The sequence below is a fragment of the Oncorhynchus kisutch genome, linkage group LG9 (assembly GCF_002021735.2).
Source record: "Oncorhynchus kisutch isolate 150728-3 linkage group LG9, Okis_V2, whole genome shotgun sequence".
In the NCBI taxonomy this organism is placed as follows: Eukaryota; Metazoa; Chordata; class Actinopteri; order Salmoniformes; family Salmonidae; genus Oncorhynchus; species Oncorhynchus kisutch.
In genome coordinates, this window is record NC_034182.2 from 43,722 (window position 1) to 115,810 (window position 72,089).

The 72,089-nt window shown below is 41.7% G+C and overlaps 2 protein-coding genes across 5 annotated transcripts in view; one reads left to right on the plus strand and one right to left on the minus strand.

Annotated features, from left to right (window-relative positions):
* Positions 1–180, minus strand: part of LOC109877678 (protein arginine N-methyltransferase 8-B) — a 21,631-nt gene extending 21,451 nt beyond the window's left edge. The window contains exon 1 of one of the 2 annotated variants that reach the window (XM_031831404.1): positions 1–180. This exon is cut by the window's left edge and continues 727 nt beyond it. The gene's annotated coding sequence lies outside the window, so the exon portion shown is untranslated. The other variant, XM_031831403.1, reaches the window with a different exon arrangement.
* An 11,212-nt stretch (positions 181–11,392) lies between these two features.
* tspan11 (tetraspanin 11) lies at positions 11,393–53,106 on the plus strand. 3 transcript variants are annotated; one of them, XM_031831406.1, is made up of 9 exons: positions 11,393–11,514; positions 14,698–14,799; positions 17,984–18,175; positions 37,413–37,487; positions 38,877–38,981; positions 39,508–39,666; positions 41,523–41,609; positions 48,456–48,578; positions 50,752–53,106. In XM_031831406.1, exons 2-8 carry the CDS (start codon positions 14,713–14,715, stop codon positions 48,531–48,533), a joined length of 783 nt encoding a protein of 260 aa, XP_031687266.1. In that variant the 5' UTR covers positions 11,393–11,514; positions 14,698–14,712; the 3' UTR covers positions 48,534–48,578; positions 50,752–53,106. The 3 variants fall into 3 exon arrangements, with proteins under 3 accessions (XP_031687266.1, XP_031687268.1, XP_031687267.1); XM_031831407.1 differs by lacking the exon at positions 11,393–11,514 and adding an exon at positions 11,620–12,046; XM_031831408.1 differs by lacking the exon at positions 48,456–48,578.
* Positions 53,107–72,089: the final 18,983 nt, after the last annotated feature.

Below are 72,089 nucleotides of genomic sequence, written 5' to 3' on the forward strand. Positions count from 1 at the left end.
CCACGCGCCAGATGCCTCTCTTCACCTTCACAACAGATTTTCCGGCAGAATATAGAGAGATGCTGTATATAGCGGACCAATTGCCGTACTTCTCGACTTTCGCAGGATTCCCCACCGTGCAGGGCAATTCTTATGAGCACGCAAGTGTCTGTAACTTTGCAGCATACGTTTCCCCCATACTGCATCTAACCTACTTTATATGAGCCATGACCTTGAAGGCATGTTCTAGCTAGCCTACTTTCGTAATTAACACAAGAAAGACATTCAATATTTTGGGGCAAAATGGATCGAAACTGTGCGTACTTTTCCTAAATGATACGAATGACTCTTGACACTCTCCCAGGCGTGCCATTCGATCTTAAATGTGAACATTTGTGAATGATCTAATTTGCAGATTCATTGCAAAGTTGGAAATCTAATCGCCTACAGGTGTTTAGTTTATTTCCCCAACGTGGCATTATGCGCAATGAGCACTTGGATCGCGATACAATAATTGCAGCTTTTAAGGTTGCACTGCAATTTCAAAATATAAAATGTCTATGATTGACGGGCTACACATACTGTAATGAGTATCATCCGTTATCATATGTTCAGCATCACACTGACCAGACCTAAGAATCAGAACCACAAAACGTTATTGCAATGCAACAGTGTTACTACTTCTCTTGGTGTTTTACAAAACATCCTCCATATATTTTTAGATCTTATTTCTATCTTATATATTCCTAGAATAATAAAACAGAAAAAAGTCAAGTCCATTCATTTAATGGCGCATATTTGCACAAACAGCCTTGTATTTCAACACTAAACTGTGATACTTGCAGACACATTGTATATTATCCGCAAAACACCATATGACTAAGTGTCTTTCGACTAAAGCGAAATCTTGTTCTGGAGCAGATGCCTCGAGCCTGTTCCTGATTATAGATTGAGGAGGTGTGAGTTTATTGTTAGGCAGCTATAGCAGCTTCCCCCACATTGCCACTGCCTGCCTGCCTGCCTCCCACTTCCCTGCTTGTGTAATGCCTCAACAGTGGCAGCTGCTGAAGGAAACTGGGGAGCCATGCTTCCATTCACAGATGCTGAGAATGGTAATACACAAGTGCGCAAACACACAGACAGACAGACAGACAGACACACAGACAGACACACAGACAGACAGACAGACAGCATCAAACCATATTCAAATAAATATTCCTTAAGCCATTTAAAAGAAGAAAGAATACAATTACACAAGGACACATCCAGAAATTGTCCGTCCTCCCTGTACATGTACTTTCTTTAACAGTCATATGCATGAGCCTTATCTGCTGGTTGTACTCAAGGACACCAGCCCATGCAACAACCTCAAGGACACACACACACACACACACACACACACACACACACACACACACACACACACACACACACACACACACACACACACACACACACACACACACACACACACACACACACACACACACACACACACACACACACACACACACACACACACACACACACACACACACACACACACACACACACCACAGCTGTGGGTGGCAATAGCCTTGGGCAGCTTTTTAGTTGAAGTGCCAGTACGTCTGTCTGTGTACCATGAGAGGGAGTGGGAGATGGACTATCATTGATTGCTTTTTACAAGGTTCACAAATGTTGAGGAAATAAGTATTTACGGTTGCATTAGTATGAAAATCATTGTTAGATGATACCTCAAGTCTGCACTCTGATTGTGTTAGTGACATACATAGCAGTAGCATTGTTGCTACAATATTAGCCTAATTACAATGACAAGCATTATGATGTTAAAGACTCTAGGGTTGCATCACAAATGTCACCATATTCTCTAGTGCACTACGTTTACATGTTTAAATGTTGAAAGGTATTTGAAGGAATATCCAGGCAGGATAGAGAAACAGTGTATAAAGTAGACGCAGGGACTGAACGCTGGTCTCCAGAGGATAGATTTGGGATGCAACCCACTCAGCCACGGCTCTGCACTGTTATACACTACTTTTGACCAGAACCCTGTGGGAGCCAGCCTATACTGATTACTTTTTTGAGACCAGCTTGCAATACACCACACAATATCAACGTCTCAGATGTGAAACAATAAAAGGCCTTTTCACACAGCGTTGTTCTTAGCCACAGGGAAGACTGGCCATGGGCTAGCTTATCCTGTGTTCACACAAGCATTTGTTAAGTCTAGGCTAAGCTTTAGCTCTGGGCTAAGGATTCACACGTGTATTCCAATTCCCTGGGCTAACGGACAAACACAACATGCAACAGGTGTTGTGCCAAAAAAATGGCCTTGCCTAAATCACCCCCCCATTCTAATTTCCTTAATTTTGTGTCTAGAGTCAAACACTCTCTGTAGCACACATCAGAGTCAAATAAATTCTATAGAACAAACTTCACGTCAGGATAGAATAAGACATGGGAGAGATTCATTTTGGCAAAGATATTTATTTATAGACTAATACACCAAACCGAAAACTGCAGACATTACGAGTGCCTCCCCCGCGATCAAACCACCATCAAATAATAAAATGAATCGCAGCCTAATGTGATCGTTGACAGCTGCCTTGAAGGACACAAATAAAAATCTTTTCTGCTACTAAGATCAGTGAAATGTCGGCTAAACTGACAATGGAGTGAAGAGCAGAAATCTCAACTAGCAAGCAAGTCACAGCAATGAAGCATTGAGTGTGTGCGATAATGCAAAGGGGAGGGGGGGGGGGGTCTGGTGCAACCAATTACCTTCAGTAGTCACATAATTAGTCACATTAGTTAGCACTCCTGTGTGCAATCTAAGTGTCACATGATCTGTCACATGATCTCAGTATATATACACATGTTCTGAAAGGCCCCAGAGTCTGCAACACCACTAAGCAAGGGGCACCACCAAGCAAGCGGTACCATGAAGACCAAGGAGCTCTCCAAACAGGTCAGGTACAAAGTTGTGGAGAAGTACCGATAAGGGTTGGGTTATAAAGAAATATCAGAAACTTTGAACATTCCACAGAGCACCATTAAATCCATTCTTTAAAAAATGGAAAGAATATGGCACCACAACAAACCTGCCAAGAGAGGGCCGCTCACCAAAACTCACGGACCAGACAAGGAGGGCATTAATCAGAGAGGCAACAAAGAGACCAAAGATAACCCTGAAGGAGCTGCAACGCTCCACATCGGCGATTGGAGTATCTGTTCATAGGACCACTTTAAGCTGCACAGTCCACAGAGCTGGGCTTTACAGAAGTGGCCAGACAAAAATAAGCAAACACGTTTGGTGTTCACCAAAAGGCATGTGGGAGACTCCACAAACATATGGAAGAAGGTGCTCTGGTCAGATGAGACTAAAATTCAAGGAAAGGAAAACGCTATGTCTGGCGCAAACCCAACACCTCTCATCACCCCGAGAACACCATACCCAGGGTGAAGCATGGTGGTGGCAGCATCATGCTGTTGGGATGTTTTTCATCAGCAGGGATTGGGAAACTGGTCAGAATTGAAGGAATGATGGATGGTGCTAAATACAGGGAAATTCTTGAGGGAAACTTGTTTCAGTCTTCCAGAGATTTGAGACTGGGATAGAGGTTCACCTTCCAGCAGGACAATGACCCTAAGCATACTGCTAAAGCAACACTAGAGTGGTTTAAGGGGAAACATTTAAATGTCTTGGAATGGCCTAGTCAAAGCCCAGACCTCAATCCAATTGAGAATCTGTGGTATGACTTAAAGGTAGATGGGTTCCTCTGGTGTACAGCAAACTTGAAGGAGCTGAGGCAGTTTTTCTTGAAGAATGGGCAAAAATCCCAGTGGCTAGATGTGCAAACTTATAGAGACATACCACACGAGTGATTGCTGCAAAATGTATCTCTACAAAGTTTTGACCTTGGGGGGGGGGGGGGGGGGTGAATAGTTATGCACGCTCAAGTTTTCAGTTTTTTTGTCTTATTTCTTGTTTGTTTCACAATAAGAAATATGTTGTATCTTCAAAGTGGTAGGCATGTTGTGTAAATCAAATTATACAAAACCCCCCCAAAAATCTATTTTAATTCCAGGTTGTAAGGCAGCAAAATAGGAAAAATGCCAAGGAGGGTGAATAACTTCGCAAGCCACTGTATCTCTGAGACTTTTTTCTCTACATTTATTAACACATTTCCTCTGGCTTCTAGCCTCATATTTTATTTGCAACAGTGATGGTTTGTATAAACCTTGCTGTCTACCTGTCCGACCTCTGGGAACAATATTTCACTTTTGAAATTTGTGCCCCTGTACAGAGAATGCTATGCACCGAAGAGACATCAAATCAATCACCTTTTATTCCTCACCTGCTTAGTAAATAACAGGTGTAGACTAACAGTGAAATGGTAACTCATGGGCCTTTCCCAACAATGCAGAGAGAAAGAAAATAGAGAAATAGTAGAAAGTAAAACAAGAATAAACCATGTAATAATAATAAACCATGTACTAATAAATACACCGTGAGTAACGATAACTTGGCTATATAGACGCGGTACCAGAGTTGATGTGCAGGGGTAGGAGGTAACTGAGATAGATTAGATATGTACATATAACTAGTAATAAAGTCACAAATAATAAACAGTAGCAGCAGCGGTATGTGATGAGTAAAAGAAAGTCAGTGCCAAAAGGGTCAATGTAGATAGTCCAGGTTGGCTATTTGGTTAAAGCAGCAATATGTAGCCTAACTTTTGGGCGACCCCCAAAAAATCACATAGAAATATGAGTTATAGATCTGTCAACCCGAATTGAAAGCAACTCTAAGAAGCGGTAGATCTGTATTATGTGCCCTATTTTTATGCTTCCTCTTTTTAAGTTGAATTGTTATATCTCTTACTTTTGGTTTTGTACGTACATGAGCTTCAAACAGCTGAAAAAGAAGTATTTTGGGTTATGGAAAATATATTTCACAGCGGTTTAGATGGTACAATGATTCCCTACATTATACATGCTTGTTCTGTCACATAAACTGAATCCCCCCAAGAAAAATCCATATTACAACCTCTGTGTTGTGATAATTGCATTGTTTGCTCTATGACTTGTTAATTCATATTCCTTGTGACTGTGATATATAGGCCTAAAGGCTGAGATGATAAGAAGGCACAGTGGCAGAATAAATTCAACCACACCTTTGTTTTATCACAAAACCGGATAGCAACCTCTGTCCAGTGAAGTCCACAAATCATCTTGCATGTACAGTAACAGACAGTTACATGACCTCTAGCATGGTCAAGCAAGTTAATGTTTCTGACATTTTAGGACCACTAAACAACTGTTGAGTTAAAACCACTGCAAGTCGCAAAGAAAGCAGGAGCTGCCTCCACTATTCCAGCACCATTTCAACTTCAACATTCCAACATCATCAAATCACCTCAACCAAAAGATACCAAAAACAATTCAGTCCAATAAACGTAAGCTAAATATGATGTGGCTGTCCATGTTTATGATTTCTGTGTGCGTGTGTGTGTGTGTGCGCGTTAGCCGCAAAGTAGAAAAACATGTTGACTCACCCTAATTGTAGAGAAATGCCAATGCCGAAACGGTCTATCACTCTGTCATACAGTACACGCTTTTATTTTTTGTTGTCCTAGGCTACCTGGATAAAATGCTTGCTCGCTAACTTCCATTCATCAGCAACGTTAGCTAGTTAACATTAGCCTTCTACATCTAGCTACATATTGAACTTCCATCCTCTCAGACCAGGTGCACAACAATGTATGAATTAATGGTTGGATCAGTATCGCCATTACAATCATTGGCCAGTAGAATTAAGTAAAACCACAAGTCAAAAATCCCTATCTTCCTCCATGGCTAATTTAGGAAAGGGTCAATTTTAGGTAGCTGGCTAGCTAGCCATCTGAGGACAACAACACAACGAGATAAAATATTTCAAGTTTTGCTGTCAATGACATATGCTCTTAATGGGATTTGTAAGGAGAGAAGCCAATTCCAACCTAGCTTCCCTTGACACTTTTTTTTCATGTGCCAGGACCATTCACAGTTGAGCGGGCTCAGTTTAGCTCAACGCTGATTTGCACATTTTTTATACTTTTTTTGTCATGGGAGGCCAGATTCTCGCTGGCATCCCTTGCCTTCAATGCTATGGGCGGCAACAATGTCATACTCGTTTGGACCAGACAGCATCAGATAGATGGCCAACACATAGCGAGACAGAGGGGCACTGTGAAACAGAGAGGAAAGATAAATTATTATTATTTTTTGTCCATTTTTTGGGGAAGCCTGGATTCACTGACCACTGACTGTCAGGAATACACACCACTGACTGTCAGGAATACACACCACTGACTGTCAGGAATACACGCCACAGACTGTCAGGAATACACACCACTGACTGTCAGGAATACACACCACTGACTGTCAGGAATACACACCACTGACTGTCAGGAATACACGCCACAGACTGTCAGGAATACACGCCACAGACTGTCAGGAATACACACCACAGACTGTCAGGAATACACGCCACAGACTGTCAGGAATACACACCACTGACTGTCAAGAATACACACCACTGACTGTCAGGAATACATGCCACAGACTGTCAGGAATACACACCACTGACTGTCAGGAATACACACCACTGACTGTCAGGAATACACACCACTGACTGTCAGGAATACACACCACTGACTGTCAGGAATACATGCACAGACTGTCAGGAATACACACCACTGACTGTCAGGAATACACGCCACAGACTGCCAGGTCTCTGACCTCCACCATATAGGCTTTCTCAAAATCAGTTTGTTGATCATCAAATATGGAGTTTCGCTGAGCAACTATCTTAATTTACTTGGGTTATGGCCGGTATGTATTTCCAAAAAAGGTCTAAATAAAAATGTACAAGCAACCCAAAAAAACGCCTCTTCGGCGCCTCCAATGTATTGAGCTGTTGTAAACTTCAGACCTGTGCGTGGCAGTAATGAGTGATTTATATTGGAGGTGCCGAAAAAGCATTTTTTCAGTTGCTTGTACATTTTTATTTGTAACTTTTCTGGAAGTACATACCGGCCAGCCTTAATGGGAGTAAATGAAAATAGTTGCTCAGCGAAACTTGGTGATCAATAAACTTATTCTGACATGATAACGCATGCAAAGCTAGTAAATGGGAGTTTGAATTGGCGCTTTCTGGGCATTAAACATATATATAACGCACAGGCACTGGTTCAGGGCCAGATAGCTCTAGGCTAAGGTTGGTGCTAACCCACTAGAATGTGCAAGTGTGAACACTCGCTTAGCCCTGGCTAAATCTCCCTTAGCTCAGGGCTATTAGCCCTGGGCTAAGGTGCAGTGTGAATGCGCGTAAAGTGCATTCCCTCACGTGTTGTGTCCTTTAATCACAGTGTCTTGTTTTGAGTCTTGTTTGTTGACTATTTCAATTTAATTAATTAAGTGCACCCTGTAGATTAGGCTTTGGGAGTTAAAAAAAAAAACATATTCTGGTGAAATAATGTAATTTACCCAAGCAAAGTGTTGACTGATGCAAATAACTGTGTCTCCTGACCCCTCCTGTCTCAGCCTCCAGTATTTATGCTGCAGTAGTTTATGTGTCGGGGGGCTGGGGTCAGTTTGTTATATCTGGAGTACTTCTCCTGTCCTATTCGGTGTCCTGTGTGAATCTAAGTGTGCGTTCTCTAATTCTCTCCTTCTCTCTTTCTTTCTCTCTCTCGGAGGACCTGAGCCCTAGGACCATGCCCCAGGACTACCTGACATGATGACTCCTTGCTGTCCCCAGTCCACCTGGCCATGCTGCTGCTCCAGTTTCAACTTCCACCTGACTGTGCTGCTGCTCTAGTTTCAACTGTTCTGCCTTATTATTATTCGACCATGCTGGTCATTTATGAACATTTGAACATCTTGGCCATGTTCTGTTATAATCTCCACCCGGCACAGCCAGAAGAGGACTGGCCACCCCACATAGCCTGGTTCCTCTCTAGGTTTCTTCCTAGGTATTGGCCTTTCTAGGGAGTTTTTCCTAGCCACCGTGCTTCTACACCTGCATTGCTTGCTGTTTGGGGTTTTAGGCTGGGTTTCTGTACAGCACTTTGAGATATCAGCTGATGTACGAAGGGCTATTTAAATAAATTTGATTTGATTTGATTTGATAACTTCATTTGAAACCTCATGTGTGAAATTAATATTTTAGAGACTGGTTTGGGGTTATTTGAGGTTTCGAAAAAATGTGGTCAACAAGGAGGCGTTCTATCAACAACAGCTCCCTCTTCATTATGCAAAGTAGTCTGACGAAGTGGCGGTCTCTCCGACCCCCACAGACAAAGGTTAATTTGATATTTAAAAAGAGAGCAGAACATCATTGATTTGACTGGCGTTGTCAATTAAATAACGATGGATGTGAAAAGGAGATTGGGTCACAGTGACGATTTTAGCATGTAAATCTTGGTGGGGCAAATAAAAAATAAAAATTAATAGATACATGGCAGCAAAGTCACTACACAACACTAAACAATACATGAATTGCACTATAATGGTGACAAAAAGTGTGACAAACTGTTAGGGCCTACATAAAGCTGTCCCAACAGCAGAGCTTTCCTTCAGCACCATGGAGTGAATCCTTACCACCACTACCCTGGCTATCAGCGGAACCTTGTCTGGCAGCGAAACAGTTCATTCAGCCTCATTTACTACCTTTAAAATAAACCTATCTGACATGGCTGACTTGCTTAAACAAATGGTGTTTCTACTGACAATTGAGATGTACAAACTATAAGGGAACGACGAGCTGATAAGAGGCAATCCATAATTTCAATGAAGACATTAATGTGCGAGCTAGGACTGAGGTAGTACATATACAGTTGAAGTCGGAAGTTTACAAACACCTTAGCCAAATACATTTAAACTCAGTTTTTCACAATTCCTGACATTCAATCCTAGTAAAATTTACTCCCAAGGATGAACCAGAATTGTGGTCTACAATATTTTTCTGAGGTTTTGCCTGATTTCTTTTGATTTTCTGATGATGTCAAGCAAAGAGGCACTGAGTTTAAAGGTAGGCCTTAAAATACATCCACATGTACCCCTCCAGTTGACTGAAATTATGTTAATTAGCCTATCAGAAGCTTCTAAAGCCATGACATCTTTTTCTGGAATTTTCCAAGCTGTTTAAAGGCACACTTAGTTGACTGTATGTAAACTTCTTACCCACTGGAATTGTGATACACTGAGTTATAAGTGAAATAATCTGTCTGTAAACAATTGTTGCAAAAATTACTTGTGTCATGCTCAAAGTAGATGTCCTAACAGACTTGCCAAAACTATAGTTTGTTAACAAGAAATTTGTGGAGGTGGGTTGCCACTGGTCACATAACGAATACCAAGAAGGCGAAAAACAGTGTGAATGCTCCTAAAGTGCATTTTCTGTCCTTTTGTCACAGTGAGAGGGACGCACTGTTAGCAATGATCACACAGACACCACTGTCATTACAGTGAAGCTGACTGAGACGCACACACACATACACATAAAGACACACTCTATATATACACACACAGCCCCCCCACCCCCTTTATACACAGACAGATAGATGTGTTTGTTGTCTCCTCTGCCAGTCCTGTCTTTGACTTTGTCTGCTCGACCGTGGCCCAAGCTTAGCCCCTCCTGTGATACAAGGCATTAAAGAGCTTAGCGGGCTACAAACGATGGGCGATAAACTAATGACGGTGGAATGGGAAGGGACAGACAGGTACTGGTGAGGAATATAAATAAGTTTAGTTCTGAGAGAAGGAAGTATACTTACGCTGTTTATTTCTCTCTCATTTGAGTTGCCACCGAGTTTATTTTCAATCTCCAGAGTGTGATTAAAATTGGCTTTAAATTCAGAGCTGTGATGATCTCCCTCTCATAAACAGCTGCTGTGTTTGTGATTTCTGCCCATTAGTTCAGTGAAACACAGAAGCCATGATGGATCATAGCATCCCCTTCTGTAATGTAGTTTGGGGAGACTGATGTTGCTGTAGCAGGTAACATCCACACATCCTTTCTTGGTGGCACTTCATCTGTTCCTAATGGGCTGTGGGGATTATTGGGTTACTGAGATGAGGTTAGAGGGGAATACACAATAGTCATCCTGTTTGTTAGAAAGGAAGCAATCTGAAGACAACGTCTGTGGAAAAACTGGGGAGAACACAACATTGAAAAAAATAAACGTAGAGCTGAGCAAGAGGATAAATATAACCTGGTTCCAGAATCTGTTTGTGCTGTCATTCCAACCCCAGCGTGACAATGACCTCGTTTACAAGACATCACAGACAGATCTGGAACCAGTCTAGGATCATAAACATAAAAACGTAGCCATAAACAATTATGATAGGCCCTCTCTATTGTTTTTCAATCAATTCATATTTGGGAAAGATTAAAGGCTCACAAATCTGACACAATGACATTTGGGCAATTATTTCCCAATTGCCCTAGCTATTCAACTGGAGGCCTCTCACCCAAACTATTTCCCTCACATACACACCTGAATTATAATCTTATGTGGCACTTTCTCCAAAACCACAACATATTTCCATGTGCCCTGTAATTGTCATGTAGAACCCACAGCCATGCTGAGGCCTAGGAATGTTAATTTGTGCTTGGTGAGGTTTGCTTCGACCTGAACTCCCCTTGCAGAAAAACACCATTATTTCCAATCATACCGCTGTTACCTCCGATTTGTTTTTCGACGTCACCTTTGTATTCATTGTGTGACCCAAACTCATTTTCACTTTCAGCATTCTTAAAATAATTGACCACGCCAGTCAAATCAATGATGTTCTACTCTCCGTTGAAATACCAAATTAACCTTAGCCTGTGGGGTTCGGAGAGCCGGCCACTTCATCAACAGGCAGTCTAGTTTACATAATGAAGAGGGAGCTGTTGTTGATAGAACCGCCCGCGCCTCCTTGTTGACCACTTGAGCAGAATGGATGACGTGAAGTGTTTTTTAAACCTCAAATTACCACGGATCAGTCTCTAAAATAAGCACTAACCGCATGAGGTGTCAAATGAAATGATTTGCATCAGTCCACACTTTGCTTGGGTAAATAACAATATTTTCCCAGAATGTGTATTTTTTAAACCCCATAAACCGGGTTTACACAGGGTGCACTTGATTCATTGGATTGATATTATCAACAAACAAGACTCAAAACAAGACAATATGTAACAAACTTACTAAACTTGCACTTGTGTGAATAAACACACAAAAACAATGTTATAACCGCCTGTTACATTGTATATGCCTATAGGCCAATGCACTGTAACAGTTGCACTGCGGCTTCAATAGTATCCAATCCAATGGGGGCGGGTAGTTTCATTCATTTCCTTTTCACCCCATAATGACCCCTCATTCTTCTCCACGGACTGGACGCTAGGGAAGCAACAAGCTTGATTGAATCACATAGCCTATGCTACAATAACGAGACGGCTATTTGTCCGTTTTCCCGCAGAAGCAAGCCGTGCATTTGGTGAGTGAGATATTTAAGGCTACTTTCCTAAATTGAGATCCATGCTAAAAATATAAGCAATTTCGTGAACTCTGTCTGCTACACGCAGCTCAATGCAAGTGCATCCAGTGTGCGGTGTTTTGTAAGGGAAGCCTGCTCAGTGTCCATGGCCTCCAAATGTAGCAAAACGTTTTGGGAAATGAAATAATTTTTTTATGTTTTGAAAATATTGTCTAGTGCATAGGCACCGGTTTCCTTATTCGGTTTTGTAGACAGTCAGAACGTTAAAAGTGAATCTGCAAACCAACGTCCAGCCTATTCCACTGATCAGCGAGCGAAATGGACGCTACGTAGATAAGACAAACGTGATGATCTATGGCAATTTAGATTTTCATATTGACGGTGGGGATGCCTTCTCTGAAATGAAGTTTATCAAGCACTCATCTCTTCATGGATTTTTTTATGCTGGGGAAAATCGATTTCGCGGACCCTGCCTGCCTTCTGGTCGTACAAGTGCCCGTAAACATACATCCATCACATATGTTCACACAGGGTGGGTAGCCTAAATGTGATTGCATGTACCATGTCATCGTGGATATACTTTTACAGGCTACATACATGTCGCTGGCCGGCTGGCCTGGCTGGTTGCATAGGTAGCCTACTTGTGAAACATTCTGTCCAAAGCATATTCTAGAATGTTCTGTTTTTGTTTCTTGTCTGTCCCATCAAAGTTACACAGTAACTGATTTATTAGTCCGAGGACAAAACTTTCAGCTCGTTTGTTTTCAACCAGTGAACGACGTACCGGTAGCCTGCAAGTGACATTTTTCACATCCTGTGCGCTTTGATAATGCATGTTCAGACAGTTCAACCCATTCCCTGTGTACTGGAACTCCCTATAGCCCAAAGCCACTGGTTTGAAGGAGCAGTACACACAGTACACCCATTGTGCTGAATAACGTTTGAGCCAGCAACTTCACAAAGAACTCCCCTAGAATAGAATAGAATAGAATAGGACAAGAGCTGAGTAGAGCATGAGTATAGAATACAAACAGTAGAATATCAAAATCTAATAGATTATAATCACTGTATTTTCCCCAAGAGTAGAATAGAATGAATACAGAAAAGAGTAGAATATATAAAACAAACAGTGTAAAATAGAATAGAAGGGAGCTTTAGGTGTTCCAACAGTAGCCTATAAACACATACCAGCACAATTATAGATACAGATACCAAGAAAACAAAACCGTTTTGATGCAGTTTAGGGTTTAGTTCTATTCCAGCTGACAGACAAAGACATTTTTGCAGATGTGTTACAGCAATGTGTATAGTTGGGCTGTAATGGCATGAGCTAAACTTCTCCTAGGCATCAATGTGTATAGTTGGGCTGTAATGGCATGAGCTAAACTTCTCCTAGGCATCAATGTGTATAGTTGGGCTGTAATGGCATGAGCTAAACTTCTCCTAGGCATCAATGTGTATAGTTGGGTTGTAATGGCATGAGCTAAACTTCTGCTAGGCATCAATGTGTATAGTTGGGCTGTAATGGCATGAGCTAAACTTCTCCTAGGCATCAATGTGTATAGTTGGGCTGTAATGGCATGAGCTAAACTGCTCCTAGGTATCAATGTGTATAGTTGGGCTGTAATGGCATGAGCTAAACTTCTCCTAGGCATCAATGTGTATATTTGGGCTGTAATGGCATGAGCTAAACTTCTCCTAGGCATCAATGTGGCTAATCTATAATTAGCAGCTTGCCATATTTTCTCATGGGAGGATGCACACACACACACACACACACACACACACACACACACACACACACACACACACACACACACACACACACACACACACACACACACACACACACACACACACACACACACACACACACACACACACACACACACACACACACTGTTATTAGCTTCAGATAGAACTGAGAGAAGTCTCCAAAGGCTTGCAGTGGCATTCGTTGCCGTCTGTTGATTGGCAGATCAATGTGGCAGGCTTAAGTGCTCACCTTTTATTTAAAGTGCTGCAAGTGTGTGCTTAATGAATGATTTATGTCTTTCTAGTCAAGTCCACTTCTGTGAATTATTTATTTACCTGGTGCTGTTATTGGGAATGTGTGGTCAGCAGCATCTAGAAGTACTGACTCTTACACAGTGTGTGGTCAGCAGCATCTAGAAGTACTGACTCTTACACAGTGTGTGGTCAGCAGCATCTAGAAGTACTGACTCTTACACAGTGTGTGGTCAGCAGCATCTAGAAGTACTGACTCTTACACAGTGTGTGGTCAGCAGCATCTAGAAGTACTGACTCTTACACAGTGTGTGGCAGTGACTAGAACCATTCTATGCAATGCTTTGGACATAAACCTTAATGAAATTAGTTGATGAAAATGGCATAACTAGTCTATAAAGACAGTCTTACAGGAATAGTTGACTCTTGTTAGTAGCTCAGTCCTATGATTGACAGGTCTGAGAAATGAAGAAGTGGATAGCCATGTCATATTAGATTACACTGTTCAGTGATGCTGTCCAGTGATATTGTCATGGCGATGTGTCGATCAAAGTCCTTCAGAGGCTTGGCAGCATCTTTCTCCCTCTATTTAATTGGAATGTGTGTGTGTGTGTGCGTGTGTGTGTGTGTGTGTGTCTCCACAAATACCTTTGTTTTGGCTTTTGTTATAACACCCAACGCCTCTTCACAGGGTGTTCACAGAGTGTGAGGATAGTCAATGTCCCTTGTCTGGTGTGCTACAAGGCTACAGTTGCTAGTTATTGTGCAGAAGGGAGGAAGTAACCAACAACAGTTTGACTGACTGTGATTTGGGTTATTGTTTCTGCTCATGTCATACCTTGTGTGATGTGTTATTATCCTCAAAATGTCCCCACATTTTATGTCTTAATTTGCATTAGAATAACTGGTTTGCATTTTCTATGTTGTTAGACTGTTTTTCAGCCACTTGAAATGCTATGTGAAGTGTCAGGTACTCAGAACTCCTGAACTGATCTTTTTGTTCCCTGTTCTTAGAATATTCTTCAAACTTAGGAGAATCTTGTGAGAACAGAAAGTCTGTGAGAACTGCTGCTTGGGGTTTTCTACCCTGTTTTCAACCCTGCTGACTGTAATGATAACAGTCAAGTACTTCAGATTCAGAACTGCCAGTTGAAGTTTTGTACCCTGTCTGTCCAGAGCTGTGGAGGGGAGATGACGGCCGTGTACAAAGACGACCAGGGTGACTGGATGACCGTCTGCCTCAAGTACCTCCTCTTCGTCTTTAATGTCCTCTTCTGGGTGAGTAGCACAAGCAAGCTACCCTGGATCTGTTTGTGCTGCAGTAGCCAACAACCATGGGAGTTGGTCATAGGAGTTTGCTATACATAACAAACAGATCTGGGATCAGGCTATAGCAAATTAGCAAGCCCTCCTGTTTGTCTTCAACTTTCTCTTCTGGGTGAGTAGCAATCTAGCTTGGTAAGATGGCCTGGTAAACTGGCCTGGTAAGATCTTTTTGTGTTGGGAAAGACTAAGTGAGTTGGCTTTACAGCACAAAACAGATCTGGGATCAGGCTGTATTAAACCTCTAGTACACAGAAACAATAGTTTTCTTCCAGTGACAGGTTCATAGTTGATTTATTTAAGAGGGGACTCAGGGAGAGAGTGAATTGGGTTAACGTTCACTAAGGCATGCACAGGGAAGAATGATATTTGACAGGTTTTTACATCAAAGTTAGACTTCTTGTGTGACTTCTTGTGTTGCTCTTTCTTAGCCGAGAGAGAGAGAGAATCAGAGAGAGAGTTAGGGTGAGGAACGAGAGGGAAAGAGTTACGGTGAGGAACGAGAGGGAGAGAGTTACGGTGAGGAACGAGAGGGAGAGAGTTACAGTGAGGAACGAGAGGGAGAGAGTTACGGTGAGGAACGAGAGGGAGAGAGTTACGGTGAGGAACGAGAGGGAGAGAGTTACGGTGAGGAACGAGAGGGAGAGAGTTACGGTGAGGAACGAGAGGGAGAGAGTTACGGTGAGGAACGAGAGGGAGAGAGTTACGGTGAGGAACGAGAGGGAGAGAGTTACGGTGAGGAACGAGAGGGAGAGAGTTACGGTGAGGAACGAGAGGGAGAGAGTTACAGAGTGAGGGAAAAGAGACACAGAGGGAGAGAAAAAGCATGACAGAGAAATGGAGTGGGAGATTACATTTAGGAGCGCAAAGAAATGGACTTGGCCCTGTGTACTCTAATATTTATGGCCTGTCGGTGTTGAACCGATGGGCTGTGGATCAAACCTGGCCCCTGGCAGCTGGTGTACGTTTAATGTTTAATAACACAGTTAACTATTAAAGCTATGTTCTGCTGGGCCTGAAAACAGTTGTTCTCTGTCTACAGAGTAAGGGATCAGATTCAAACAGGTTCTCTTTTATATCTCTCGCTTTACATTTCACACTAACCTAATGACTTCCCTTCAAACCCCACATTGCGTAACCGTAATGCCTCCCACTTTCCCCAACGGCCACAGCCCCAGCCTCCCTGTTTCTCTATATTGTAACTCTGCACCCAAAGATACTACCTACTAATTAATACTCCAGAGTTGCCCATTCCTTTAAACTATTACTTTTTCCCATGGCATGGTGTTTTAGCACTACAGATGTCAGATCAGAATTTGAGCCAGTTTGCTACAGAAGGAAAATAATCCAATAATCCTGCAGCAACAGGACATGTGAGTTATTATGCGAATTATAATTAATGGAAATTTTTATAGGGGTTGATATATTTTCCATTGGAAATGACAAACGTCAGAAGCCTTTTTAAACCTAAAATACGCTTCATGTTTGACATTTCCTGCATTGCAGGGAAGTTCTGCAACAGGAGGATCACATTAAGATCCTACATCTGTAGCAGCAGTGCTTGTTGTTTGGGAGTAGGGGCTTGGCGTGTAAAGGAGGAGGAAAGGGATGGAAGGCTGAATAGGAGCAACTCTCCCTGGGATTTCCTGCACGTCCGAGTGTGTCATAGATGACAGAGATGGGGGAAACAGATTAATGGCATCGCCACGTCACCCCTCTGATGTGGCCACCATTGTTTATGGAAACAAATCACTCCACTCTGGCTCTGTTTGGCTCTCTCTCCTTTTTTGTCACTCTGCTCTCTTCCTTTCTCTCTCTCTTTTTCTCTTCCTTTCTCTCTCGCTTTTTCTCTTCCTTTCTCTCTCTTTCTATTCCTTTCTTTCTCTCTCTCTTTCTATTCCTTTCTCTCTCTCTTTCTATTCCTTTCTCTCTCTCTTTCTCTTCCTTTCTATTCCTTTCTCTCTCTCTTTCTATTCCTTTCTCTCTCTCTTTCTATTCCTTTCTCTCTCTTTCTATTCCTTTCTTTCTCTCTCTCTTTCTATTCCTTTCTCTCTCTCTTTCTATTCCTTTCTCTCTCTTTCTATTCCTTTCTCTCTCTCTTTCTATTCCTTTCTCTCTCTCTTTCTATTCCTTTCTCTCTCTCTTTCTATTCCTTTCTCTCTCTTTCTATTCCTTTCTCTCTCTTTCTATTCCTTTCTTTCTCTCTCTCTTTCTATTCCTTTCTCTCTCTCTTTCTATTCCTTTCTCTCTCTCTTTCTATTCCTTTCTTTCTCTCTCTCTTTCTATTCCTTTCTCTCTCTCTTTCTATTCCTTTCTCTCTCTCTTTCTATTCCTTTCTCTCTCTTTCTATTCCTTTCTTTCTCTCTCTCTTTCTATTCCTTTCTCTCTCTTTCTATTCCTTTCTTTCTCTCTCTCTTTCTATTCCTTTCTCTCTCTCTTTCTATTCCTTTCTCTCTCTCTTTCTATTCCTTTCTCTCTCTTTCTATTCCTTTCTTTCTCTCTCTCTTTCTATTCCTTTCTCTCTCTCTTTCTATTCCTTTCTCTCTCTCTTTCTATTCCTTTCTTTCTCTCTCTCTTTCTATTCCTTTCTCTCTCTCTTTCTATTCCTTTCTCTCTCTTTCTATTCCTTTCTCTCTCTCTCTTTCTATTCCTTTCTCTCTCTCTTTCCATTCCTTTCTCTCTCTCTTTCTATTCCTTTCTCTCTCCTTTTCTCTTCCTTCCTTTTTTTTCTCTCACTGTTTTTGTGCATATCCCCTTCCTCCCCCGACTCACTTTATTGACACTGCGTTCTCTCTCTCTCTCTCTCTCTCTCTCTCTCTCTCTCTCTCTCTCTCTCTCTCGCTCTCTCTCTCTCTCTGTCATCCTCCTCTTTGTTTTTCTGTCTCTCTTTCTCCCTCTTTGTTTTTCTGTCTCTCTTTCTCCCTCTCTTGGTCTTTGTTTGTCTCCCCTTTCCCTCTCTGACTCACTTGTTGGCAGCCAGCACTCTCCCCCCTCACACCCCTCCTGTCACTGTTCCTACTCTCTCTCTCTCTCGCTCTCTCTTCCTTAATTCAACTGAATTCAATTAGATTGGCATGAAACATTTAAAGTCAAAACAAACATATGGGAACACATGACCTCAACCTGTCTCTCTCCTCAGGTTGGTGGAGCGGCGGTGATGGGCGTGGGCATCTGGACCCTGATAGACAAGAGTGATTACCTGAGCCTGCTGGCCTCCAGCACCTTCGCCGTGTCTGCCTATATCCTCATCCTGGCCGGGGCCCTGGTCATGGTCACGGGCTTCCTGGGCTGCTGCGCCGTCATCAGGGAGCAGAGGAGCTGCCTGTCCACGGTGAGGGAGCCCTCCTTGGGCAGGGTGACTACTCTAGGCCCCAGGCTTTCTGGATGTCTGGAATGCCCCTGGGTCTTCTAAATGTTTATGTTGATTAAAGGGATAGTTTTCACATATTACAACATTAGTTAGATGCATTATATTGAAAGTAGTGTATGGCTCATAGATAACTTTCAGGGTAAGATACTAACTAATGCTGTAGTTTGTGTGCGATATCTCTTTAATGGCAGTGTTGGTGTTTGCATAAGAAAGGGGCTGGTTATATACTGTAGGTGAAATGAGAGCACACAATGAAACAAGGAGAATGGAGCTATCTGCACTCTGTTCTCCTTAAGGGAATGTTCATTTAGAACATCCGTTTAGCTTGTTCCAATTCAAACTCACCTTGGTTGCATTCATCACTTTTGGGTACATTGTATACTTTCCTTTACCCCAGATACCGGTTTCCTTTGAAACGTCACTGTACATGACGCTCCTTCACTGCACCCCTGCTCTCACAACTCCACTTGTGTCTTTCTCTTGCGCGTGTGCTTGCGAGCGTGTGTGTGTGTGTGTGTGTGTGTGTGTGTGTGTGTACGCTGGGAGCTGACAAATGAGCTGACAATACTGTCCTCATTGTTTTTAAAGAGACAGGCCAGGCAGGAGAGGAACAGGCCGGAGGTGAGCCACTAACTCTGCTACTGCAGCAGGATTGGTTATAGTCAGGCATTAGTAGTCATACATGAAACTGATGGAGGGGGGAGAGGGGGCTTTGGATGGTGGAGAGCAGTGGTATAAAGTACTTAAGTAAAAATACTTTAAAGTACTACTTAAGTAGTTTCTTGGGGTATCTATACTGTACTCTTTATATTTGACAACTACATTCCAAAATAAAATAATGTACTTTTTTACTTCCTTACATTTTCCCTGACATCCTAAAATACTTTTAAATGCTTAGCAGGACAGGAAAACGGTCCAATTCACACACGTATCAAGAGAACATCCCTGGTCATCCTACTGCCTCTAATCTGGGGGACTCACTAAACAGAGAACATCCCTGGTCATCCTACTGCCTCTAATCTGGGGGACTCACTAAACAGAGAACATCCCTGGTCATCCTACTGCCTCTAATCTGGGGGACTCACTAAACAGAGAACATCCCTGGTCATCCTACTGCCTCTAATCTGGGGGACTCACTAAACAGAGAACATCCCTGGTCATCCTACTGCCTCTAATCTGGGGGACTCACTAAACAGAGAACATCCCTGGTCATCCTACTGCCTCTAATCTGGGGGACTCACTAAACAGAGAACATCCCTGGTCATCCTACTGCCTCTAATCTGGGGGACTCACTAAACAGAGAACATCCCTGGTCATCCTACTGCCTCTAATCTGGGGGACTCACTAAACAGAGAACATCCCTGGTCATCCTACTGCCTCTAATCTGGGGGACTCACTAAACAGAGAACATCCCTGGTCATCCTACTGCCTCTAATCTGGGGGACTCACTAAACAGAGAACATCCCTGGTCATCCTACTGCCTCTAATCTGGGGGACTCACTAAACAGAGAACATCCCTGGTCATCCTACTGCCTCTAATCTGGGGGACTCACTAAACACACATGCTTCATTTGTAAATTGTGTCTGAGTGCTGGAGTGTGCCCCTGGCTATTCGTAAATTAAAAATAACTAGAAAATGGTGCCGTCTGGTTTGCTGCCTGGTTTGCTTAATATAAGGAATTTGAAATTATTTATACATTTACTTTTGATACGTAAGCATGTTTAAAACTAAATACTTTTAGACTTTTACTCAAGTAGTATTTTACTGGGTGACTTTCACTTTTACTTGAGTCATTTTCTATTAAGCTATCATTACATTTACTCAAGTATGAGAAATGAGTACTTTTACCAACACTGGTGGAGGGTGTGTTTTGGTTGTGGGGTTAGTGTGAATGTGTGTTTAAAGGAGAGGCTTGAGTGAAGAGTTGGTGTTCATCAAATCACTATGGCTGTGGGGTTGTATGAAAGAGAGATGTGTGTGTGTTTGTGTGTCTGTGTGTGTTTGTGTAGAATACAATATAATTCAATGTTATTGCCAATCAACAATGGCTGTTAGGAATTAGCTTTAGTCTGGTGTGTAATAATACACCTCCCACCTTCCTCCATCTGCCATAACCAATATTCTGACATTACCACACACACACTGTGTTTGTTGATGATGTGTGTGTGCTTGTGCGTGTGGCTATGCGGGTGCACGTGTGTGTGTCGTGTCATGACGTGGCCCTCTTTGGGTATAGTGAGTGCCTTCCCCCTCTCTCCCTCTTACACCCAGGTTCTGTTATCTCAGGTTGTACATTCCTAGAGGAGACTCTCCTCATGGCCAGGCAGTATAGAGAGAGAGAGTTTCACAGTAGAACAAAGGAACTTCTTCTACATCACAGAACTGAACAAAATCCATGTTTTGGAGAATGTGGAAACGGTCAGTGGAGAATCCAGGTACGACCGGTCCATTTTGTTTTATGATTGTGACCTCGAGAAAGACAATACAGCGACATTACCATAACTCTGTTTATACAGTAGCCTCCGTTCTGAGGTTTGCATCTAATTATTGTATAAAATGAATGAGTAAAGATGAAACTATTTGTGAAGTGGTGTAATGTGATTTTAAACCTTTAATGTGAGAGAATTGTATTTCTGTTTAAAGTTTCAGTAAGTCATTGGCCCGCCCCCATGAGCACAGACATCGATCTGGCGTCATGGGACAGCTTTTCCACAGTTCTGAATAAAACCCCCACCTGGAGAAATCCTCTTTAGACCATGCCTACCTCGGTCAGCTGAGGGAGCTAAGGTTTGAGTAGAGACCAGAAAAACCTCAGGACAAGCTACGGTTGTAATGGTTGCTGAATTCTTAACTATACCACGTGGTTAAATCAATACCAACAGAATAAGAGCAACTCTTCAATACTAATTACTAGTCTGCAGCTAGGAATTATGTACCATTGAATGCGAAGACCGACAACCGCCAAAACATCTATTCTATAAGAACATTTCTGAATGGAACTCTGAAGCATCCATTCTAACCACGAAGACTCCAGGGACGCAAAGAGAAGTTCAGATGAACTTTCCAACAGAAAGACGGACGATTCCAACAGAGATCATGACGACACACTGAGCGTAAATATATATACTGATTGCAATTATTCCCGAATGAGTGAGCGTTCATGTGCAAAGGATTAGCATTTCAATTATTATAATTATCAACTGTGTAGTGTCTTCTGTCTTTTGCGCCCTTCTCAGTCCCTTTGTCTACCAAACCGTCATATCGGTTTAGCCCACTAGGGCACATCCTCTATCATTTCCTTGTAACCATATCTACTTTTGTTTGTTTGTTATGCATTTCTGTGATTATTTAGTTAGTAAATAAATGATTAAGACAATTGGTGTATGGATGACTCATAGTGAAGACTGGATTCGTGCAGATAGCCAACAGCTTACGGCGTTTGGAATGAGGCTAACGTGAGGTAAAGAACAATTCATTAATTAGAATACTAATTGATCAGATATTAAAATATCTGAAAAGTTATATTAGAAAAATTATAACTTTGTAATCTGAAGATTTTCCTTGGTGCCCTGACTTCCTAGTTAATTACATTTACATGATTAGTTTAATCACGTAATAATAATTACAGAGAATTGATTTGATAAAATAACAGTCTTCAATTTAATGATGCCAAAGACACGACAGTAGCCTGCAAGGTAAAGAGGAAATGGCTGCTTTAACTCTGTTATAGACTATGGTCTCCTAAATGAAGGCTCCCCTGCATCTGTGTGTGTGTTTGTGTGATAAACAATGGTTTTGGCATAGCTTTGTTTTTACTCACCTCCACGCGTCACATCAGCGCCAGGCTGGGAATGAGCATCTGTCTCCTGGTGATGGCCTTGAGCGCCACGCTGCACGCCAAACGCTTTGTGTCCCGCCTCTACAACAGATGTGCCTAATTAGCCTTGGTGTGTGTGTGTGTGTACGTGTGTGAATGTGTGTGTGTGTGTATGTGTGTGGGTGAAACATTCTCACCATTTACATACTCTGCTGTTAAATCCAAACAGTGTTACATCACAATGATACAGAAGAAGATTTTACACAGCAGATAATGGTTGGTTGGAACCGCCTATCCCCCAGCCACCCCCATTTCTCATTGATAAAATACACATATTGATATCTTCCAGACTAATTGGCTAATAAGGTGCTAATAAGGCCACTGAGACTTGTGTGATGTCCTTTCTTCTCCAGTAGCATACTAATGATGGTTTTGTTTTAACAAAGTGGTTTTCTATTAATGTTGCCTTCTGTGGCAACGATTTCTATGAAACATCCACAGTAGATTCATTTATAGCACCGTAGTTATATCACCCCGTAACATAGACTTTATAAGCATTGCTGGAAAAAAGTCCATAACAGCTCATAGCTCCTTTTAGGAATGTGTTGGATGGACATTGGTGGTACAATGCATTATAACACTTGATTCATTCATAATGGCTGATGATCCATATGAGTGAATAAAAATGTATGTATGCCTCCAGTGCATCATATATAACTCATTATTGAAAGGTAGTTTAAATGAGTTATTATTATTATTATTAATTGTCCAGAAGTGACTCAAAGAAAGTCTGTCTCCCATGAAGCCTGTGTTTCAGCTCTATATCAACATAATCATACTGTAGCTCATCCCTGGATCAAAGCTTTTTGATTCTGTCAATATTGCTGTTGTTCCACTGAACGAAGTACTGAATGTACTGGTTTGGAGGTGTTGTAGGGTTCTTTACTATTAGTTTAGAGGTGTTGTAGGGTTCTTTACTATTAGTTTAGAGGTGTTGTAGGGTTCTTTACTATTAGTTTAGAGGTGTTGTAGGGTTCTTTACTATTAGTTTAGAGGTGTTGTAGGGTTCTTTACTATTAGTTTAGAGGTGTTGTAGGGTTCTTTACTATTAGTTTAGAGGTGTTGTAGGGTTCTTTACTATTAGTTTAGAGGTGTTGCAGGGTTCTTTACTATTAGTTTAGAGGTGTTGTAGGGTTCTTACTATTAGTTTAGAGGTGTTGTAGGGTTCTTTACTATTAGTTTAGAGGTGTTGTAGGGTTCTTTACTATTAGTTTAGAGGTGTTGTAGGGTTCTTTACTATTAGTTTAGAGGTGTTGTAGGGTTCTTTACTATTAGTTTAGAGGTGTTGCAGGGTTATTTACTATTAGTTTAGAGGTGTTGCAGGGTTCTTTACTATTAGTTTAGAGGTGTTGTAGGGTTCTTTACTATTAGTTTAGAGGTGTTGTAGGGTTCTTTACTATTAGTTTAGAGGTGTTGTAGGGTTATTTACTATTAGTTTAGAGGTGTTGTAGGGTTCTTTACTATTAGTTTAGAGGTGTTGTAGGGTTATTTACTATTAGTTTAGAGGTGTTGTAGGGTTCTTTACTATTAGTTTAGAGGTGTTGTAGGGTTCTTTACTATTAGTTTAGAGGTGTTGTAGGGTTCTTTACTATTAGTTTAGAGGTGTTGTAGGGTTATTTACTATTAGTTTAGAGGTGTTGTAGGGTTATTTACTATTAGTTTAGAGGTGTTGTAGGGTTATTTACTATTAGTTTAGAGGTGTTGTAGGGTTCTTTACTATTAGTTTAGAGGTGTTGTAGGGTTCTTTACTATTAGTTTAGAGGTGTTGTAGGGTTCTTTACTATTAGTTTAGAGGTGTTGCAGGGTTCTTTACTGAGGACTGGTTTGGAGGTGTTGTAGGGTTCTTTACTATTAGTTTAGAGGTGTTGTAGGGTTCTTTACTATTAGTTTAGAGGTGTTGTAGGGTTATTTACTATTAGTTTAGAGGTGTTGTAGGGTTCTTTACTATTAGTTTAGAGGTGTTGTAGGGTCTTTACTATTAGTTTAGAGGTGTTGTAGGGTTCTTTACTATTAGTTTAGAGGTGTTGTAGGGTTCTTTACTATTAGTTTAGAGGTGTTGTAGGGTTCTTTACTATTAGTTTAGAGGTGTTGTAGGGTTCTTTACTATTAGTTTAGAGGTGTTGTAGGGTTCTTTACTATTAGTTTAGAGGTGTTGTAGGGTTATTACTATTAGTTTAGAGGTGTTGTAGTGTTCTTTACTATTAGTTTAGAGGTGTTGTAGGGTTATTTACTATTAGTTTAGAGGTGTTGTAGGGTTCTTTACTATTAGTTTAGAGGTGTTGTAGGGTTCTTTACTATTAGTTTAGAGGTGTTGTAGGGTTCTTTACTATTAGTTTAGAGGTGTTGTAGGGTTCTTTACTGAGGACTGGTTTGGAGGTGTTGTAGGGTTCTTTACTATTAGTTTAGAGGTGTTGTAGGGTTCTTTACTATTAGTTTAGAGGTGTTGTAGGGTTCTTTACTATTAGTTTAGAGGTGTTGTAGGGTTCTTTACTATTAGTTTAGAGGTGTTGTAGGGTTCTTTACTATTAGTTTAGAGGTGTTGTAGGGTTCTTTACTATTAGTTTAGAGGTGTTGCAGGGTTATTTACTATTAGTTTAGAGGTGTTGTAGGGTTCTTTACTGAGGACTGGTTTGGAGGTGTTGTAGGGTTCTTTACTATTAGTTTAGAGGTGTTGTAGGGTTCTTTACTATTAGTTTAGAGGTGTTGCAGGGTTATTTACTATTAGTTTAGAGGTGTTGTAGGGTTATTTACTATTAGTTTAGAGGTGTTGCAGGGTTCTTTACTATTAGTTTAGAGGTGTTGTAGGGTTCTTTACTATTAGTTTAGAGGTGTTGTAGGGTTCTTTACTATTAGTTTAGAGGTGTTGTAGGGTTCTTTACTATTAGTTTAGAGGTGTTGCAGGGTTCTTTACTATTAGTTTAGAGGTGTTGCAGGGTTCTTTACTATTAGTTTAGAGGTGTTGTAGGGTTCTTTACTATTAGTTTAGAGGTGTTGTAGGGTTCTTTACTATTAGTTTAGAGGTGTTGTAGGGTTCTTTACTATTAGTTTAGAGGTGTTGTAGGGTTCTTTACTATTAGTTTAGAGGTGTTTGTAGGGTTCTTTACTATTAGTTTAGAGGTGTTGTAGGGTTCTTTACTATTAGTTTAGAGGTGTTGTAGGGTTCTTTACTATTAGTTTAGAGGTGTTGTAGGGTTCTTTACTATTAGTTTAGAGGTGTTGTAGGGTTCTTTACTATTAGTTTAGAGGTGTTGTAGGGTTCTTTACTATTAGTTTAGAGGTGTTGTAGGGTTCTTTACTATTAGTTTAGAGGTGTTGCAGGGTTCTTTACTATTAGTTTAGAGGTGTTGTAGGGTTCTTTACTATTAGTTTAGAGGTGTTGTAGGGTTCTTTACTATTAGTTTAGAGATGTTGCAGGGTTATTTATTATTAGTTTAGAGGTGTTGTAGGGTTCTTTACTATTAGTTTAGAGGTGTTGTAGGGTTCTTTACTATTAGTTTAGAGGTGTTGTAGGGTTCTTTACTATTAGTTTAGAGGTGTTGTAGGGTTATTTACTATTAGTTTAGAGGTGTTGTAGGGTTCTTTACTGAGGACTGGTTTGGAGGTGTTGTAGGGTTCTTTACTATTAGTTTAGAGGTGTTGTAGGGTTCTTTACTATTAGTTTAGAGGTGTTGTAGGGTTCTTTACTATTAGTTTAGAGGTGTTGCAGGGTTATTTACTATTAGTTTAGAGGTGTTGTAGGGTTATTTACTATTAGTTTAGAGATGTTGCAGGGTTATTTACTATTAGTTTAGAGGTGTTGTAGGGTTCTTTACTATTAGTTTAGAGGTGTTGTAGGGTTCTTTACTATTAGTTTAGAGGTGTTGTAGGGTTCTTTACTATTAGTTTAGAGGTGTTGTAGGGTTATTTACTATTAGTTTAGAGGTGTTGTAGGGTTCTTTACTGAGGACTGGTGTGGAGGTGTTGTAGGGTTCTTTACTATTAGTTTAGAGGTGTTGTAGGGTTCTTTACTGAGGACTGGTTTGGAGGTGTTGTAGGGTTCTTTACTATTAGTTTAGAGGTGTTGCAGGGTTCTTTACTATTAGTTTAGAGGTGTTGTAGGGTTCTTTACTATTAGTTTAGAGGTGTTGTAGGGTTCTTTACTATTAGTTTAGAGGTGTTGTAGGGTTCTTTACTATTAGTTTAGAGGTGTTGTAGGGTTCTTTACTATTAGTTTAGAGGTGTTGTAGGGGTTCTTTACTATTAGTTTAGAGGTGTTGTAGGGTTCTTTACTATTAGTTTAGAGGTGTTGTAGGGTTCTTTACTATTAGTTTAGAGGTGTTGTAGGGTTCTTTACTATTAGTTTAGAGGTGTTGTAGGGTTCTTTACTATTAGTTTAGAGGTGTTGTAGGGTTCTTTACTATTAGTTTAGAGGTGTTGCAGGGTTCTTTACTATTAGTTTAGAGGTGTTGTAGGGTTATTTACTATTAGTTTAGAGGTGTTGTAGGGTTCTTTACTATTAGTTTAGAGGTGTTGTAGGGTTCTTTACTGAGGACTGGTTTGGAGGTGTTGTAGGGTTCTTTACTATTAGTTTAGAGGTGTTGTAGGGTTCTTTACTATTAGTTTAGAGGTGTTGTAGGGTTCTTTACTATTAGTTTAGAGGTGTTGTAGGGTTATTTACTATTAGTTTAGAGGTGTTGTAGGGTATTTACTATTAGTTTAGAGGTGTTGTAGGGTTCTTTACTATTAGTTTAGAGGTGTTGTAGGGTTATTTACTATTAGTTTAGAGGTGTTGTAGGGTTATTTACTATTAGTTTAGAGGTGTTGTAGGGTTATTTACTATTAGTTTAGAGGTGTTGTAGGGTTCTTTACTATTAGTTTAGAGGTGTTGTAGGGTTCTTTACTATTAGTTTAGAGGTGTTGTAGGGTTCTTTACTATTAGTTTAGAGGTGTTGCAGGGTTCTTTACTGAGGACTGGTTTGGGAGGTGTTGTAGGGTTCTTTACTATTAGTTTAGAGGTGTTGTAGGGTTCTTTACTATTAGTTTAGAGGTGTTGTAGGGTTATTTACTATTAGTTTAGAGGTGTTGTAGGGTTCTTTACTATTAGTTTAGAGGTGTTGTAGGGTTCTTTACTATTAGTTTAGAGGTGTTGTAGGGTTCTTTACTATTAGTTTAGAGGTGTTGTAGGGTTCTTTACTATTAGTTTAGAGGTGTTGTAGGGTTCTTTACTATTAGTTTAGAGGTGTTGTAGGGTTCTTTACTATTAGTTTAGAGGTGTTGTAGGGTTCTTTACTATTAGTTTAGAGGTGTTGTAGGGTTATTTACTATTAGTTTAGAGGTGTTGTAGTGTTCTTTACTATTAGTTTAGAGGTGTTGTAGGGTTATTACTATTAGTTTAGAGGTGTTGTAGGGTTCTTTACTATTAGTTTAGAGGTGTTGTAGGGTTCTTTACTATTAGTTTAGAGGTGTTGTAGGGTTCTTTACTATTAGTTTAGAGGTGTTGTAGGGTTCTTTACTGAGGACTGGTTTTGGAGGTGTTGTAGGGTTCTTTACTATTAGTTTAGAGGTGTTGTAGGGTTCTTTACTATTAGTTTAGAGGTGTTGTAGGGTTCTTTACTATTAGTTTAGAGGTGTTGTAGGGTTCTTTACTATTAGTTTAGAGGTGTTGTAGGGTTCTTTACTATTAGTTTAGAGGTGTTGTAGGGTTCTTACTATTAGTTTAGAGGTGTTGCAGGGTTATTTACTATTAGTTTAGAGGTGTTGTAGGGTTCTTTACTGAGGACTGGTTTGGAGGTGTTGTAGGGTTCTTTACTATTAGTTTAGAGGTGTTGTAGGGTTCTTTACTATTAGTTTAGAGGTGTTGCAGGGTTATTTACTATTAGTTTAGAGGTGTTGTAGGGTTATTTACTATTAGTTTAGAGGTGTTGCAGGGTTCTTTACTATTAGTTTAGAGGTGTTGTAGGGTTCTTTACTATTAGTTTAGAGGTGTTGTAGGGTTCTTTACTATTAGTTTAGAGGTGTTGTAGGGTTCTTTACTATTAGTTTAGAGGTGTTGCAGGGTTCTTTACTATTAGTTTAGAGGTGTTGCAGGGTTCTTTACTATTAGTTTAGAGGTGTTGTAGGGTTCTTTACTATTAGTTTAGAGGTGTTGTAGGGTTCTTTACTATTAGTTTAGAGGTGTTGTAGGGTTCTTTACTATTAGTTTAGAGGTGTTGTAGGGTTCTTTACTATTAGTTTAGAGGTGTTGTAGGGTTCTTTACTATTAGTTTAGAGGTGTTGTAGGGTTCTTTACTATTAGTTTAGAGGTGTTGTAGGGTTCTTTACTATTAGTTTAGAGGTGTTGTAGGGTTCTTTACTATTAGTTTAGAGGTGTTGTAGGGTTCTTTACTATTAGTTTAGAGGTGTTGTAGGGTTCTTTACTATTAGTTTAGAGGTGTTGTAGGGTTCTTTACTATTAGTTTAGAGGTGTTGCAGGGTTCTTTACTATTAGTTTAGAGGTGTTGTAGGGTTCTTTACTATTAGTTTAGAGGTGTTGTAGGGTTCTTTACTATTAGTTTAGAGATGTTGCAGGGTTATTTATTATTAGTTTAGAGGTGTTGTAGGGTTCTTTACTATTAGTTTAGAGGTGTTGTAGGGTTCTTTACTATTAGTTTAGAGGTGTTGTAGGGTTCTTTACTATTAGTTTAGAGGTGTTGTAGGGTTATTTACTATTAGTTTAGAGGTGTTGTAGGGTTCTTTACTGAGGACTGGTTTGGAGGTGTTGTAGGGTTCTTTACTATTAGTTTAGAGGTGTTGTAGGGTTCTTTACTATTAGTTTAGAGGTGTTGTAGGGTTCTTTACTATTAGTTTAGAGGTGTTGCAGGGTTATTTACTATTAGTTTAGAGGTGTTGTAGGGTTATTTACTATTAGTTTAGAGATGTTGCAGGGTTATTTACTATTAGTTTAGAGGTGTTGTAGGGTTCTTTACTATTAGTTTAGAGGTGTTGTAGGGTTCTTTACTATTAGTTTAGAGGTGTTGTAGGGTTCTTTACTATTAGTTTAGAGGTGTTGTAGGGTTATTTACTATTAGTTTAGAGGTGTTGTAGGGTTCTTTACTGAGGACTGGTGTGGAGGTGTTGTAGGGTTCTTTACTATTAGTTTAGAGGTGTTGTAGGGTTCTTTACTGAGGACTGGTTTGGAGGTGTTGTAGGGTTCTTTACTATTAGTTTAGAGGTGTTGCAGGGTTCTTTACTATTAGTTTAGAGGTGTTGTAGGGTTCTTTACTATTAGTTTAGAGGTGTTGTAGGGTTCTTTACTATTAGTTTAGAGGTGTTGTAGGGTTCTTTACTATTAGTTTAGAGGTGTTGTAGGGTTCTTTACTATTAGTTTAGAGGTGTTGTAGGGTTCTTTACTATTAGTTTAGAGGTGTTGTAGGGTTCTTTACTATTAGTTTAGAGGTGTTGTAGGGTTCTTTACTATTAGTTTAGAGGTGTTGTAGGGTTCTTTACTATTAGTTTAGAGGTGTTGTAGGGTTCTTTACTATTAGTTTAGAGGTGTTGTAGGGTTCTTTACTATTAGTTTAGAGGTGTTGCAGGGTTCTTTACTATTAGTTTAGAGGTGTTGTAGGGTTATTTACTATTAGTTTAGAGGTGTTGTAGGGTTCTTTACTATTAGTTTAGAGGTGTTGTAGGGTTCTTTACTGAGGACTGGTTTGGAGGTGTTGTAGGGTTCTTTACTATTAGTTTAGAGGTGTTGTAGGGTTCTTTACTATTAGTTTAGAGGTGTTGTAGGGTTCTTTACTATTAGTTTAGAGGTGTTGTAGGGTTATTTACTATTAGTTTAGAGGTGTTGTAGGGTTATTTACTATTAGTTTAGAGGTGTTGTAGGGTTCTTTACTATTAGTTTAGAGGTGTTGTAGGGTTATTTACTATTAGTTTAGAGGTGTTGTAGGGTTATTTACTATTAGTTTAGAGGTGTTGTAGGGTTATTTACTATTAGTTTAGAGGTGTTGTAGGGTTCTTTACTATTAGTTTAGAGGTGTTGTAGGGTTCTTTACTATTAGTTTAGAGGTGTTGTAGGGTTCTTTACTATTAGTTTAGAGGTGTTGCAGGGTTCTTTACTGAGGACTGGTTTGGAGGTGTTGTAGGGTTCTTTACTATTAGTTTAGAGGTGTTGTAGGGTTCTTTACTATTAGTTTAGAGGTGTTGTAGGGTTATTTACTATTAGTTTAGAGGTGTTGTAGGGTTCTTTACTATTAGTTTAGAGGTGTTGTAGGGTTCTTTACTATTAGTTTAGAGGTGTTGTAGGGTTCTTTACTATTAGTTTAGAGGTGTTGTAGGGTTCTTTACTATTAGTTTAGAGGTGTTGTAGGGTTCTTTACTATTAGTTTAGAGGTGTTGTAGGGTTCTTTACTATTAGTTTAGAGGTGTTGTAGGGTTCTTTACTATTAGTTTAGAGGTGTTGTAGGGTTATTTACTATTAGTTTAGAGGTGTTGTAGTGTTCTTTACTATTAGTTTAGAGGTGTTGTAGGGTTATTTACTATTAGTTTAGAGGTGTTGTAGGGTTCTTTACTATTAGTTTAGAGGTGTTGTAGGGTTCTTTACTATTAGTTTAGAGGTGTTGTAGGGTTCTTTACTATTAGTTTAGAGGTGTTGTAGGGTTCTTTACTGAGGACTGGTTTGGAGGTGTTGTAGGGTTCTTTACTATTAGTTTAGAGGTGTTGTAGGGTTCTTTACTATTAGTTTAGAGGTGTTGTAGGGTTCTTTACTATTAGTTTAGAGGTGTTGTAGGGTTCTTTACTATTAGTTTAGAGGTGTTGTAGGGTTCTTTACTATTAGTTTAGAGGTGTTGTAGGGTTCTTTACTATTAGTTTAGAGGTGTTGCAGGGTTATTACTATTAGTTTAGAGGTGTTGTAGGGTTCTTTACTGAGGACTGGTTTGGAGGTGTTGTAGGGTTCTTTACTATTAGTTTAGAGGTGTTGTAGGGTTCTTTACTATTAGTTTAGAGGTGTTGCAGGGTTATTTACTATTAGTTTAGAGGTGTTGTAGGGTTATTTACTATTAGTTTAGAGGTGTTGCAGGGTTCTTTACTATTAGTTTAGAGGTGTTGTAGGGTTCTTTACTATTAGTTTAGAGGTGTTGTAGGGTTCTTTACTATTAGTTTAGAGGTGTTGTAGGGTTCTTTACTATTAGTTTAGAGGTGTTGCAGGGTTCTTTACTATTAGTTTAGAGGTGTTGCAGGGTTCTTTACTATTAGTTTAGAGGTGTTGTAGGGTTCTTTACTATTAGTTTAGAGGTGTTGTAGGGTTCTTTACTATTAGTTTAGAGGTGTTGTAGGGTTCTTTACTATTAGTTTAGAGGTGTTGTAGGGTTCTTTACTATTAGTTTAGAGGTGTTGTAGGGTTCTTTACTATTAGTTTAGAGGTGTTGTAGGGTTCTTTACTATTAGTTTAGAGGTGTTGTAGGGTTCTTTACTATTAGTTTAGAGGTGTTGTAGGGTTCTTTACTATTAGTTTAGAGGTGTTGTAGGGTTCTTTACTATTAGTTTAGAGGTGTTGTAGGGTTCTTTACTATTAGTTTAGAGGTGTTGTAGGGTTCTTTACTATTAGTTTAGAGGTGTTGCAGGGTTCTTTACTATTAGTTTAGAGGTGTTGTAGGGTTCTTTACTATTAGTTTAGAGGTGTTGTAGGGTTCTTTACTATTAGTTTAGAGATGTTGCAGGGTTATTTATTATTAGTTTAGAGGTGTTGTAGGGTTCTTTACTATTAGTTTAGAGGTGTTGTAGGGTTCTTTACTATTAGTTTAGAGGTGTTGTAGGGTTCTTTACTATTAGTTTAGAGGTGTTGTAGGGTTATTTACTATTAGTTTAGAGGTGTTGTAGGGTTCTTTACTGAGGACTGGTTTGGAGGTGTTGTAGGGTTCTTTACTATTAGTTTAGAGGTGTTGTAGGGTTCTTTACTATTAGTTTAGAGGTGTTGTAGGGTTCTTTACTATTAGTTTAGAGGTGTTGCAGGGTTATTTACTATTAGTTTAGAGGTGTTGTAGGGTTATTTACTATTAGTTTAGAGATGTTGCAGGGTTATTTACTATTAGTTTAGAGGTGTTGTAGGGTTCTTTACTATTAGTTTAGAGGTGTTGTAGGGTTCTTTACTATTAGTTTAGAGGTGTTGTAGGGTTCTTTACTATTAGTTTAGAGGTGTTGTAGGGTTATTTACTATTAGTTTAGAGGTGTTGTAGGGTTCTTTACTGAGGACTGGTGTGGAGGTGTTGTAGGGTTCTTTACTATTAGTTTAGAGGTGTTGTAGGGTTCTTTACTGAGGACTGGTTTGGAGGTGTTGTAGGGTTCTTTACTATTAGTTTAGAGGTGTTGCAGGGTTCTTTACTATTAGTTTAGAGGTGTTGTAGGGTTCTTTACTATTAGTTTAGAGGTGTTGTAGGGTTCTTTACTATTAGTTTAGAGGTGTTGTAGGGTTCTTTACTATTAGTTTAGAGGTGTTGTAGGGTTCTTTACTATTAGTTTAGAGGTGTTGTAGGGTTCTTTACTATTAGTTTAGAGGTGTTGTAGGGTTCTTTACTATTAGTTTAGAGGTGTTGTAGGGTTCTTTACTATTAGTTTAGAGGTGTTGTAGGGTTCTTTACTATTAGTTTAGAGGTGTTGTAGGGTTCTTTACTATTAGTTTAGAGGTGTTGTAGGGTTCTTTACTATTAGTTTAGAGGTGTTGCAGGGTTCTTTACTATTAGTTTAGAGGTGTTGTAGGGTTATTTACTATTAGTTTAGAGGTGTTGTAGGGTTCTTTACTATTAGTTTAGAGGTGTTGTAGGGTTCTTTACTGAGGACTGGTTTGGAGGTGTTGTAGGGTTCTTTACTATTAGTTTAGAGGTGTTGTAGGGTTCTTTACTATTAGTTTAGAGGTGTTGTAGGGTTCTTTACTATTAGTTTAGAGGTGTTGTAGGGTTCTTTACTATTAGTTTAGAGGTGTTGTAGGGTTATTTACTATTAGTTTAGAGGTGTTGTAGGGTTATTTACTATTAGTTTAGAGGTGTTGTAGGGTTCTTTACTATTAGTTTAGAGGTGTTGTAGGGTTCTTTACTATTAGTTTAGAGGTGTTGTAGGGTTCTTTACTATTAGTTTAGAGGTGTTGTAGGGTTCTTTACTATTAGTTTAGAGGTGTTGTAGGGTTCTTTACTGAGGACTGGTTTGGAGGTGTTGTAGGGTTCTTTACTATTAGTTTAGAGGTGTTGCAGGGTTCTTTACTATTAGTTTAGAGGTGTTGTAGGGTTCTTTACTATTAGTTTAGAGGTGTTGTAGGGTTCTTTACTATTAGTTTAGAGGTGTTGTAGGGTTCTTTACTATTAGTTTAGAGGTGTTGTAGGGTTCTTTACTATTAGTTTAGAGGTGTTGTAGGGTTCTTTACTATTAGTTTAGAGGTGTTGCAGGGTTCTTTACTATTAGTTTAGAGGTGTTGTAGGGTTATTTACTATTAGTTTAGAGGTGTTGTAGGGTTCTTTACTATTAGTTTAGAGGTGTTGTAGGGTTCTTTACTGAGGACTGGTTTGGAGGTGTTGTAGGGTTCTTTACTATTAGTTTAGAGGTGTTGTAGGGTTCTTTACTATTAGTTTAGAGGTGTTGTAGGGTTCTTTACTATTAGTTTAGAGGTGTTGCAGGGTTATTTACTATTAGTTTAGAGGTGTTGTAGGGTTATTTACTATTAGTTTAGAGATGTTGCAGGGTTATTTACTATTAGTTTAGAGGTGTTGTAGGGTTCTTTACTATTAGTTTAGAGGTGTTGTAGGGTTCTTTACTATTAGTTTAGAGGTGTTGTAGGGTTCTTTACTATTAGTTTAGAGGTGTTGTAGGGTTATTTACTATTAGTTAGAGGTGTTGTAGGGTTCTTACTGAGGACTGGTGTGGAGGTGTTGTAGGGTTCTTTACTATTAGTTTAGAGGTGTTGTAGGGTTCTTTACTGAGGACTGGTTTGGAGGTGTTGTAGGGTTCTTTACTATTAGTTTAGAGGTGTTGCAGGGTTCTTTACTATTAGTTTAGAGGTGTTGTAGGGTTCTTTACTATTAGTTTAGAGGTGTTGTAGGGTTCTTTACTATTAGTTTAGAGGTGTTGTAGGGTTCTTTACTATTAGTTTAGAGGTGTTGTAGGGTTCTTTACTATTAGTTTAGAGGTGTTGTAGGGTTCTTTACTATTAGTTTAGAGGTGTTGTAGGGTTCTTTACTATTAGTTTAGAGGTGTTGTAGGGTTCTTTACTATTAGTTTAGAGGTGTTGTAGGGTTCTTTACTATTAGTTTAGAGGTGTTGTAGGGTTCTTTACTATTAGTTTAGAGGTGTTGTAGGGTTCTTTACTATTAGTTTAGAGGTGTTGCAGGGTTCTTTACTATTAGTTTAGAGGTGTTGTAGGGTTATTTACTATTAGTTTAGAGGTGTTGTAGGGTTCTTTACTATTAGTTTAGAGGTGTTGTAGGGTTCTTTACTGAGGACTGGTTTGGAGGTGTTGTAGGGTTCTTTACTATTAGTTTAGAGGTGTTGTAGGGTTCTTTACTATTAGTTTAGAGGTGTTGTAGGGTTCTTTACTATTAGTTTAGAGGTGTTGTAGGGTTCTTTACTATTAGTTTAGAGGTGTTGTAGGGTTATTTACTATTAGTTTAGAGGTGTTGTAGGGTTATTTACTATTAGTTTAGAGGTGTTGTAGGGTTCTTTACTATTAGTTTAGAGGTGTTGTAGGGTTCTTTACTATTAGTTTAGAGGTGTTGTAGGGTTCTTTACTATTAGTTTAGAGGTGTTGTAGGGTTCTTTACTATTAGTTTAGAGGTGTTGTAGGGTTCTTTACTGAGGACTGGTTTGGAGGTGTTGTAGGGTTCTTTACTATTAGTTTAGAGGTGTTGCAGGGTTCTTTACTATTAGTTTAGAGGTGTTGTAGGGTTCTTTACTATTAGTTTAGAGGTGTTGTAGGGTTCTTTACTATTAGTTTAGAGGTGTTGTAGGGTTCTTTACTATTAGTTTAGAGGTGTTGTAGGGTTCTTTACTATTAGTTTAGAGGTGTTGTAGGGTTCTTTACTATTAGTTTAGAGGTGTTGCAGGGTTCTTTACTATTAGTTTAGAGGTGTTGTAGGGTTATTTACTATTAGTTTAGAGGTGTTGTAGGGTTCTTTACTATTAGTTTAGAGGTGTTGTAGGGTTCTTTACTGAGGACTGGTTTGGAGGTGTTGTAGGGTTCTTTACTATTAGTTTAGAGGTGTTGTAGGGTTCTTTACTATTAGTTTAGAGGTGTTGTAGGGTTCTTTACTATTAGTTTAGAGGTGTTGTAGGGTTCTTTACTATTAGTTTAGAGGTGTTGTAGGGTTCTTTACTATTAGTTTAGAGGTGTTGTAGGGTTCTTTACTATTAGTTTAGAGGTGTTGTAGGGTTCTTTACTATTAGTTTAGAGGTGTTGTAGGGTTCTTTACTATTAGTTTAGAGGTGTTGTAGGGTTCTTTACTATTAGTTTAGAGGTGTTGTAGGGTTATTTACTATTAGTTTAGAGGTGTTGTAGGGTTCTTTACTATTAGTTTAGAGGTGTTGTAGGGTTCTTTACTATTAGTTTAGAGGTGTTGCAGGGTTATTTACTATTAGTTTAGAGGTGTTGTAGGGTTCTTTACTGAGGACTGGTTTGGAGGTGTTGTAGGGTTCTTTACTATTAGTTTAGAGGTGTTGTAGGGTTCTTTACTATTAGTTTAGAGGTGTTGTAGGGTTCTTTACTATTAGTTTAGAGGTGTTGTAGGGTTCTTTACTATTAGTTTAGAGGTGTTGTAGGGTTCTTTACTATTAGTTTAGAGGTGTTGCAGGGTTATTTACTATTAGTTTAGAGATGTTGTAGGGTTCTTTACTATTAGTTTAGAGGTGTTGTAGGGTTCTTTACTATTAGTTTAGAGGTGTTGTAGGGTTCTTTACTATTAGTTTAGAGATGTTGTAGGGTTCTTTACTATTAGTTTAGAGGTGTTGTAGGGTTCTTTACTATTAGTTTAGAGGTGTTGCAGGGTTATTTACTGAGGACTGGTTTGGAGATGTTGCAGGGTTATTTACTGAGGACTGGTTTGGAGATGTTGCAGGGTTATTTACTGAGGACTGGTTTGGAGGTGTTGCAGGGTTATTTACTGAGGACTGGTTTGGAGATGTTGCAGGGTTATTTACTGAGGACTGGTTTGGAGGTGTTGTAGGGTTATTTACTATTAGTTTAGAGGTGTTGCAGGGTTATTTACTGAGGACTGGTTTGGAGATGTTGCAGGGTTATTTACTGAGGACTGGTTTGGAGATGTTGCAGGGTTATTTACTGAGGACTGGTTTGGAGGTGTTGCAGGGTTATTTACTGAGGACTGGTTTGGAGATGTTGCAGGGTTATTTACTGAGGACTGGTTTGGAGGTGTTGCAGGGTTATTTACTGAGGACTGGTTTGGAGATGTTGCAGGGTTATTTACTGAGGACTGGTTTGGAGGTGTTGCAGGGTTATTTACTGAGGACTGGTTTGGAGATGTTGCAGGGTTATTTACTGAGGACTGGTTTGGAGATGTTGCAGGGTTATTTACTGAGGACTGGTTTGGAGGTGTTGCAGGGTTATTTACTGAGGACTGGTTTGGAGGTGTTGCAGGGTTATTTACTGAGGACTGGTTTGGAGGTGTTGCAGGGTTATTTACTGAGGACTGGCTTGGAGGTGTTGCAGGGTTTGTGGTGTTCTGTTCATTGTTGTTCCCTCATGAGATAGTGGTGTTTTATGTCTCTCTTAGTTCTCAGTACATTTAGCTGTCTGCGGCGGAAATCAAAACCTCTCTCTCGCTTTTATTTTTCTCTCTCTCTTGCTCTCTCTCTCTCTCTCAAATATGAAATGTATCCCCCCCTCTACACTGTTCGCTCCCTATTCCCCCCTCTCTTTCTCTGCTAGGAGATATATGACAGACATCTCACACCCCAAAATCAATTTCTCCTCATTCTGCATAGTCTGTCATATTGCTCTCTATTCCTCAGTCTTTTTTCATTCTCTCTGTCAGCTTTGGGGATGTGCGTGACAATACAAAGACACTTGATGGATGTTTTATATCTGCATTGTCACAATAACTGAGTGATTTTGGGTAGGAGTCTGAGAGTGAGTGTTGGTAAAGATGTTAAGTGAGACTGTTCCAAACAGAGACATGCAGTTAATGCTGCATTTTGTCTTATATTCAAGAGAGAGTTTTGCCTGTAAAGTGTTGAACTGAACTGTGTTAAGACTGATCTCTCTGTCTCTGTCTCTCTCTGTCTCTCTCTGTCTCTCTGTCTCTGTCTCTCTCTGTCTCTCTGTCTCTGTCTCTCTCTGTCTCTCTGTCTCTGTCTCTCTCTCTCTCCAGTATTTCTGCTGTCTGTTATTGATCTTTCTCATAGAGCTGGTGGCAGGAGTCCTGGCCTACGTGTATTACCAGAGGGTGAGTGACTCCTTCTCCACCTTCATCTTTTATCCTCTTGTTTACCCCCCCCCCCCTGTATTTGTTTTCTTTTTAAATACTGATCTATTCATTGAGTCTGGAGTGCAGTTCTGGGACTATCTCCATTGCATTTGAGTGGCCATGTGTGTGCATGCTTACCTGGTGTGTGTATGATACCTGTGTAAAGACCATGTATCTGGAGCCCTGATCTCCAGACAGAGCTCAACCCTGAGCCCTGATCTCCAGACAGAGCACAACCCTGAGCCCTGATCTCCAGACAGACCTCAACCCTGAGCCTTGTTCTCCAGACAGAGCTCAACCCTGAGCCCTGATCTCCAGACAGAGCTCAACCCTGAGCCCTGATCTCCAGACAGAGCTCAACCCTGAGCCCTGATCTCCAGACAGAGCTCAACCCTGAGCCCTGTTCTCCAGACAGAGCTCAACCCTGAGCCCTGATCTCCAGACAGAGCTCAACCCTGAGCTCTGATCTCCAGACAGAGCTCAACCCTGAGCCCTGATCTCCAGACAGAGCACAACCCTGAGCCCTGATCTCCAGACAGACCTCAACTCTGAGCCCTGATCTCCAGACAGACCTCAACCCTGAGCCCTCTTCTCCAGACAGAGCTCAACCCTGAGCCCTGATCTCCAGACAGAGCACAACCCTGAGCCCTGATCTCCAGACAGACCTCAACTCTGAGCCCTGATCTCCAGACAGACCTCAACCCTGAGCCCTCTTCTCCAGACAGAGCTCAACCCTGAGCCCTGATCTCCAGACAGAGCTCAACCCTGAGCCCTGATCTCCAGACAGAGCTCAACCCTGAGCCCTGATCTCCAGACAGAGCTCAACCCTGAGCCCTGATCTCCAGACAGAGCTCAATACTGAGCCCTGATCTCAACCCTGAGCCCTGATCTCAACCCTGAGCCCTGATGTCAACCCTGAGCCCTGATCTCAACACTGAGCCCTGATCTCAACCCTGAGCCCTGATCTCCAGACAGAGCACAATCCTGAGCCCTGATCTCAACACTGAGCCCTGATCTCAACCCTGAGCCCTGATCTCCAGACAGAGCTCAATCCTGAGCCCTGATCTCAACCCTGAGCCCTGATCTCAATCCTGAGCCCTGATCACACAAGCAAGGCAACCCCACTTCACTCTCCTCTGCCACTCTAACTGAGGTGTTCTCTCTCTCTCTCTCTCTCTCTCTCTCTCTCTCTCTGTCTCTCTCTGTCTCTCTCTCTCTCTCTCTCTCTCTCTCTCTCTCTCTCTCTCTCTGTCTCTCTCTGTCTCTCTCTCTCTCTCTCTCTCTCTCTCTCTCTCTCTCTCTCTCTCTCTCTCTCTCTCTCTCTCTCTCTCTCTCTCACCCTCTCTCCCCCTTCCCTCCCTCCCCTAGCTCAGTGAGGAGCTGAAGCAGCACCTGAATGAGACCATGACAGAGAACTACGCCCAGCCAGGGAAAGAGGCCATCACCCTGGCCGTGGACAGACTACAGCAGGATGTAGGGACTCAATCTCCCATTAGCCTTTGCTTAGTTTTTCTTGAAGGGACAGGAGCACCAGTGGTAAAGCTGGTTGATACTAGTTATGGTACATAGTTGTTACACTCAACTGATAAAACTGCTGTAGGACACACACACACACACACACACACACACACACACACACACACACACACACACACACACACACACACACACACACACACACACACACACACACACACACACACACACACACACACACACACACGCAATCATCCCTGTTCACCTTGAAGCATGTGAGGTTCAATGTTACTCATATGCGAGGTCACATCCACTATATGGGTACAGTATGATGCAAGATGTCCATGCAGTCTGTAATACGTATTTATGACTACTTGGTTTACAAATGTTTTTTGTGATGTGTATTTTTTCTGCCTTTTCATTATGTTGTTGATTGATTTGAATTAGATGTGATGGTTTTCAGACATCAACTAAGTGGAGCTAATGATAAACACAATTCCACTTTTCTTCTTCTGTTGGTCAGTTCAAGTGCTGTGGCAGCAACAACTCATTTGATTGGCTGCATAGTGTGTACATGACCTCGGCTGTGTCGGAGGGCAGGGTGGTCCCGGACAGCTGCTGTAAGACCATCACCACCCTCTGTGGCCGCAGAGACCACCCCTCCAACATCTACAAGACTGAGGTGGGTGGGACCATTGGAAAATCATCATTCAACAGCAAATATGTGCCAAATGGGTTCCAGCAGACTTTAGGGTGTCATAACTGGACTCTTCCACAGTAAAAATGTGTTATGTTGTCATTCTATTTCATAGCGATGACAGCATCTAACCATTTGTTCATATGTTCATATTTTATTTATTCAAGTTGGATCCTAAAATATTCCTTCAAATAAATCTTTTTAAAAAATGAATGAATCTCGACATGGAACAATTGATCAATATTTCAGGACCAGATGGTTGTATTTGGCATCAAATGATTTCTAATGTCTGAAATGGAGACAGACAGATGACATGTCCCTCAGAGCTCAACTGTCTCCTTTCTTATTCTGTCAATGAAACTGAAACAGTCAAATACTCTGGTTTGGAAAGTCACTTTAGCCAAGAACTTTTCTCTACTTGACAGGCTTTCTGATCAGTAAGGGCTGAGAGCGTAAGAGAATATTTCATACAATATTTGAGATGCTCCTTTCGCTTTTATCTGTGACAAGCAGGAGAAGTCTGTGCTTGTTTCTCTCTTTCACACACACACACGTCTCGCTCCTTGGTTCCCGCTATCATCATTCCACTTGTCAATGTCACTCCAGTTCAGAGGAGTGCAACTTTGATAAAATCTCTTTATAATTAAACAAAGTTTATATGGGTGGACCTGAAATATTTACTGTGCATTTAGGGAGTCAGCTGTGGTTGACAGCTCCCCACACACTCGGAAAACACTTGGGTTGAAAATGTGCTCGTCAATGTGTTTTCACTTGTCTAGGAAGCTGAGATGTTTCTGAAAATGTCCTCAGAACTGTGACTCACAACATGGCTTGAAACAACCTACTCGGTCAAAGCTCTTTGGTAAAACAGTATGACACTGGATGTACGGAGGTTACTGCACATGGATGTGTACGTGCACTCCATCCAGCCATGGCTCCTCAATGCCCCCTCTACCCACGTGTGTGTGTGTGTGTGTGTGTGTGTGTGTGTGTGTGTGTGTGTGTGTGTGTGGTCAGAGAAGGAGCCTCCTGAGAGAGGCCTAATAAATCCCACTGTTCTCTCTACTTCTCTCAGGCTGCCTGTTAGCAGTTGATATTACTCTTCAATAACACAGACACCAAAGCAAATCAGGGGGAGAAAAATAGGTTTATTCAAAGAGGAAAAATCATAGATGTTATGCTGAGAGGTAGATGTTCATTATTCCCTGTCCTCAGTGATTCTCTCCACAGAACAAAGAGACAGGATGTAGTTTATAACCCAACCCTAGCCTGGGGTTGACCAATTAGAATTCCTTGCAAATCAACTGGGCCACTGGCCAAATAACAAGTATCCTATTTCAGGCTCAATGTATAGACACATTCCTCCCATGTCTCTGACCCATTGATCATTCATTCCCTATTACAGAAAAAACACTTTCACTCATCGTTAATTCCCTCTTTACCTTTAGTCCTCTGTGTTGTGTATTACCTTAACATATCTTTACACTGCCCAAGTCCTTTATCTTACTGTAGTTTGTTCTCTGCAGTGTAACTCTGTATTACACACACACACAATTGCCGCAGCAATTTGGAGACAGACAGAAAAAGCTGGAGAGGGTAGGGTTGATAAAAATACTATGGTAAATGAAGAGCATAGCCCAATTTAAATTCTCCTTGTTCACACCCCCTCAAGGATTTAAAAGCATTGGATTGATCCAAATATGATAGACACTGACTACATCAATCAGGTGTGTCTGTGTGTTCATAATGTACGCGTGTGTGTGTGTGTGTGTGTGTGTGTGTGTGCGTGTGTGCGTGAAGTGAAGTGATTTGACCCCTGACCTGTAACCTTTGCCCCACAGGGTGGCTGCATCACCAAGCTGGAGCAGTTCCTGGCTGACCACCTGCTGATCATCGGAGCTGTGGGGATAGGAGTGGCCTGTCTACAGGTCGGTCCCCTAACACTGGCCAGTGTCTTTATTAACAGGAAATGACGAGGCCTTATTATATTTCAGTACTGTGGTAGCACCTCACAACAGACACAAGCTATCACTATCAGACTATCACAAAGTATCATTTAGTTTTGGGGGGATTTGGGGTATCACCGATGTTGTGGATATCAATATAATGTAGTGTAATAGTGGATGTAATCTGCTACTGTGGATATTGGTAGCCTTGCTGTTGAAATGTCTTCAATGCTAGCTAGTATCTAGATGGATAGGTGGGGAGATTGTGAACAGAAAGAGAGGGAGAAGGCGAGGTTAACTTTGCTTCTTCCTCTTAGTAGAGTAACGGGTTAAGAGGTGAGACGATTGCTTAAGAATTTTTTTAAATATTTTTTTATATCAGTCTCAAAATATATCCACATGATAAAAGGCTTTCCAAATTTAAAAAAATAAATAAACATCAATGTGGCCATAATCTAATCAAAGATGCATCCAGTAACTCCTATTACCGGTCGGACAACCTTTCAATGCACTCTACCTCCCTATATCCTCTCAGCTGTAATCTGATCCCATTCACATTCTGGGATTTGATTTGCTGCGGTCTCAGATGGACCAAGCTCGTAGCCCAATCCACTCACAGCCCCTGTCATCCCGTATACGGCTTCAAAATGGCAGATTTTGTCATTGATAAGCGCCTGAATTGGAACGAAGTGGCTGTACAGTAACATGCTATACCTGACTTCAGAGCTCTGGGTCTCTGCTTCACAGCTCTGTATGGGTTTTGACTGACAGCCGTTAACTTGAGCAAGAAGATGCCCCTGTCCCTGGGCTACGATTGCACATTTGTTGTCTGAGTGAGAGAAATGCTGTAAATCGAGAGGAGTAGACATGTTCCGAAAGATGAGACGTTGAGGATTGTAATAAATAATGCTTTGATGTCATAGAAGCAAACCACACACCCGTGAGTCCAAATGTGCACTTCACATTTCCATATTTGAAACTCATGTCGTTTACAGTATCGTAACGTTTCTGATCGATATACCCTAACCCTTCTCAGCAGTATCGTAACGTCTCTGATCGATATAACCCTAACCCTTCTCAGCAGTATCATAATGTTTCTGATTGATATAACCCTAACCCTTCTCAGCAGTATCGTAACGTCTCTGATCGATATAACCCTAACCCTTCTCAGCAGTATCATAACGTTTCTGATCGATATAACCCTAACCCTTCTCAGCAGTATCATAACGTTTCTGATCGATATAACCCTAACCCTTCTCAGCAGTATCATAACGTTTCTGATTGATATAACCCTAACCCTTCTCAGCAGTATCGTAACGTCTCTGATCGATATAACCCTAACCCTTCTCAGCAGTATCGTAACGTCTCTGATCGATATAACCCTAACCCTTCTCAGCAGTATCGTAACGTCTCTGATCGATATAACCCTAACCCTTCTCAGCAGTATCGTAACGTCTCTGATCGATATAACCCTAACCCTTCTCAGCAGTATCATAACGTCTCTGATCGATATAACCCTTCTCAGCAGTATCATAACGTCTCTGATCGATATAACCCTAACCCTTCTCAGCAGTATCGTAACGTCTCTGATCGATATAACCCTAACCCTTCTCAGCAGTATCGTAACGTCTCTGATCGATATAACCCTAACCCTTCTCAGCAGTATCGTAACGTCTCTGAACGATATAACCCTAACCCTTCTCAGCAGTATCGTAACGTTTCTGATCGATATAACCCTAACCCTTCTCAGCAGTATCGTAACGTCTCTGATCGATATAACCCTAACCCTTCTCAGCAGTATCGTAACGTCTCTGATCGATATAACCCTAACCCTTCTCAGCAGTATCGTAACGGCTCTGATCGATATAACCCTAACCCTTCTCAGCAGTATCGTAACGTCTCTGATCGATATAACCCTAACCCTTCTCAGCAGTATCATAACATTTCTGATTGATATAACCCTTCTCAGCAGTATCATAACGTTTCTGATCAATATAACCCTAACCCTTCTCAGCAGTATCATAATGTTTCTGATTGATATAACCCTAACCCTTCTCAGCAGTATCGTAACGTCTCTGATCGATATAACCCTAACCCTTCTCAGCAGTATCATAACGTTTCTGATCGATATAACCCTAACCCTTCTCAGCAGTATCATAACGTTTCTGATCGATATAACCCTAACCCTTCTCAGCAGTATCGTAACGTCTCTGATCGATATAACCCTAACCCTTCTCAGCAGTATCGTAACGTCTCTGAACGATATAACCCTAACCCTTCTCAGCAGTATCGTAACGTTTCTGATCGATATAACCCTAACCCTTCTCAGCAGTATCGTAACGTCTCTGATCGATATAACCCTAACCCTTCTCAGCAGTATCGTAACGTCTCTGATCGATATAACCCTAATCCTTCTCAGCAGTATCGTAACGTCTCTGATCGATATAACCCTAACCCTTCTCAGCAGTATCGTAACGTTTCTGATCGATATAACCCTAACCCTTCTCAGCAGTATCGTAACGTTTCTGATCTATATAACCCTAACCCTTCTCAGCAGTATCATAACGTCTCTGATCGATATAACCCTAACCCTTCTCAGCAGTATCGTAACGTCTCTGATCGATATAACCCTAACCCTTCTCAGCAGTATCATAACGTCTCTGATCGATATAACCCTAACCCTTCTCAGCAGTATCGTAACGTCTCTGATCGATATAACCCTAACCCTTCTCAGCAGTATCGTAACGTCGTTGATCGATATAACCCTAACCCTTCTCAGCAGTATCATAACGTCTCTGATCGATATAACCCTTCTCAGCAGTATCATAACGTCTCTGATCGATATAACCCTAACCCTTCTCAGCAGTATCGTAACGTCTCTGATCGATATAACCCTAACCCTTCTCAGCAGTATCATAACGTCTCTGATCGATATAACCCTAACCCTTCTCAGCAGTATCGTAACGTCTCTGATCAATATAACCCTAACCCTTCTCAGCAGTATCGTAACGTCTCTGATCGATATAACCCTAACCCTTCTCAGCAGTATCGTAACGTCTCTGATCGATATAACCCTAACCCTTCTCAGCAGTATCGTAACGTCTCTGATCGATATAACCCTAACCCTTCTCAGCAGTATCGTAACGGCTCTGATCGATATAACCCTAACCCTTCTCAGCAGTATCGTAACGTCTCTGATCGATATAACCCTAACCCTTCTCAGCAGTATCATAACATTTCTGATTGATATAACCCTTCTCAGCAGTATCATAACGTTTCTGATCAATATAACCCTAACCCTTCTCAGCAGTATCATAACGTCTCTGATCGATATAACCCTAACCCTTCTCAGCAGTATCATAACGTCTCTGATCGATATAACCCTAACCCTTCTCAGCAGTATCGTAACGTCTCTGATCGATATAACCCTAACCCTTCTCAGCAGTATCGTAACGTCTCTGATCGATATAACCCTAACCCTTCTCAGCAGTATCGTAACGGCTCTGATCGATATAACCCTAACCCTTCTCAGCAGTATCGTAACGTCTCTGATCGATATAACCCTAACCCTTCTCAGCAGTATCGTAACGTCTCTGATCGATATAACCCTAACCCTTCTCAGCAGTATCGTAACGTCTCTGATCGATATAACCCTAACCCTTCTCAGCAGTATCGTAACGTCTCTGATCTATATAACCCTAACCCTTCTCAGCAGTATCGTAACGTCTCTGATCGATATAACCCTAACCCTTCTCAGCAGTATCGTAACGTTTCTGATCGATATAACCCTAACCCTTCTCAGCAGTATCGTAACGTCTCTGATCGATATAACCCTAACCCTTCTCAGCAGTATCGTAACGTCTCTGATCGATATAACCCTAATCCTTCTCAGCAGTATCGTAACGTCTCTGATCGATATAACCCTAACCCTTCTCAGCAGTATCGTAACGTTTCTGATCGATATAACCCTAACCCTTCTCAGCAGTATCGTAACGTTTCTGATCTATATAACCCTAACCCTTCTCAGCAGTATCATAACGTCTCTGATCGATATAACCCTAACCCTTCTCAGCAGTATCGTAACGTCTCTGATCGATATAACCCTAACCCTTCTCAGCAGTATCATAACGTCTCTGATCGATATAACCCTAACCCTTCTCAGCAGTATCGTAACGTCTCTGATCGATATAACCCTAACCCTTCTCAGCAGTATCGTAACGTCGTTGATCGATATAACCCTAACCCTTCTCAGCAGTATCGTAACGTCTCTGATCGATATAACCCTAACCCTTCTCAGCAGTATCGTAACGTCTCTGATCGATATAACCCTAACCCTTCTCAGCAGTATCATAACGTTTCTGATCGATATAACCCTAACCCTTCTCAGCAGTATCATAACTTCTCTGATCGATATAACCCTAACCCTTCTCAGCAGTATCATAACGTCTCTGATCGATATAACCCTAACCCTTCTCAGCAGTATCGTAACGTCTCTGATCGATATAACCCTAACCCTTCTCAGCAGTATCGTAACGTCTCTGATCGATATAACCCTAACCCTTCTCAGCAGTATCATAACGTCTCTGATCGATATAACCCTAACCCTTCTCAGCAGTATCGGAAGAAAAAGGTCCCCCCCTCAGACCAATGTGTTTTGAAGAGGAAGTGAGGAGATAGGAAGTAAACAATCAAGGAAAGATACATTGAGATGGGGCCATGGACAGGAAACGGTATACCTTTCTCTCCCAGCATGCTTTGTAATAACACTTGGATGGGGCGGCTGCTCTCCACCATCGATCTGCTCTCTGAAAATAAACTCCACAGGGACTGGACTCTCCATCCCCCAGCATGGAACGATCTCCTGAAAATCTTCTGAGAATGGTTTACTGTTCAGCCAATGCTGTTCATAGATTGGTGTTTTCGTCAAGCTTGGGATGTGATGCTCGGGTTGAGAGGTTTCTTATTGCAGTCCGGTGATGTTTAGTGGCCAAATCTCAGATTTAGTTTTTGCTCTCTAGCCAACTCTCGTCATGCTATATCAGTCAGTTATATACAGCATCAACACATCTGGGACCAGGCTAGATGTTTTGCGGTCAGGAGTAGGACGTCTCCAATCTAGCTGTGGTACCACTTCACTCTGTTAATAATTCCAGACTGTGTCATTTCTTTGCTTATTTACAATATTATTGTCATATTCTCCATAAATTATCTTTGTATGGCGAGAACATTCATTTAGATTTGCTTGAACATTTTGATACAGCCTAACTGATAAAACTGCACCGTTTTGATTTGTACATTTTAGATAAAGTATAGTTTTGCACTTCACGATATATCGTCATTGTCAAATATCATGATATTAGATTTAATCATATACCGGCCCAACCCTAGCTTAGACCAAACCTGAACATACAGTACTGGCTCCCTCTTGGCTACTCCTTCCAACCAACCAGGGTTCCCACTCTTCTCAGTGTTCCCATAGCTTTTCTCTTGGAATTCCACAGAGGAGTCATGTGATCTTGTCACCGTGGAGACTGGCGACATGGGAATTTGGGGTTCCTAAGAAAAACAAATGTTTTATTAGCCCAAAGACCCCCCCCCCTATTAGACAAAACATTCCCAAATAAAACGCTGACATTTTCCCACATACATATATGAAGCATAAGATAAGATAACTACTGAAGCTGTAGCTATGTCCTTAATATGTGTTAGTGATCCATTGACAAATCACCCATCTTGTCCCAAACTCATTTAGACCAGCTTTTGATCTAAATGGGCTCTTCACTATTGGGCTTGAAGGTCTCTGACTGATTGTATGTTAGTTGTATGTCCGTCTGTCAGTAATGTCACTCTGTCAGTGATGTCCCTGTACTGTCTCTGTGTCAACTGTTCCTCTCTGTCTTTAATAACTGAAATAGTCATAGTCTGTGTCAACTGTTCCTCTCTGTCTTTAATAACTGAAATAGTCATAGTCTCTGTGTCAACTGTGTCAACTGTTCCTCTCTGTCTTTAATAACTGAAATAGTCATAGTCTGTGTCAACTGTTCCTCTCTGTCTTTAATAACTGAAATAGTCATAGTCTGTGTCAACTGTTCCTCTCTGTCTTTAATAACTGAAATAGTCATAGTCTCTGTGTCAACTGTGTCAACTGTTCCTCTCTGTCTTTAATAACTGAAATAGTCATAGTCTGTGTCAACTGTTCCTCTCTGTCTTTAATAACTGAAATAGTCATAGTCTGTGTCAACTGTTCCTCTCTGTCTTTAATAACTGAAATAGTCATAGTCTGTGTCAACTGTTCCTCTCTGTCTTTAATAACTGAAATAGTCATAGTCTCTGTGTCAACTGTGTCAACTGTTCCTCTCTGTCTTTAATAACTGAAATAGTCATAGTCTGTGTCAACTGTTCCTCTCTGTCTTTAATAACTGAAATAGTCATAGTCTGTGTCAACTGTTCCTCTCTGTCTTTAATAACTGAAATAGTCAAAGTCTCTGTGTCAACTGTGTCAACTGTTCCTCTCTGTCTTTAATAACTGAAATAGTCATAGTCTGTGTCAACTGTTCCTCTCTGTCTTTAATAACTGAAATAGTCATAGTCTCTGTACCTTTGTTCTTAGTTGTAATTACGCTAATCAATTTAGTCTCTATCCTCTTTCAGTGTTCCCGTATACTTTGTCTAATACAGGTCACTAACCCCTCTGTGTGTGTATGTGTGTGTATCTCTATGTATGTCTGTGTGAATGCATGTGTGTGTTTACGTTTGTGTCTATGTATGTCTGTATGTGCGTGTATTTCTTTGTGTGTGTGTATGTCTGTGTGTGTGTGACCTCTATAGCTGGCCGGGGCCATGTTGACGGCCTGCTTTATCTATCTGCTGTATAAAGAAGAGGAGGAGGACTTCTCTGCCGTGTGATTGGCTAAGCCTCTGTCTGGTCACACTCAGTGGGGACGGGACAAGGTTGGAGGGCATTGTGGGAAATGTGTTCTGTGTGTGTGTCTATGTGTTCATTTTTTTGATTGTGTCTTTTGTGTAGATATGTGTTGTCTGCATGTTTGTGTGTGTGCGCACTCGTGCGTGTGTGTGTGTGCGAGTGTGTGCATGCACGTATCTCTGTGTGTGTGTGTGTGAAGAAGACAAAGAGACAGTTGATCACAGATCATGCATGCTATATTGCCTGGCCTATGCTTTATTCTCGGTACCATCGAGCAACGCCCACCCCAATAGGGACACCATGCTGACCGACACATGCATGTTGACCTTTGACCTTTGCATGGCTGAAAGGGCTTGACAACATTATCCACAATCCAAGGACAAACAAACAGTTCACTGAAGTGCTCCCACAGACTAGACTATGAGATTAATGCCCACAAATAAACGCGAATGACAGCTGTGCTGGACCAGATTTGAAAGAAACCCTTACAATACATTTCTCATCATCTGAAATTGGGTAATAATAAGAAAAGAGACCTGCTAAATGTATTCTTCATGATTTCTTTCTTCATAGTTTCTTATGATTGCAGCACATTTGATAACTTATTTCTTGTCAGTGTCTTCACCTGCCACATTGAAACTACTTTCCATATATTCCTTGTCATTCCCAATGCTAAACTAACGAGCAGAAAGGAAGTTTAGCACATTCTGTCCTCCATCCTCTGTCTCCTCCTCCCTCCCTCCTCCCCCCGGCTGCTCCTCCCTCCTCCCTCCTCCGTTTCCTCCTTGATCCCCTGTCTCCTCGTCTCTCCTCCTCCCTCCTCCGTCTCTTCCTTCTCCAGCTCCCTCCATCTCTCTGTGAGTTGTGAGTTTCATTCTCTACGTCCTCACTCTGTCATCTGAATTCTTAGTGGTGCTGGCAGGGTTAGAGGCATCATAAAACCGCCCTGAGTGCCGAGCCGCCAAGGCCTTCTTTGACGAATCTACTCCCCATGTTGTGACCCCGGTCGATAATACCCTCAGAGAGGAGAAGACTTGCAGGGGGGCCGTTGATTGAATCTCAGCCCTCCTCTGTTTGTCATTTGTCATCCGTCACACACACACACATACGCACACACACACATACATACACACACACACACACACCCGTCCAGCGAATGTGCCTCATCTAAGTCCTAACCTCTCAGCCTTTTCCCTGTGTATTACTGTAACTCTGCTGTTGTCTCACAGATCAATGAGACCTTTCATATGCCCTATCCCTTAATAGTGATGACGTGGGATGATCTTGTTAGAAATAATGACAGTTTAAGGCTTTTGGCAGAGTGAAAGCACAAGTGTGTGTGTTGCTATGTTGTGTGCGTCAAGGCCTGTTGTATCCTCTCATTTCTTCTCTACCTTAATCTCATCTTATTGATGTCGGCTCCTTCATCCAAACAAGCGCCAACTAAAGCTCTCTGACCGTCCTGCCGCTAGCTGAAAATGACTTATTGTTCTCAGATCAACCAAAGTACCTACACAGGTCTGTTGTATCCCAGCATCACTTCACTTCTTTCTTTTTCCTACACACAAAGTATTCATAGGATCTTAAAGCAGTCCAACTCACAAGTGGAGCTTTGAATGTACTTTATAGAATACTTAAGGAGAAGAAATATCAAGTGGGAGAATTTGGAGTGCACTAGGCAAAATGTTTTGCATCACAAACCTCCAAAATGCCACACTCCTTGTGTCCATACACACTAATAATTTGTTATTTCTTATTATTTTAAATGCCTCACAGAAAATGATCAAAACATCATAAAACATTCTTCACTTTGTAAAACATCAATTTAATTGTATCCAATATTTTCCCTCAGTTTACTCATGTGATTTTTAGTAGATTAATTATTAATGGATTATAACACTACATTATGGTTTTGAGAACATTGGCAGGGCTTCAGAGAAATGTCCTTTGAAAAATGGAAGTTGCTAAATGAATGTTTGTTCACAGATTATCTCTCTCCAACAACAGTCATAGTGGGAGCTTTAACATTCACCACAGGCCCAATTACACCACTGCTGCTGGCTGCTCGGCACTCCTGTTCCCATAGTAACCACACACTTCCTCACCCCTAACCCACTCTCCTCATGCTATCCCACTATGCTACCATGACGACTCACCTTTACCCTTGATTGACCTTCACAACAATTGTGTGTGTTTCAGATCTGTGGGATGGTGTTCACATGCTGCTTACACAGAAGGATTAAGTTGGATCCTTACTGAACCCTACCATCAAGCCCCCCCAACACCATCCTGCCTCATGGGCCAGGGAGCAACGATGCCTGCTGAACACTCAACCTTGACCTATAACCCCTCCTAACCTCTGAACCTTATGATCCAACCCTGCCTGGACCTTCCTGGATCCTTCTGCACCCCTCCTTTAGCTTGGATGCATGCACAGCCCCCCCCCCTCTCTCAAAGACAAGGCCAATGAAGAATTGATGATTTGGTATTATGGTATTGTTCTTTTCTGTCATAAACCTACTGCTGTTTATTTAAGGTAGTTCTTACTGTATGTTGTCAATACAGTCAAATCCTTACTGTAGTTTTCACAACATTCCACACAACTGGAAGGCAACCCGAAGTGGTTGTGACTGAGAATCAACTGTACTGTACACACTCTCATGGTGTTGTTGCTTACGAAGGGTTATTCAGTTAGTGCTATATCCAGTGTGTCACGGATGTGGCCCACAACGTGCCTCTGTCATTGTTTTATCACGCATTCTTTCAATGTTACACCAATTTTAATGGTTCACCACAAAGGGAATCCCATGGTCATCGATGTTTGATCTACGTCACAAAGAAAACAATCATGAGTTGATTGATATCCACAGAATAATCAAGCCGATATGGGGAAAACTTGATATGAATGAAAATAGCACTAAACGCTGCTAAGAGTAACGTTGCAGCATTTCTGTATGTGTTGCCTCCGTAGTTTGACTAACAAATCTGGTTCTGTGTTGTATGCTATGCTAAAGGTGTTGATATTGACGAAATCGCCTTTCTTGCAGTACCATATACACCTACCACTCATCTTTCAATACCAGAACCAATTTACTTGTTTTACGACCACTTTTATTATGCTGGAGAAACGTGTCATTTACCACTGATACAGGGTCAGATCTTTCTCTGCCACGCTACTGGTTAAGATTAGGATTCAGGGGTTATGGTTGACTCCTCTCCTCTGGTGTGGGTTAGTATCCCCATCCAGTGGTAGATATTGGTATATACTCCTGTGCAGTGCTCCTGTAGTATAATGTGTAAGGTTGCAAAATTTGGAGAACTTTCAATAAATTCCCTGGTTTTCCAGAAATCCTGTTTGGGAGATTCCGGATTGTCTGCTTATTCCCTCCAGATTGCAGGATTCCTCCAACTGAGATTTCAGGAAAACCAGGGAATATCTTGAATGTTGCCGAAATTTTGCAACTCAATTTCTGGCTGATTGGTTGTGGAGCAGCCAGGCAGCCTTGCATCGACTACTGCTTCTAAAGACTAACTACATTCCTCTGAAGACAGAAGATATATTTACATTTTATTGTTTACTACGACTTAGAAAATGTCTGACACGTTACCACAAGAGGACACTTTCAAAGAGAGCATTCATTGGCTTGACTATTGTCAAGGACACATTCAAATAGTTTTGGTTGCCCATTACCAAGATAGGACATGGGTCTTTGTTTTTTAGGAGTGCTGGTAAGTCAGCTGACCAATTCCAGTTGATACAATGACAACAATCCTTTGTCAAAGGTTCTATGGATGTTTAGCTGTTTTCCAAGAGATGAAGACACGTATACAGATGGTATTTTCTCTATTCCTCCTAGTGACCAACAGAAAGCTGTTCTTGTTCATGTATTTTTCTAATCGAAATGGGTCAAAATATGATATAACATTATAGTATGTATAATATATAATAAAACCTATATGATCTGGGCTCTTTCTATACTGTAGACTGTAGTACTCAATGTATGCCTTTGTCTGTTTAACAACAATGTCATAATAGCTTTTGAATTAATGTTGATGGTAGTCTTTAACCGGATAAACTTTCTTTGTGTTTCCTACATCATTCAGTGGTTTGGTATTATTATTCCCTGCCCTTCTCTTTGCATCAAGGTCTTGAATGTTTTGTTACAGTATATGACTATTGCTACTTTAAGACATCATAAAATGTTGATATTTATACTCTGAGATATGAAGAAGGTTATACGTGCACAGACCATGTTTGAAAGAAGTGCATATGGATGGACACATTCATCTTCAGCGACATGTAGTCTATATTTTAAGAGTGTTGCAAGGTAAACAAATCTGTTAATGTGCCCTTGAGCAAGGCACTTTACCCCAATTGCTCCTGTAAGTCTCTCTGGATAAGAGCGTCTGCTAAATTACTCAAATGTAAGTGTTTGTCAAAGCTGATGTGACAATGGTATTGGGATGAACTGTATGACTTGTTCTATACAATATGATGACATAAATGGTTTCTAAACTTTACTCAATAAATATAATACTATATTACTGATTAAATTACTGTTTATAAGATTATTTATTAATGTTGTGGAAGATTGTGGTTGGGTTGAATCGTCTAGTTGTGGTGGATATAGTGTATGTTATGGTGATATGTTGTCACTAGGTGGAGACAAAGTTGTGCTCCTAACAAGCATTTGAAGGTAATCATCCCAGGATGTTTTGTTTTCCTCAGTTCCTGTATGGATTTATCAGTTAGGTAGAAAATGTTCATGTTTATTACCACTTCTGTTTATTAATTTTTTTAGGTTATTTTTCACAGGACAAAAAGTACATCCTTCAAATCCAAACTTAAAAGCCATGATCATTGTTTCTTTGTTATATTCACCTATTTCCTAACCTCGTACAACCATAGCTCAGAGGTAATCAGTCTGGTAATACAAGGCTACTATTCTCCATCAATCTGACAGTATTGATGCTTCACTATGCTTGCTGACTGTATTTGCACTTATACCCTCAACTCAATACACCGTTATGTATACATACAAGAGTGCTGTGGCCATAGCAGGATTCATCTGTAGGTTAATGGTATTACCATATGACTGTGGATGTGTCCCAATATTCTTTAATAGCTCCCTTGCCTCATTTGGTTTCTTTCACAACCACTGATCTGACATGACATGTTAAGTGAGTGCATTGTGACGCAGTGTGATCCAATGCTTTAATATCTCAGTAAGGAAAGGACGCAAGGAGAGGAAGACATTTTAGAGTGTTGGGACATAGTCCAAGACATGGGGCCGGGGGAGTCTGTCAGTCTGTCAGTACTTCCATCTCCATCAGCAAGCAGAGGATGGCTCCTATTTCCACAGCATGTCACACACACCCTGGAGAGAGGGTGTACATGCAAGCATACACACCTACTGTAAACACATAAACACACACACACTGATAGAGCTTACAAACACACAGAAACCCACATGAAAAAAACATTCAGTTTTACTATACAGTATTTACTATAGAATAATACAGAATACTACAGTTTACTATAGAATAATACATTATTTACTATATAATTTTGTAGTATACTATATTAAATACTACAGTATACTACAGACCTCAAAAACACTACAGTAAATATTACAGGAATGTCCACAAAACACTACAGTAAATACTATAGTAAAGTCTGCAGAAACAGTGAAGTGAATCCTACAGTAAAGTCCGCAAAAACTACTGTAAATACTATAGTATTTAGCCGTAGTATACTATAGTATATTTTAATGTGGACACACACATACTGTACACACATATACACAGACACACACACACACACACAGCGTGCTTTACACACACATTGCTGGGGCCGACACATGGGGGTGAATTGGAAGCAGCTGGAGATACACTCCTCCCATAGTGGACTCTGCACATCATACACATCATTCACACACACCCTCTCCCATATCTCACCCTCTGACAGCCAGGGGGTGGACGTTTCTTTCTCTCCCATATCTCACCCTCTGACAGCCAGGGTATGGACGATGCAGAGGGAGATATCCAGCAGTCAGCTACTAACACATGCTGTGGTCTCCACACACTCTCTCCATTTCTACATACCATATTGTATACACACATACACTCACTTGCAGACGTATGCACACACACACACACATACACACACACACACACATACACACACACACACACACACACACACACACACACACACACACACACACACACACACACACACACACACACACACACACACACACACACACACACACACTTCTGGTCTGGATATCTTTTTACATTGATAATATGCTGCTTGAATAGGAGTCATTTTTACAAATGACCCATATTGATTCCTATGCCATGTGGAACTCAGTGTATGATGATATCATTGTGGCATAGATATCTGATGTCAGAAAAGGGTTTTGTCCTCAACACATATAATATATCATGGCACTTTACAACACAACCATTGTCCGAGCAGTAGGCCTACACCTGCACTCAATATGTGTGAAAACGCTGGGAGGCTTAGCTATGAATAAATACGGTTGATGTACAGTACAAGGAAGTGCCGTAGGCCCTGTGTAAACTGATGCATGTGTGTAAATGCAACTCCTCCTCACCTGCCTGTGGAGTCATGAGACTGAAAGTGGTCTGGGTCTGTACTGGGTTTAGACTGGGCCTGGACCAGATCTGACCTTTCTGTGTGGATTGGGTCCGGATAAGACTTGGAATGGATTTGGACTAGGTCCAGACTTGGTCTTGACTTGATCTGGATTGTCTGTCTAAACATGGCCTGGACTAGATCTGGACCAGAGATCTAGAATGAGATTCTATGGTCTAGACTTGGTCTGGAAAGATTTGTACTTTCTTAGTTTGAACTTGGTCTACTTTGTCTAGACTAGATCTGGACTGGGTCTAGGCAAGGACTTGGTCTGGACTGAATCTGGACTAGACGTATTCTAGCTGTTACCTGTGGTCCGGACTAGACCTATTCTAGACTGCCTGTTACCTGGGGTCTGGACTATACTTATTCTAGACTGCCTGTTACCTGGGGTCTGGACTAGACCTATTATAGACTGCCTGGGTCATGGGGTCTGGACTAGACCTATTCTAGACTGCCTGTTACCTGAGGTCGGGACTAGACCTATTCTAGACTGCCTGTTACCTGGGGTCTGGACTATACTTATTCTAGACTGCCTGTTACCTGGGGTCTGGACTAGACCTATTATAGACTGCCTGGGTCATGGGGTCTGGACTAGACCTATTCTAGACTGCCTGGATCCTGGGGTCTGGACTAGACCTATTATAGACTGCCTGGGTCCTGGGGTCTGGACTAGACCTATTCTAGACTGAATGTTACCCGGAGTCTGGACTAGACCTATTCTAGACTGCCTGTTACCTGAGGTCTGGACTAGACCTATTCTAGACTGCCTGTTACCTGGGGTCTGGACTAGTATGGACTAGACCTATTCTAGACTGCCTGTTACCTGGGGTCTGGACTAGACCTATTCTAGACTGCCTGTTACCTGGGGTCTGGACTAGTATGGACTAGACCTATTCTAGACTGCCTGTTACCTGAGGTCTGGACTAGACCTATTCTAGACTGCCCGTTACCTGGGGTCTGGACTAGACCTATTCTAGACTGCCTGTTACCTGGGGTCTGGACTAGACCTATTCTAGACTGCCTGTTACCTGGGGTCTGGACTAGTCTGGACCTTCTCCCAGTGGTCCTCAGTCAGACCTCAGAGCTGCTGAATGGGGCTCCTCCTGCTCCTGCTCCTGTGGGGTATACTACAAAGCATCAATGAGTTAGCCAACTAACTTTGATCAACAACCAGAAATAACTACACATGTTCTGGTTCATTAAGAATGCTAAACTTGACATGTGTTTTTGGTTGCTGGATAAACTAAATCATGCTCATTTCAAGCTTATCTTTCAAAAAAAAAAAAGTTATTTACAAATATTTAGCCAAGTTGGCTGTCTAGCTCCTTGACCCTGCTATGTAGTATACCCCTCTGGGCTACTTGTGGGAATGAATGCATTATATTAGCTGCGGCAGTAAATGTGTCGGACAGATTCCTCCAGGGATCAAAGGGGATAACCAAAGCACCGGCAGGCAGAGTGCATGAGGCCAGAGAGCCAGCATAAATCCAACATAATATCGCTGTCAGCATACGGCCATGTGTTGTCAGCGTCACAGAACCAAAAAACACAGAGAGATGCCAGATGTGCTGGTTGGAGTGGGTGGAAGCTGCCTGTAACCACTGATCTGAGGTCAGATATATTTGATTGGTATTATGGTTGAGTTTAGGCTCGGAGGTGGGGTAATCTGATCCGATCTGTGGTTAGCATGTGACCTCTTATCTTAGATAGAGTTCACATTGTGTTAGCTTCCCATTTCATTAAATATATCACTTAGCCTGAGAATGAAGGCTATGTGAGGTTTACACATCTACAATGGTATTGTGTAATTTCTCAAATCAATGCAAATCTGTTTGATCTTTATGTCTAATCTTAGCACAGCTATAAGAGAATATGAACTCTTCAAGATAAAATATTATAATTGTTCGGTCCATTTCCTGGTTTAACCATTACATTTTTCAGGTCATGTCTAGATGGGATACAGCTTTTGTCAAATTGACATCAAAAGTCGATTTTTGACGAGTCGACAGATGGAAGCACATTATGATTGGCTCAATATTCAGGTATGCTATCCCTGTACAATCACACAGCCTAGCCCTATGGCTATGATGCTGCCCTCAGCATAAGACAATGACGAGGACACCCCCCTCAAGAGGGTACAATGAACATCATTACTATTAGTACTGGACTTGTTATTAGTATATTGCCTATTGTCCAGGATATGAACACAGTGATGACACCACACCAATTAATGAACAATAGTGTCACACGGACTTGGACAGAGACATGTTGGGCTGGGGGAATGGGAATGGGAATGGGATGGGGAGTTGGGGGAATGGAATGGGGAGTTGGGGAATGGGATGGGGAGTTTGGGGAATGGGATGGGGAGTTTGGGGGAATGGGATGGGGAGTTGGGGGAATGGAATGGGGAGTTGGGGGAATGGGATGGGGAGTTGGGGGGAATGGAATGGGGAGTTGGGGGGAATGGGATGGGGAGTTGGGGGAATGGGATGGGGAGTTGGGGGGAATGGGATGGGGAGTTGGGGGGAATGGGAATGGGAATGGGATGGGGAGTTGGGGGAATGGGATGGGGAGTTGGGGGAATGGGATGGGGAGTTGGGGGAATGGGATGGGGAGTTGGGGGGAATGGGAATGGGAATGGAATGGGGAGTTGGGGGAATGGAATGAGGAGTTGGGGGAATGGGATGGGGAGTTTGGGGGAATGGGATGGGGAGTTGGGGGAATGGAATGGGGAGTTGGGGGAATGGGATGGGGAGTTGGGGGGAATGGAATGGGGAGTTGGGGGGAATGGGATGGGGAGTTGGGGGAATGGGATGGGGAGTTGGGGGGAATGGGATGGGGAGTTGGGGGGAATGGGAATGGGAATGGGATGGGGAGTTGGGGGAATGGAATGGGGAGTTGGGGGAATGGGATGGGGAGTTTGGGGGAATGGGATGGGGAGTTGGGGGAATGGAATGGGGAGTTGGGGGAATGGGATGGGGAGTTTGGGGGAATGGGATGGGGAGTTCGGGGGAATGGAATGGGGAGTTGGGGGAATGGAATGGGGAGTTGGGGGAATGGGATGGGGAGTTGGGGGGAATGGAATGGGGAGTTGGGGGGAATGGGATGGGGAGTTGGGGGGAATGGGATGGGGAGTTGGGGGAATGGGATGGGGAGTTGGGGAGAATGGGATGGGGAGTTGGGGAGAATGGGATGGGGAGTTGGGGGGAATGGAATGGGGAGTTGGGGGGAATGGGATGAGGAGTTGGGGGGAATGGAATGGGGAGTTGGGGGGAATGGGATGGGGAGTTGAGGGGAATGGGATGGGGAGTTGAGGGAATGGGATGGGGAGTTGGGGGAATGGGATGGGGAGTTGGGGGATGGGGAGTTGGGGGAATGGGATGGGGAGTTGGGGGAATGAGGAGTTGGGGGAATGGGATGGGGAGTTGGGGGAATGGGATGGGGAGTTGGGGGAAGGGGGAGTTGGGGGAATGGGATGGGGAGTTGGGGGAATGGGATGGGGAGTTGGGGGAATGGGGAGTTGGGGGAATGAGGAGTTGGGGGAATGGGATGGGGAGTTGGGGGAATGGGGAGTTGGGGGAATGAGGAGTTGGGGGAATGAGGAGTTGGGTGAATGAGGAGTTGGGGGAATGGGGAGTTGGGGGAATGAGGAGTTGGGGGAATGGGATGGGGAGTTGGGGGAATGGGGAGTTGGGGGAATGAGGAGTTGGGGGAATGAGGAGTTGGGGGAATGAGGAGTTGGGGGAATGAGGAGTTGGGGGAATGGGATGCAGAGTTTTGGGTGTAGGCCCACCTCTTTTTCTTTCTTTTTCTTTACTTACCAATTGTATTATTACAAAATCCTGTGTGATCAATATAATAATTTATCTGTAAGTATTTCTTACTTTAGAGTGGCAGCCTATGGCTACATGTGGTTTAAACTAAGTGTGTAAATTGACATGAATATTGTACCTTGATATTTTTTGCATTTTAGCTAACCCTACCCTTTTCCTAACCTTAACCTAATTCTTCTAACCTGCTACATAACTTATCCTAACCTGCCACGAAAAGTCAATTTTTATAAAGGCTGTTTCCCTTCTAGCCAAACCCATTTGTTTTGCACTCTTTTCAGTGTACCTCACCTGCGAGAAGGTAGGCACTTTTCTGCTCTATTTATTCTGACACTAAAATGTATAAATATCTCTCCATGGCTCTTACAACGTAGTAATATTTCCCTTGTCGACTTTGCTCACACTTATGTTTCTTTGAATATAATATGTGTGCCCCAGCTACATAGCCCTGTGAAGTAGGGGTGCTGCAGCACCCCCTGATAAGCATGCCCAGCTTAACTCAACAGAATGTTCACAGCCATTTTCATGCTTCAACTGCTAGTATTTGCCAGGGCCCATAAATACACTGGTTTTACCAAAGGAAATAACACAGTATGAGCATAGCTTAAAGTTGCATGCTGAGTTTTGACTATTTCTTTTTTCCTTGGTAGAACCAGTGTATTTGTATTTTCACTGGTCAGACACCGACGGTTATTGTATTCATTAGAACTGTAAATATGCAGCTTTTTAAAAATAGGAATGCATATGCTACATCATTTATTAATATTGTAATATCTTGTAAGCTTTTACCATATACTTTGCTACATCGCTTTATAAAACTCTATGCAGTAATGACCTTTGACCTTTCTATGAAGGAGGCCAAAAGTAAATACTTCGATCCACTCCATCAATCAGTCGTTGTGGGGTCGTCTTTATACTCTGAATACAACCCAATGAGAAACCCCCTGCCATTTACAAGACCCCGCATGCAATAATTACCTTTGAACTTTCCTCAAACAGGAAGCGTGGGACTAGGAAGCATGTGGAGAAAGCTGTGGTTTTCAAGGTATGTGTGTTGTGTTCAATCAGAGTGAGATGGAAAACAATGTAAAGTGTTTCAACACGGATTTGAAATCCAGGTGTGTGATGATGATGATGATGATGATGATGGATGCCAAACATTAGGAGGGTGGTCTGGAGGTTACCATGGCCACACCATGATGGATTGACATTTCCTTTCCAGTCTCTAATGGCGTTTTAAAAAGGAAGCCGCTGTAAACAATGAGAAACACCCAGCAGGAGTCTCTGACATGGGAGTTAAAAATGGACACCTAGATCGATGCCGGCCCAGCTTCCTGCTGCTCTCTGGCCGTGACATGGAAGCACAGTGCATTCTACCACTCAACAGAAGGACGAAGTTCAAACCCTAGGAATAGCTGTCACCTGGAGGTAAGTGATCTGCCATTGTTAACCTATATTTCCCACTGTGTTGAAGACAAGTGAACAGGCCCCAGCAGTGACAGAACTGAAGAATAGTTGTCAGTGTTGTAGTCTAGCTTGGTGTGTTTGGGTCAGTGCCCAGGCCATGTTGGTGTATTGTATTGACTTTGTAACTGGTCTGGAGGTGTTAAAGAATTTGTGTTTGTGATTTGTAATGCTTTGTCAGACTAGCTTCTGACCGTGAATCTCTTCAACACCTGCTTCGGGAACTTTGGCGACTGCTACGTTTTTGTTTTTTAACCTCCTGCTTTGCGCTTGATGTGTCAATGTGTAGTTCACACATGCAGAATTACTGTCTTACCTCAGTTAGCCCCGAAGTCCCTAGTTTGAAAGCGACTGTTTTTCTGGAAGCCCCCTTCATTTCCCCCCACTTGGGTCAGCCCCCTAACAATTTGAGATCAACCAATGAGCTTGTTTGCGTGTGTGCGTTTTTGTGGATGCATGGAGTTCCAAGCTGCATCTTGTATCCAACCTTCTTTTTGTTACTGACAGTATACGGTTGTTTTATGTAGGCCTGATACTTTTAGTTTGTTGTGTGTGGGCACACATTTGCACGAGTGTGTGTGCTCCCGGACATTTAGATATTTATGGTCCTCAAGAGAGGGAAATACTTTTTGTGTGAATGTTTACACAGAATCTTATCTGAGCATCTCTTCTGCCTCAATGCTGTCCCCAATGGGCCGGTCAGGCTTCTCGAGTAATGAGAATGTCTTCCATTGGATTTAACCCTGCTTTCTAAGCCAATAGAAAGAGAGGAGGAACGCCATTTAAAACAGATTAGGCTGTCACCTTGTGTTTGTGTGAGGGACGCCCGGGGAACTAGATAGAGAGAGCAGGAGGAAGAGAGGAGAGAGAGGGTGAAAATACGAGTTCACTTTATCGTGTGAGATTGACGGTAAGGAAAGATGAGAGAGACTTTGGCTTGACCTTAGAGTGGTGAGCAGTGAGGACACAGAGTGAATCATCAGAATGGAAGGTAAACAGCCTGATTTCACTTCCAAGGGGAAGTAAACACTCACATTTACGGGTGCAGCGCTGCCCTTGGGGGCTTTCAGAGGAATACGAGACAAAATAGGAGAGACTGAAAAAAAATCCATTGGCCTGTTTGAGGGAAAGTGGTTTGTGGTCAATGGATAGAAATGTGCAGGATTGGCATGCTGTTCATCAACTGTACTTTATAAATGCTCTCTTCCTTCCTCTTCTCTTGACCAAACCACTGATCTGGTGTGATTATCCAGGCCAAAGTAAGGCTTCAACTGCATAGTCTAGCAATGTCCTGGTTACAGTTTCTCAGTTCATCTTACCATAACCACATGACAGGATCTGAATGGAACATCGGCCCCTACCTTCTACCTTCTACCCTTACTGTAGATCTAGAATATCACTGTCAATCTGGAATATTACTGTAGATCTGAAATATTACTGTCAATCTGGAATATTACCCTAGATCTGAAATATTAATATAGATCTGAAAAATAAATATAAATCAGAAATATAAAAATAAATCTGAAATATTACCGTAGATTTGAAATATTAATATAGATCTGAAAAATAAATATAAATCAGAAATATAAAAATAAATCTGAAATATTACCGTAGATTTGAAATATCAATATAAATCTGAAATATTTTTTTATATATTTTTTATTTTACCTTTATTTATACAGGTTTTCCTCATTGAGATAACATCTCTTTTCCAAAAGATACCTGGTCCAATAGCAGCAGGGGGAACAATGTTTCAGACAAAACAACTTACATACACTAACACAACATTAAACAAAACTATAAACACACATACAGTACAACAACAAAAAATTACATTAAAAATACGAAAGTCTTGACTAAAAACAGCTGGCTTAAATATTACTGTAGATCTGAAATATTAATATAAATCTGAAATATTCCTGTAGATCTGAAATATTACTGTAAATCTGAAATTATTTGATAGGTAGGCCTATAAAAAATATCCACTGATAGAGTAGGGGCTAGGCTGGGCCAACAGGGAAATCAGCGATAGTCTCCTGGCTGACACCACATTTACCTGTATCTAACCTACCTATCAACTGTACATGTACAGCATGCTCAATCCATTTTAACCTTCCTAAATCTTGATATTACTGTATATAACCATTTCTGAAAATGTATGAAAACGATATCATGGCTTTAGAAGCTTCTGATAGGCTGATTGACATCATTTGAGTCCATTGGAGGTGTACCTGTGGATGTATTTCAAGGCCTACCTTCAAACTCACTGCCTCTTTGCTTGATGTCATGGAAAAATCAAAAATATTTAGCCAAGACCTCTGAAAAAAATTGTAGACCTCCACAAGTCTGGTTCATCCTTGGGAGCAATTTCCAAACACCTGCAGGTATCACGTTCATCTGTACAAACAATAGTACGCAAGTATAAACACCATGGGACCACGCAGCCGTCATACCGCTCAGGAAGAACACGCGTTCTGTCACCTAGAGATGAACGTACTTTGGTGCGAAAAGTGCAAATCAATCCCAGAACAACAGCAAAGGACCTTGTGAAGATGCTGGAGGAAACGGGTACAAAAGTATCTATATCCACAGTAAAACGAGTCCTATGTCGACATAACCTGAAAGGCCTCTCAGTAAGGAAGAACCCACTGCTCCAAAACCGCCATAAAACACCCAGACTACGGTTTGCAACTGCACATGGAGACAAATATCGTACTTTTTGGAGAAATGTCCTCGTCTGATGAAACCAAAATAGAACTGTTTGGCCATAATGACCATTGTTATGTTTGGAGGAAAAAGGGGGAAGCTTGCAAGCCGAAAAATACCATCCCAACCGTGAAGCACAGGGGGTGGCAGTATCATGTTTTGGGGGTGCTTTGCTGCAGGAGGGACTGGTGCACTTCACAAAATAGATGGCATCATGAGGTGGGAAAATTATGTGGATATATTGAAGCAACATCTCAAGACATCAGTCAGGAAGTTAAAGCTTGATCGCAAATGGGTTTTCCAAATGAACAATGACCCCAAGCATACTTCCAAAGTTGTGGCAAAATGGCTTAAGGACAACAAAGTCAAGGTATTGGAGTGGCCATCACAAAGCCCTGACCTCAATCCTATAGAAAATATGTGGGCAGAACTGAAAAAGGGTGTGTGAGCAAGGAGGCCTACAAACCTGACTCAGTTACACCAGCTCTGTCAGGAGGAATGGGCCAAGAGTCACCCAACTTATTGTGAGTGTGTGTAAAACTTCTGACCCACTGGGAATGTGATGAAAGAAATAAAAGCTGAAATAAATCATTCTCTCTACTATCATTCTGACATTTCACATTCTTAAAATAAAGTGTTGATCCTAACTGACCTAAGACAGAGAATTCTTATTAGGGTGTAAACTTTACTAGAGTTTAAATGTATTTGGCAAAGGTATATGTAAACTTCAGACTTCAACTGTATGTTTTAAAAAGGTCATACCAAGGATAATTTTGCTATTTGATTTTGAATTGTAAGACCCCTTGAAGAATCAATTATATATTATTTTTATTATAAAAAAAAAAAATGTTTATTTGGCCTTCACGCTGTTAGCCCGTACCAATGCATTGAATAACAGATTCACTGCAGATAGTCCCCCCCATAAAAATCTAAAGGAAGTTTGTTCTGAAGTGTCTGTCCTATATCTGAGAGATGTGAGAAAGATCAGGAAACATTATTATATATATATATTTTTTTACATGTATTTAACCCCTTATTTGTGACACTAAAAAGTATCCATTATATACTGTACTTCCATTATATACTGTACTTCCATTATATACTGTACTTCCATTATATACTGTACTTCCATTATATACTGTACTTCCATTATATACTGTACTTCCATTCATTTTTTTCAACTGCTCCCGTGGGACCTTCAGAAAGTAACAGTTTGTAGGCCAAACCATTCGGGTGCTACAGACAATTTTGTGAGAAGACTGATTTTCAGCATGTCTCATGGTCTGACCAACACTGCTATAGCTCTGTCACCTTTCACTGCAGATGGGATGTCTCATGGTCTGACCAACACTGCTATAGCTCTGTCACCTTTCACTGCAGATGGGATGTCTCATGGTCTGACCAACACTGCTATAGCTCTGTCACCTTTCACTGCAGATGGGGTGTCTCATGGTCTGACCAACACTGCTATAGCTCTGTCACCTTTCACTGCAGATGGGATGTCTCATGGTCTGACCAACACTGCTATAGCTCTGTAACCTTTCACTGCAGATGGGATGTCTCATGGTCTGACCAACACTGCTATAGCTCTGTCACCTTTCACTGCAGATGGGATGTGTCATGGTCTGACCAACACTGCTATAGCTCTGTAACCTTTCACTGCAGATGGGATGTCTCATGGTCTGACCAACACTGCTATAGCTCTGTCACCTTTCACTGCAGATGGGATGTCTCTTGGTCTGACCAACACTGCTATAGCTCTGTCACCTTTCACTGCAGATGGGATGTCTCATGGTCTGACCAACACTGTTATAGCTCTGTCACCTTTCACTGCAGATGGGATGTCTCATGGTCTGACCAACACTGCTATAGCTCTGTCACCTTTCACTGCAGATGGGATGTCTCATGGTCTGACCAACACTGCTATAGCTCTGTCACCTTTCACTGCAGATGGGATGTCTCATGGTCTGACCAACACTGCTATAGCTCTGTAACCTTTCACTGCAGATGGGATGTCTCATGGTCTGACCAACACTGCTATAGCTCTGTCACCTTTCACTGCAGATGGGATGTCTCATGGTCTGACCAACACTGCTATAGCTCTGTAACCTTTCACTGCAGATGGGATGTCTCATGGTCTGACCAACACTGCTATAGCTCTGTCACCTTTCACTGCAGATGGGATGTCTCATGGTCTGACCAACACTGCTATAGCTCTGTAACCTTTCACTGCAGATGGGATGTCTCATGGTCTGACCAACACTGCTATAGCTCTGTCACCTTTCACTGCAGATGGGTTGTCTCATGGTCTGACCACCACTGCTATAGCTCTGTCACCTTTCACTGCAGATGGGATGTCTCATGGTCTGACCAACACTGCTATAGCTCTGTCACCTTTCACTGCAGATGGGCTGTCTCATGGTCTGACCAACACTGCTATAGCTCTGTCACCTTTCACTGCAGATGGGATGTCTCATGGTCTGACCAACACTGCTATAGCTCTGTCACCTTTCACTGCAGATGGGATGTCTCATGGTCTGACCAACACTGCTATAGCTCTGTCACCTTTCACTGCAGATGGGATATCTCATGGTCTGACCAACACTGCTATAGCTCTGTCACCTTTCACTGCAGATGGGGTGTCTCATGGTCTGACCAACACTGCTATAGCTCTGTAACCTTTCACTGCAGATGGGATGTCTCATGGTCTGACCAACACTGCTATAGCTCTGTCACCTTTCACTGCAGATGGGATGTCTCATGGTCTGACCAACACTGCTATAGCTCTGTAACCTTTCACTGCAGATGGGATATCTCATGGTCTGACCAACACTGCTATAGCTCTGTAACCTTTCACTGCAGATGGGATGTCTCATGGTCTGACCAACACTGCTATAGCTCTGTCACCTTTCACTGCAGATGGGATGTCTCATGGTCTGACCAACACTGCTATAGCTCTGTCACCTTTCACTGCAGATGGGATGTCTCATGGTCTGACCAACACTGCTATAGCTCTGTCACCTTTCACTGCAGATGGGGTGTCTCATGGTCTGACCAACACTGCTATAGCTCTGTCACCTTTCACTGCAGATGCAGAAGTGCAACATCGGTGCATGTGGTGGATTGAGACGTATCCAATGACAAAAACAGATAGAGTTTCTCTTAAACTGATGGATTCTTATGGGGATTTGTTTATTATGCTAATTTCCCCCAGCGGGCGTGGACATGGACTCTAGGGGGTTAGGTTAGCAGCTGTTAGAATATGCCAGTCCTTTATCCATCTGGATATCCTTTAAAACTTCCTCCAGGTTAATATGTGTCTCAATAAATCATGATTTCTCCTGTGAACATGATTCAGTGTCTTCATATGTTCTTTGTTGGTCCGGTTGGTGTTTCTTTGAATCTGTATAAGATATTAGCCAATTAAATGTTTATACAAATTTTTTCCATATCATGTACGATTTCCATTATGACATGCTAGAGAGCTACTTACCCATAACACATCACTGGACTAGGCCTATAGCCTATGTCATATTTTCCTATGGTTTGAGGTGTCGGCATAACCTAACTACTGATTCCAGGACAGCTGTATTTGTTGCAGATAATGGGTTTAGATTAAGGCTGCAATAAGAATGACTGATCCAGAGTCAGTCATAAATTGGAGTCAGCAGAAGAATAGTTGGGTGCAGACAGTCCAGTAGACAGTGGTAAGCCACTCTCCTGTGTGGCTGGGGAAATGTTGTCGTTTTCTTTTCCGCAGGAGTATGTGAAACTCTGGCTGACTCTGAAGCATGCATACTTTCAGCTTTGGAACACACACACACACACACACACACACACACACACACACACACACACACACACACACACACACACACACACACACACACACACACACACACACAGAGAGAGAGAGACATGTAGGTAGAAAAACACATGCACACACACTCTGTCTCTCTCTGTGTGTCTCTGTCTGTGTGTCTCTCTGTGTCTCTCTCTCTCTCTCTCTCCCTCTCTCTCTCTGTGTGTGTCTGTTTCTCTCTCTCTGTGTCTCTCGCTCTCTCTGTGTCTCTGTCTCTCTCTCTCTGTCTGTCTCTCTCTGTCTGTGTGTCTCTCTGTGTCTCTGTGTCTCTCTCTCTCTCTCTGTCTCTCTCTCTCTGTGTGTCTGTTTCTCGCTCTCTGTCTACTGTCCCACTGCCAGGAGGGGATCCATGCCTTACATAGCACAGCGTTTAGACTGTCTCTGACACACATGCCTCACATTACTCCTGGCGTCTTCAGCCCTTCTACAAGGGAGACGTACGTGTGTGTGTCTGGCTGTCTGTCTGTGTACATTTGTGTGTGAGAGACGGTGCTTCTCCAATAGTATATTACAATTGTATAAATAGTACTACTTCCCAGTGTTTTGGATTACAGATATCTTAACCATGAGAAAGGCTTGCCAAATACCAAACAAGTTGGGCGTACGCTGCATATACAGCTGTATGAACATATTGCCACTTGCAGGTTTCCTATTGACCAGCAGAGGGACCCAGTGGTCTAAATGAGAGTTTTGGCATTCATGTACTGTTAACATCCACTGCCATCAAGTCCGGGTGAGCCAAATCCCAGCATTTGATGCCTTCTGATGATGATAGCAGCTAGCTAACGTGTCTGACGGCAGAAATGAACACATTTGATGCTGTGTTGACAACCTTTTTGATTAGGGCTAAGTGACTCATTACAATGGAAGAGAATATAAATCCTGAGAGATTATAATAATTAGTGATCAGATTTAAATAATGTAGTGGGTTGAAATGAGGGGAAGAACAGGACAACAGATTATAATAATTAGAGATCAGATTTAAATAATGTAGTGGGTTGAAGTGAGGGGAAGAACAGGAAAACAGATTAGAACAATTAGAGATCAGATTTAAATAATGTAGTGGGTAAATAATGTAATGGGTTGAAGTGAGGGGAAGAACAGGAAAACAGATTAGAACAATTAGAGATCAGATTTAAATAATGTAGTGGGTAAATAATGTAGTGGGTTGAAGTGAGGGGAAGAACAGGCAAACAGATGCATGAGTACAAGTTCACATGTGCTCTAAAACAATCACCATGGAGACGGCCATTTAAGCGTGCGCTTCCAAACAAAAGCTGGCAATATCCTGGAACTAAAATGTCTGTGAGGAGATGGCACATGCCTCCATTTGGTGGACAAGAGTCGTCCACGGCTACTCCTGACCAAATGGTGCAGTGAAATCTTTTAAAAAACACACGTGAAAAGGCGGGCGTACAGTACATCATTGTAAGAGCATTAAAAACTCATTTAAAATTCTAAACAGCTTATTGTTGGATTCTAAATCTTGGCCATTAATACTTGTAATGGATTTATTAAGAGTTTGTTAGGACAATAAATATATTGAAAGCAGTTATTCAGCAATAGCCATTATGGTGCTACTCTCACTCCACCAAGGCTCCTATTTGTTACCCTGATACATAAACCCACTATAGCATCGGCACAGTATCAATTCCATCTGCAGTATTCTATGAAGGCTTATTATGCAATATAAGCTCTGATCATTTTACCAGGGCAGATTCTAATTAAGAACACACGCCTAGAGTTGGGGGAGTGCAACAGTATAATGTCAGTCTGTAGATGAGGAATTGTTTCTCTGTTGGTCGCAGCCAGGGGCCATTTTTAAAGTCCTGACAGTGAGAAGGAGAGCGGGAAGATAGCAAAGCGAAGACGAGAAGGTTTTGCACATGGACTCAGCCCGAGACCTGTCTTCAGAGTGAAGGCTCGTGGGAAATTACCTTCCCCGTATTATTTTTCGGTGAGGTACTTCTGAAGAAAGAGAAAGGCGGGAAGAAAGTGAGATGGAGGGAGGGATGGAGGGGTGAGTTTCTTTCCTTATTTCCTTCTGTCCTTTCTTTCCACCCGGGCAGCAGTTGTTAGAGGGTGAGAAGTCCCAGGTGAGAGGAGACCAGGAGAGGCTGACATCATGACAGGCCACTTCATCAAAGCTTTGGGATCGGAGGGCCAATTGGATACCTGCCCAGGGAGAGCCACTGTTCTCTCCGATATGTGTGTGTATATATATACCGTATATATACCGGCCACGGCTCTGGTACGGCATGCATTGTTGGAACTGGCCCGCTTTTTCCAGACTACGTCTATGAGGTCATGTTTTTCAGATACCCTAGACATCTCCATTTCTCGTCACAGAAAAAGGAATACAAGGTTGACCCCCTCTTTTTCAGTGGACTTGATAGTTCATCCGTTGCCATGGACACGCTATTGAATATTTTTTTCTTTACCTTTTTGAAAACGAGAAGTTTTTCTAAAGCTTATTTAAATGAGGATAACTAGTCACAGCACTGCTATTCTGCTGAAGTGCAATCAGGCACACATGTATGAATAGATTATTCAGAGGGATTGAATGAGAGGCTCGCATTCAGAGAAAGTCAGTCAAAATAGATAGGGGAGATTTCGGTCTCTACAGCTGTCGTGGATGGCAGTGGTACTGTGTCGTGTTGATCTTTAGATACTCCCAAGCGCTGGGTTCATCATCATTGGCATAAATCATATTATGAACTGGAGCTTGAAAGACCATAAACAACATAGTTATTTACCAGCCAGTGACATCAATCTAGACCCCAGTCCCTGTAACTAATAAACCGAGGCCCCACTGTTTGTTGTTCATATCCAGGTCAAGGGTTGTTCTCCCTCCATGGGTATCTACCACCCCATGCCAGATGTCAGTCATACTTGACAGTGTGCGGTGTTAGACATATTCGAAACCCACAGCTGTTCTCAAGCCACTCGGATTGCGAGAGGGATGGAGAAAGAAAGAATGGCAGTTCTGATTCTGGAACAGACACCAACCCCCCAGCTCCACAGCTTCCCAAATGCCCCAGGAAGATTACTGACTCTGGGTCTGTTCCAGCGTTCGCTCGCTCCGGTCTGGCCGGTCTCTCCCTCATGGCTCCCACACATCCAGAATAACCATTAGAGGTGGAATCCAAGCCTAGATTACTCAAATCCTCCACTGCAGGGGTTAACTGTTTGGCATGTCGTGCCGCCGGCCAACGCTGATGATGTCACTGGGCCCCAGTTGTCAGTGAGTGGACCCGGTGGATGATGTCACCGGTATGTCGTGAGCGGGTGACGGACAGCTTGGTGTGTTGTGGGCCGCAGATGGCGGGGGACTTTTGTGTTCGACGAGGCCTGGTGTCTTGTCATTTTGGAGGACACATGACACAGCTCTGTGCTGGGTTGATAGGTGTGTTCTCCTTCTCTCTCTCGCTTGTTGTTTATCAATGCATTCTCTCTGTCTCTCTCCCATCTCTCTCTGTTTTTGTGTCAGTTTGTCTCTGTTTCATATGTACATCACCATCTATGCCTCTCCATAGCTCTCTTTCCAAGTACAAACCTGTTCATTTCTCTTTACTACTCTCTCTCTCTCTCTCTCTCGCTCTCTCTCTCTCTCTCTCTATACAGTATATATATATTTTTTCTCTCTCTTTCTCTCTCCCCCTCTCTGTATTCTCTGAGTGCTGGGTGAGTGTGTCCTCTGTGTCCTGTCACTGTGCTTCCTCTCTCATTGAGGGTGATGGCAGGGGCCATAGGCCCTCTATATAATACCCCTCATATTTTCCCACTGGAGACCCCGCTGCTGCCGTCTCCTCCGCTTGAGAAATAGGCTGAGACAACACCCCCCCCCCCCCCCTTCTCCTCTGTTTCCTCCAGCCCTGCCAACCCTAGTTCAGTGGGGAGCAGTACAACAAAATTGCGTTTGTGGTGGAGTCACTCGCCCAAGCTTCATAGAGATTAATGCCCAGACAGAGTGAGATGACATTTATGATGCTGAAAGAGGAAGGGAAAGAAGAGAGGGAGAGAGGGAGAGGGGGGGGTGGCACAATGGTCCATCAAATCTGCCCCCCAACCTTCCAAACAAACAGAACTATTGAAGAAGACGATGGAGGAGTGTGTGTGTGTGTGTGTGTGGGTGGGTGTGTGTGTATGTGGGGTGTGTGTGTGTGTGTGTGGGTGGGTGTGTGGGTGTGGGTGTGGGTGTGGGTGTGTGTGTGTGTGGGGGGGGGGGGGGGGGGGGGGGGTGCGAGTAATGAAAATCTCTGTGAAGATGAACTTGCCCCTGCATCAGAAAGAGCTTCACTTGCCCCCAGCGGGTCCCTCTGTGCTGGATTTGTAAATCTGATCGATGTGGGCGACTCCAGAGCTAATCAAGCGTTAACAAAACTTAATGGAGTCATTCGTCTCTGAACTGCCCATCCAGAGTAACCATGAATACTCTTATTGACATAGCCTTCACACAGAGTGACATAGTCTTCACACAGAGTGACATAGCCTTCACACAGAGTGGATCAGTTGGTTGCATCTACCAAAACAGTCGTGTGTGCACTTTCCCCACATCAAAGTTTCCCAATTGTAACTGCCCTTTCCTCCAGATGATCAATGTCAGTCTACAGTAACTGCCCTTTCCTCCGGATGATCAATGTCAGTCTATAGTAACTGCCCTTTCCTCCGGATGATCAATGTCAGTCTACAGTAACTTCTCTTTCCTCCGGATGATCAGTGTCAGTCTATAGTAACTGCCCTTTTCTCCAGATGATCAATGTCAGTCTATAGTTACTGCCCTTTTCTCCAGATGATTAATGTCAGTCTATAGTAACTGCCATTTTCTCCTGATGATCAATGTCAGTCTATAGTAACTGCCCTTTCCTCCGGATGATCAATGTCGGTCTATAGTAACTGCCCTTTTCTCCAGATGATCAATGTCAGTCTATAGTAATTGCACTTTTCTCCAGATGACCAATATCAGTCTATAGTAACTGCCCTTTTCTCCTGATGATCAATGTCAGTC

Bases quoted from the DNA above. Each gene is read 5' to 3' on its own strand.
- tspan11 (XM_031831406.1), top strand. From the start codon at position 14,713: ATGACGGCCGTGTACAAAGACGACCAGGGTGACTGGATGACCGTCTGC. The intron at 14,800-17,983 runs GTGAGTAGCACA...CTCTCTCCTCAG, and splicing joins TCTTTAATGTCCTCTTCTGG to GTTGGTGGAGCGGCGGTGAT. The intron at 18,176-37,412 runs GTGAGGGAGCCC...CTCTCTCTCCAG, and splicing joins AGAGGAGCTGCCTGTCCACG to TATTTCTGCTGTCTGTTATT.